General features: G+C 36.3%; 3 protein-coding genes and 1 long non-coding RNA gene across 7 annotated transcripts; 2 read left to right on the top strand and 2 right to left on the bottom strand.

Moving 5' to 3' along the window:
* Positions 1 to 26,000: 26,000 nt before the first annotated feature.
* LOC125837509 (uncharacterized) lies at positions 26,001 to 48,553 on the bottom strand. 2 transcript variants are annotated; one of them, XM_049516612.1, is made up of 9 exons: positions 48,389 to 48,553; positions 48,173 to 48,260; positions 46,315 to 46,394; positions 43,217 to 43,319; positions 42,966 to 43,122; positions 40,723 to 40,851; positions 40,461 to 40,547; positions 28,365 to 28,409; positions 26,001 to 26,447 (listed from the first exon to the last, which is right to left on the bottom strand). In XM_049516612.1, the coding sequence occupies exons 1-9, from the start codon at positions 48,480 to 48,482 to the stop codon at positions 26,292 to 26,294; spliced, it is 939 nt and encodes a 312-aa protein (XP_049372569.1). In that variant the 5' UTR covers positions 48,483 to 48,553; the 3' UTR covers positions 26,001 to 26,291. The 2 variants fall into 2 exon arrangements, with proteins under 2 accessions (XP_049372569.1, XP_049372570.1); XM_049516613.1 differs by having other exon boundaries at positions 28,365 to 28,428; positions 48,389 to 48,544.
* Positions 48,554 to 52,677: 4,124 nt separating this feature from the next.
* Positions 52,678 to 57,648, top strand: LOC125837508 (uncharacterized). Of its 2 annotated transcripts, XM_049516610.1 has the most exons (13): positions 52,678 to 52,939; positions 53,011 to 53,065; positions 53,150 to 53,205; positions 53,283 to 53,383; positions 53,495 to 53,564; positions 53,672 to 53,741; positions 54,344 to 54,400; positions 54,658 to 54,725; positions 54,960 to 55,040; positions 55,378 to 55,455; positions 55,549 to 55,704; positions 57,035 to 57,187; positions 57,444 to 57,648. In XM_049516610.1, exons 1-13 carry the CDS (start codon positions 52,814 to 52,816, stop codon positions 57,525 to 57,527), a joined length of 1,155 nt encoding a protein of 384 aa, XP_049372567.1. In that variant the 5' UTR covers positions 52,678 to 52,813; the 3' UTR covers positions 57,528 to 57,648. The 2 variants fall into 2 exon arrangements, with proteins under 2 accessions (XP_049372567.1, XP_049372566.1); XM_049516609.1 differs by lacking the exon at positions 57,444 to 57,648 and having other exon boundaries at positions 57,035 to 57,315.
* Positions 57,649 to 57,907: 259 nt separating this feature from the next.
* LOC125837507 (uncharacterized) lies at positions 57,908 to 60,689 on the bottom strand. Of its 2 annotated transcripts, none has more exons than XM_049516607.1 (14): positions 60,520 to 60,689; positions 60,232 to 60,294; positions 60,052 to 60,153; positions 59,875 to 59,955; positions 59,680 to 59,798; positions 59,357 to 59,458; positions 59,162 to 59,278; positions 59,008 to 59,076; positions 58,862 to 58,928; positions 58,735 to 58,788; positions 58,548 to 58,634; positions 58,396 to 58,452; positions 58,283 to 58,321; positions 57,908 to 58,067 (listed from the first exon to the last, which is right to left on the bottom strand). In XM_049516607.1, the coding sequence occupies exons 1-14, from the start codon at positions 60,643 to 60,645 to the stop codon at positions 57,951 to 57,953; spliced, it is 1,200 nt and encodes a 399-aa protein (XP_049372564.1). In that variant the 5' UTR covers positions 60,646 to 60,689; the 3' UTR covers positions 57,908 to 57,950. The 2 variants fall into 2 exon arrangements, with proteins under 2 accessions (XP_049372564.1, XP_049372565.1); XM_049516608.1 differs by having other exon boundaries at positions 58,396 to 58,449.
* Positions 58,061 to 59,310, top strand: LOC125837513 (uncharacterized). Its single transcript, XR_007443527.1, has 3 exons — positions 58,061 to 58,338; positions 58,725 to 59,191; positions 59,285 to 59,310. It is a non-coding gene; the product is annotated as an uncharacterized LOC125837513 (long non-coding RNA).
* Positions 60,690 to 72,089: the final 11,400 nt, after the last annotated feature.

Here is a 72,089-nt window from a genome sequence, read left to right as displayed (position 1 = left end):
ATGTAATGTGGTATATATTTGTAATTAATTTGTATTTATGAGATATTTGCTTAGTTTTCCCATTAATTTATTTCAAAAGATTTGTTTTGACCAAAGTAAAGTCGGTAATTCGACATTGCATTTTCAATTAAATCTAGATCGTGCATTGTTTTACACTTTAACATGATTTTCTGTATATTCAAATTTTGAACTTGAGAAGTGTTGCTAAATGTGGGACAATCCCATTATAGAACCCCAACCCATGTTGATTGTAGTGTGGTCATCCTCATCCCATTTATAGATGAAAGTAACAAGTGTCATGATGTCACGATTCAAAAATGGACGTGATGACACTTGTCTATTTCCACCAAGTTATTTCTGTCTGAAATGCAACGAAACGAAAGAAATGTGGAAAGTAAAACAAGAATAAGATAAAAATGGAAAACTTATTCATTTTATTATAACCCCCAAACCTAATTGGCACGTGTCCAAGTCACTAATACATAAAGTACGAAAATGAAAGATAATTACAAGTCTCAATGTCTTTGATTCTAGAATAGAACAAAGTATAAAATAAGAACAAGAGAGTCCACCGGAATGACAAGCAACTACCTCTCGAAAGTTCTTTGACAAGCCTCGAAAATAGGAGGAGAAGAAGAAGAGAAATCACATGGTACAAGACTTTTAACCTACACAAGTATCAAAATGCGTCAAGTCATAATAATTAACTCTTGCTGGAATCATTTTTCTTCGGCTTTATATCACATCACTAGCCGAAACCATTTCCCTTCGGATTTATATTATACTGATATCGCTCAAACTACTCTCAAAACAAATTCGAAGAGTAAGCAATCGTTGTCGATAAAAATACATAACTAAGAGTCGTGGTCGAATACCACAAGGAATGATATAATGATAAGAATTCAACTAAGAAATTAAGAATGCAGACTTGTTCATTGTAGTAGGTTAAGACAAATGTGTGGATGATTGACCAAATTTACTAAAAGAGTTTATAGTATCAAATGTCACAATTAAACAAAAAATTGGGAATTCAAGTAATTAACCATCTAGGAGTGTGAAGATTGGAATCGATGTCACATAAGGGTAATTGTGTTTTTCAATAGTGCTAAACAATCATGGATAGGTTGGGTCAACTTCAATGACACTAATCTTCTTTCGATCTCATAGCATGAGTTCATAGAATATCTTTTTGGTCTCATCAATGTGATTAACAAAACAACCCATTACCTTACGATCTCTATATTTCGAGCAGATTTGGGGCAAATATATCTGAATCATAAGTTCTCTTTCAAGCAAACTATATAAATCAAACTAAAATTATATGCATCAAACTAATAACCCACTCCAATCAATCTCTTACGAGTATTAATCGAAGATCGAAAATAGGATTAAGTTTGCAACCTTAACCCATAAGTTAACCTCATGCGAATTAGCTTAAATCCATGAATGAAAAACAATAAAACAGAGCAAAACACAATACCCATTATATTAAATCAACACCCAACTCTATTATAGCACCCCTAGACTTGGGGTTTTAGCCACCCATCACCAAAAGTAAAGAAATTATACCTATCATGATAGCAACCATTGATGTGATAAAATTAAGCAATTATTATTAACACCCACTTTGATTTCAACTTCCAATTGTCAATTGCAAAAGTAAAATTTAAAAACCCCTAACTAAAGTTGTTTTTCACAAGGTCAAATATCTCATACACAAAGCTCTGAAACATACTTTATTCCAACTAAAGTTTTTTTCACAAGGTCTTTATTTTCTTTCTCATTTGGGATATTCATACTTTCCAAAATTTGTTCCAAAATTCACTACGTGACCAACTCGGTGATATAAGTCGGCCTTGTCGAAGCTAATCGGCAGATCGTCCTCAGCTCGCCTTTTATTTTCTTCAGGCTTCAGATGTTTGAGGTTCAGTAGGCGAGCTCGTTCGAGTCTGCTTTTCACATTCGACGGATCGCCGATTTCCACCTTTTAAGCCTTCATTTTTTATCCAAGTCTTGTAACCTTCAGTGATGATCATCTTGTTTGCCTTTCAATTTCGACGAGTCACCGTTTCACTTTTGATTCGCCGACCTACCTTGATTATATTCAGTTGTGAGTATTGTAACTTCAAGCGAGGTAATGTCATTTGGGCTATCCGTCCTTTTGGTTAGATGACTCCTAGTGTAGAGTTTATACTTCTTTAAATGTTTTTGACCTTTCTTTCAAGTATTCATCATCACCTTGTCATTTAGCCTTCATAGTTGTAAATCATCAAAATATCATTAGAGTAAGACATAACTAGGAATGTAAATCTAAAAAAGACCTCAAATGAATGTAAATCTACCACTCATCACATATCACTTGCCGGAATCATTTCCATTCGGCGTAAGATCACATTACTTGCCGGAACCATTTTCTTTTGCCACATTATCACTAGCCTGAACCGTTTCTCTTTGGATTTATATCATATCACTAGCCAAAACTATTTTCCTTTAGTTTTATATCCCATCACTTGCCGAAACCATTTTTCTTCGGCATAACATCACATGTCTCATCATGGTGTACAAAATAAATGCAAATTAGTAATTTCACACCATAAGGAAGAGACAACAATTCAAGCAATTTAAATCCATATTAATACCCTCAAAGTATTTCATCAATCAACCAACATAGAGTTCATAAAAAGGCAATTCACAAATCATTATGATCAACACATTACCTTTTCATTAATCCCCTTTGTGTTCATTAAGGTTGAACAAGTGGAACAATGATCCCAGCACCTCATTCACATTACACCTCAACACACAATGAAGGGAAATACAAGATTCTAATAGATTTAAAAAGTTTAGGAGATCACTTGCCTTAATTCAATCAAATGGTAAATCCAAGAATCAATTCTTCCCTTTCCGAACAACGTCCAAAGCCACACAATTTATTTCAATCAAGTAATCATAATAAGATTTCGAAAATAGCAATACCCAATTCATACTCATTGAAAAAAGGGTCACTCAACTCAAAAAGCCAATTTCGTAAATGAGATATGAATCCGAAAATCTTTACTTGAAAATGTTACCCAAGGCATTTGGAACACATTTGGTAAAAACTATTATCGAAAAAGGAGTTAAATCAGTTTACAATTATCATTTTAGTTTAGAACTCAAGTTCTTGAAAAAATCTTGTCATTGCCAATCAAAATCCCAAGTTTTGATGTTAAAATCCATAAATGATTAATCGAAAATGAAGTTTTACGGTCACAAAAGCTTACCCAAATGATTTAGCACATGAAATCTCTTCAAAATCACCTCAAGAGTTTTACGAAGCTCAAAAATGAAAATGATGCTTAAACCCCAAAATTTCTGCTCAAAACTCCTCTTAGATGTCGTAAAAGTGGATTCAAGTTCGCCTAAGCGGACATATATAAACCGAACCACATGTTCGCTTTTGCAAACCTCGTAAAAGTGACGCCTCTCAAAAAAGTGTAGGCTCTTTTACTTTTGCGAAGTTTGCTTAAGCGAACAAGTCCTCGCAAAAGTGAAACTTGCAGACACCAGCAAAACTCAGCCAAACATAAATCATTGAATGGACCTTCAGGATTTGTTCGGAACCCCTTACACGCAAATCATATAAGAAAATTGACTAAACTCGATGTTTTCAATACAATGGAATCATCAAAATATGAATCTGAGTTCTCCTTGACCCGACATTCGTAAAATTTATAAGAAACTAACATAATGCCTAAAAAACCAACATGAGCTCGGGACCTTTGAAAATTCAATCAAGACCTCACTTCGGCCTAAAATTATTCCCCAAATTCAAAGGAACTCTTAGAATCTCGATCCAAGCATCCGAACTCCGAATGCTGACCAAAGTCAACCCAAAAGCTAAAATTTCACAAATTTCCAACTTAGGACCTCAAATCCTCAAAAGACTTCAAATCTAAAACTGAAAACTCTTATAGATTAATTTTCACATTCCGTGATTGATGGAATCGATGAAATTCCATTCTAATACTCGAAACTTCAAAAGACACCAAAAACCACTTTAAGCAACTTTAGCCTTGTAAAACACAAGACTTATAAATTCTCAATTTATAACACAAAACTTATAAATTCGCAATCAACCTTCAAAACTCAATCGAAAATAACTCGGGGTCAGTATCAAAAGGGGAAAAATGATAATTTTATAAAAATATCCAAAAATGACCAACTGGATCATTACATTATCCACCACTAAAAATCATGTTCGTCCTCAAACATAAAGCAAAAAAAGTACCAAAAACCTAAAAAATATGAGGATATCTGACACGTATATCCGACTCCGTCTCCCAAGTCGCCTCATCAACTGAATGGTATTTCCACTGCACCTTCACTGAAACAATCCCCTTAGTCCTAAGCTTTGAGACTTGCCTATCCAAGATGGTTATAGGCTCCTCCTCAAAAGACATGTCTGGATCAAACACAACCGAATCAAGTGAAAGCACATGAGACTCATGTGACACGTACTTTTGAAGTATGGAGACATGAAACATAAGATTCACAAGTGCTAATCTAAGTGGTAAGGCCAAGTTATAGGTCATCTCTCTCATTCAACTCAAAATATCGAAAGGTCAAATGAATATAGGGTTCAACTTGTCCTTCTTTCTGAACATTATGACATCCTTCATGGGTGACACTCAAAGCCAAACATGATCACCCTCCATAAATTCTAAGGCCTTGACTCTCTGATCTGTATAACTCTTTTGTCGACTCAAGGTTGTCAAAAGTATACCCTGAATCATACGGGCATGCTCCATAGCATCTTTAAGCAAGTCTTTATATAAAGAGTCCATCTCAGCTGATCAAACCATTAAATTGGAGATCCACACTGTTTGCCATACAACGCCTCAAATGGGACCATCTGAATACTGGAATGGTAATAGATTTTGTAGACGAACTCAACTAAAGGCAAATATTGTTGAAATCAATCACACAAAGCTCCAAGCATGTCCTCCAACACCTGAATCGTCCTCTCGGGACTAACCATTTGTTCGAGGATGGAAAGTTGTACTCATATCTAACTGAGTACCCAAACCATGACGTAAAGCCTTCCAGAAATGGGAAGTGAACAAAGAACCTCAATCGGATTCAATGGAAACGGGGACTCCATGTAGTCGCACAGTCTGACTAATATAAGTTGAGCCAACTTCTCTGCCATATACTTCACCCGAACTGGGATGAAATAAGCGAACTAGGCCAACCTAACCAAACCAATACAAATAGAATCATAACCACCCATGGTGGCAGGTAGACCGATAAAGTCCATAGTGATTCACTCCCACTTCCTAGTAGGAATATGTATCCTCTGAGATATACCTCCGGATCGCTTGTGCTCACACTTGACTTTTGGAAAGTCAAGCACCCGAAAAAAAAATTGAAAATATCTCTCTTCATGTCACACCACTAGTATTGCTAACTCTAATCGTGATACATCTTTGCTGCACCCTAATGGTTGCAATATCGAGAACAATGGGCCTCCTTAAGAATCAATTTAATCAACTCGCCAACCTTGGGCACACAGATTCTGCCCCATCCTCAAGACACCTTCAGAATCAAGGAAAACCCTTTGGTTTCCCCTCTTATCACCTTGTCTCGAATGAGACATAACTTCTCTTCATCAAACTAATGATCATAGATCTGCTCAATTAAGAAAGAATGAGCCTCTATGAAATCAATCAAGCCACTAGTCTCCTTAGAAATTTGCAATCGGACAAGACTATTGGCTAACCTCTGAACATCTCTAGCCGAGCGGTAAGACTCCCCATTAGCCTTCCCTGAATGGTACAAGATGGTGATATCATAGTCTTTCAGTAGCTCAAGTCATCTACGTTGCCTCAAGTTCAGATCCCTTTGAATGAAGATGTACTGAATACTCTGATGATCAGTAAAGACCTCACAATGCACCCCGTACAGATAATGCCGCCATAGCTTAAGCATAACACTATAACTATCAACTTTAAATCATAGGTAGTTCTTCTCACGGGTCTTCAACTGTCTAGAAATATAGGTTATCACCTTACCTTTCTGTATCAGAATACCACCTAATGCGACTGCAGAAACATAACAATAAATGATAAATCCACACCATTCTCGGGTAACGTTAAAACAGAAGCCAATGTCAACAAGGTCTTTAGCTCTGGTATTATTTAAGATTCTACTTGTCTTATCTCTATTCTATAATCTTTTTAAATTACCATCATTTCAAATAAATATTGTGTCTTGTTGGGTTCGAAAGAATTAGGGCGACACGTGAAAGCTTACAATTGCAAATCATATGGCGACAAATTAGACAACACATAAAACTATACTAAAAAAAATTATATATATATTATTATATGATATGACCAATTGACCTACATGTTTAAACAAACTAATGAAAAACATAAAAATTGTAGAGAGAAAATCTCTCTATAAACAAAACTCTCTAAAAGATTACATTGTGGATGCTATTATGTTCTTGGTATGAGAAAAGGGGTCTTCAATTTATAGAGTTCCAAAGGTTTCTTCTAGAAAAGTAAAACAAATTATGGAAATGCTTTAACTTACCTTTTATGGTAGGCAAAATGGTTTGGTGGACCCTTACACTTGACTCAGATTGTAAATTGGACCCTTCTACTCCAGAAAGTTTCAACTGGACACTTCAACTCAAACAAATTACAAATTTTAAGCCACTTCGACCATTGACCGGTCTTAGGTGGCATTAATTTAGCTAAGTTGAAAAAATAGGTGTTACACACGTGAAATAAGAGCGTGAATTGATTAATAAGTTACTAAAACAAAATAAAAAGTAAAAAAAATAAACCTACCTTGAAAACAGGTAAAAAAAATAATTTAAAAAAAAATCTCTGTCTTCTTCAAACCCACCCACTCACCCTTTTCGAAAAATAGCAGATCTACCACCTGATAAATCACTATCCTCTCTATTATCGATTATTTTTTCTTGCAATCTCACTTTCCCTCACTTTTTAAATGAAACTGCACGTTCATAAAAAATCCAACAACAAAAATAATTGGAAACGAAAGAAAAAAATCTTCTCCAAATTGAAAGCTTAGATCGAAATTGAAGAAGAATTTATGCTGCTACTATTTGTTTCTTTTTATCTCTTTAGAAGCAAAACTTTTTAAAAAACAAAAAACAAATTTTCATCTCTCTTTTAAATTGTAGCTACAACTTTGAAAATTTCATATTTCTTGATCTTTCTTCTTTCAAATTTGGATTTTTCTTTCAATTTCAAGCTTTTGGTTGTCAAGTTTAGTATTAAGAATAGTAGGGTTTGAGGGCTTTCTTCTATTGATGTTAATATCAGTTTTAATGAAATTGTAAGCTCAAATGGGGTTGTCAATAGACTTTCTTTTGGGTTAGGGTTCTTGAGAACAAAGTGAAAATTATTTTTTAAAAAGTAATATTTGTTTGATAAAATAAATATATAAAAATAGCATTGTAACCATTAAATTAATGAGATGGATATGATGTGGCTTTTTTTACGTGGATATGATGTGTCATCCATGTCATATCGAATGAGGAACACCGGTTGACATAAGGGTTTAAAATTTATATTTTGTTTGAGCTGAAGTGTCTAGTTGAAACTTCTGAGAGTAGAAGGGTCCAGTTTACCATCCAAGTCAAGTATAAGGGTCTACTAGACCCTTTTGCCTTCAGGATAAGAAAATCAAGGCAAAACCTTAATTTTTCGTGTGAGGTAATTTTTCCATTATTAAGTTGGATTTACTATTAATTGACTTGAATTAACAACTCTGCTATTTCTTTTTATTATAATATAACTAGGTAATTCGAATCTTTCTAAGTTTTTGAATAACCTTTCCAATAATCGACTGTTACAAGAAAAAAAAATTTAAATTTTAATAGGTTTAAAAACATTTCAACAGAAATTAAATGATTTGACATTATCACATATCTCAAGAATTGTAAATATATAATGAATGATTAAAAATATCTTCATATCTAATCATTTTTATCTTTTACATAATTTATCATAATATATATTTGATGATATAATTGTCTTGTTAAAACTGAGTGATGTTTTTATGTAGCGATTAAACATCATTTTTTATTTATTTTTTTACATGAAAAATATAGTATCTGCTAGATTTATGGTTAGAATAACTCCTTGTGAAAAAAATTATGTGAAAGTTTTCCATAATCAATATTAGTTATAAATAAGTTAAGATCGTTATACTACAACAACATAAATAATTGTTTTAGAGAAAATCTACTTGTCTGAGGTCAAACGTTCACCACTTTTCGTTATTGTTACTTTGTTACTCTAACAAAATTTATAGAAGGAGAAAAATAAATTTGAAACAACAGCAAAATAATATTGTTGATCCTTTTAGAAATTCATTCTTCATTAAACTGCTGCTCTAAAGGCCCTTCTAGATGCTTCATCAATACAACTTTACGACTTTTTCAGAAATATGTATGTATAATTGTTGCATTATGAAAGTATAAGTAGATCAAAATGTTGGATTCTAGACTCATGTTAAAGAAATATTCTTGAACATTAAAAAATTTAAAATGAGTCTAACCTAGATAACTCAAACGCTCAACAATGACTTGGGATATGAAGGACAACAAATCTATGTTAATAGACAATGTTTTGTATCTTAAGATACTACTTTTATTTAGAGCAGGTTTTGCTTCATATCCTTCAAATTAAGATTGCCGAAAATAGTCATAACTCACACCAAAAATATTTAGAAGAGCCGAATGAGAAGGGAAAAAAAAGAAAAACATCAAAAGGACGAAAACTTTGTCCAAGTGAGATCATATACATACCAAACGAAAAATAATCAATACAATTTTAAGAAGACAACAAAACAGTGAGAACAAAACATACATTAATGGGAGTAAACTATGAGATATCCAATGATGATAACAAATCATTCTAACCATAAAAGTTCTCATGTTTTGAAATATGATACCTCACAAAATTGACTTACACTTCAATCAACTTTCAATCTTAAAGTACTCATAAAATCCACTGATAAAATTTAATAAAAATAGATAACAACAACATAAAAACTAAAAAATATGGGCATGCAAAGTTATTAACTCTCAAAGGATTTTCTAAAGAACGCAAAATGTCATCCTTGTATGTAAAGGAATGATGTTGTTGATGAAGAAATTAGAGATTTGTAAGGGCTTTTTGTACTGTACATTCAACAATTCCAATCGAGAAAACTTGCTTGAATAATCAATTAACGTTTGTTATTTAATTTGTAGTAACAAATACTTATAACAATAATTTTGTAGAAACATAAACAACAAAGTTTAAAGCATGTACTCAAAAAAACAATTAATAATATAAGCATAAATTAATGATTGTAAAAAATATACCAGGACCTGTAACAATAGAATGAAACGGAATGGAAAAAATCGAGCCCACTGAATGCATAGTGTCCCCTTACAGAAATTATTCCCCTCTAGTACCCGAGGTTTAAAGGAATAGATCCTTGATACGCTCACATTACACCTCCCAAAAGAAGTATAAGCGATCGTTGTCAAATAAAAAACCCAACTTGTAGGTTGGGGTCGATCACATGAGGAATACAGTTCAGACTTAAACTTAACTCACTATTATATCCATTTAGTCAAATTATTTCCCGAGACAAGTAAATAAAGGGGGTATTTGTGAAACAAATAACTGATTGTTGTTTTAAGTAACAAGTGAGCAAGATTCAAACTTCGAGTTATCAATATAAGAGAAAAAGTAGGGTGTATGTGTTCCCCATAAGCTCTTAACACGGTAATCCTAATAATAGTAATCATTTCCTAGTGTTTTACATACAAAGTTGGTAAGATATGTATCCCTAAGTGTCTGGTCCTCCAAATAGGAAATTTCACTCCGCACCTTGGTCCAGATACGGTATACTTTACTAACCCTTACCTTTACCTCAGATTAGACATCACATCAATGTATGACTTAGTTTTCACCCTCGCACCAATTGACATTAGACTATTAGATAGTATCACACTAAATTTATGTTGATAATTCATTTCTTATTAACTACCTCCTTGGTCCGGCAAGTAGCAACAAGGCGAGTTCTAACGCGTGCATTCGTTCAAAAGACTTCTAAGCGAAAGAATTATCAATGCATACATCAATACTATTCAAGAATTACTTAGTTATTATTCATACGTTGTTAATTGATCATGGTTCCCACAACCCTAATTGTGGATTTAGGTACTCATGCTTGAAAGAATACAACTTATGTTTTGATAAGAAGAATTCATGAACTTACGTTTAGACTAGAAGAAACCCGTAATCTCGAACTGAATTTCAAAGCAAAAATCTTATAAACCAAAATCCGAAAATCAAATTACCAAAGTTGCAAGTTAATTCCCAAACAAAATATCAAGAACTAAAAGTAAACAATAATGTCTAACCCCCAAAAATGAGATTTACATACCCTATTTATAGAAAAACATGTACTAAACAAAAAGGAAACAAAATAAGGAAATAAACTTCTGGGACACGGATTTGATTAACGACTTGACCTACGGACCGTGGGTCAACCTACGGTCCGTATGCCCCCTCTGTTGGTCAACATTTAGACTTTTTCAGCAGAGACTGGAACCTTCAACTCCCAGTTCATCAATTACGGACGTGCAGAACGGACCGTAGGTTGACTTACGGTTTGTGGGCCCTCTTCCGTGGCTCCACACTTAGGATTTTCATTAGGTACTGGAACTTCAACTCTCTGAACATATTCGATGGATGTGCAGGACGGACCGTAGGTCGACCTAAGGTCTGTAGATCACTTCATAGTTCCACACTTGGTCAGAATTCCCTGATGCTCCTATCTACGCCTACCCATCGACGGACCGTCGCAGGACCTATGGTCCGTAGGTCTCTCCATGGGTAGCCACTTCTGCAGAATTTCAGTTGTCATCTCACTAAACCGCGTCAAAGCCTATTTCCTACAAACATAACACAAAAAATATTATTACCAATACAAAATGGCCCTAGACATACACAACTGTTAAGTGAAATGTATCAAAAATATCATAAACTCACGATATATCAATACCCTCAACTTAAACTTGTTGTTTGTTCTCAAGCGACACACTAACACTCTAAACGACGCTTGTGTAGAAGCAAGCATACAAACTCAGCAATCACATGGCCATTTCAACCCATTCCATCTTCTTAGAGAAAATCGTTTCTCTTAGACTCAACAAGCGAACTCATGCAGATATATGACAAAGATCGACCAATAGACACCACAACATACACTTTTTACAATCACCAAGGTACCAACTTTCCGACAATGTAACTAGTGCCCTTACTTCAAACGAAATCTTTTTCACACAGTAGATATGAATTTTGAGTTTTACGATTCATTCAACACTCACGCTCAGAAGTGACTTCAAGTACAGTTAGTGCTCAATACCATAGGCTTGCCTTTATTTTCACTCCTTAGACTCTCCAAACTAGTTTCTAGGATCACTATATGACTTTCTTAGCTTGTAACGTAGACTCAGGGTCAGTTGGGTACATTTGGGTACTTTTTAGTGACTTTCTACCCTCCTTGACATTACATTGGCTTTTTACCTCTTTTCTCAAACTATTTTTGACATCCTTTCATTTTACTTTCTTTCCCCTAACTTTTTTCAACATGGATGTGACATTTGACTTTGTGGCTCTTATTTTTCATTTTCTTCTTTTTCTTTCACCTTATTTTTCTTTATTTCTTTCAGCACTTTTATTTATCACCTTTTTGCTTTTTTTTTTTACAAAGTCACATCCTCTTCTATCTTTTCTTTTTCTCTCTTTAACACAAAACTCTTTTCATACCTTTTTTTTTCTTTCGGTTTCCTCTTTCATAGCCACCCTCAACTTATGGATTTTGCATTAGTTGAGGTGCACAATATCCGATGTCGGACCATGGCCAAGATCAAGGTAAATTTTTGCATTAGCCACCCTCAACTTAGGCTTTTGGCCTAAGTCAAGGTTCACATGTCCAAGGAGGGACCGGGGCCAAAACAATTACTTTAGGGAAGGTGAGTTAGGTGATTTGAAAGAAATGGTCTGTCTTAAGCTCAAATATTTGGATCAAATGGAACATTGATTTCATTTGCTTGGATCATTTTAGGCTTTAGTGGACTTAATTTGAACAAGGGCCTATGATCACTTCCCAACTTCTAGCCTAGATTATCTTAGCAGGACCAACAGGGCAAGTTCTAGATTGACACATACTGTTTGAACTTTCAACATTTCTCACACACTCTTGGCACATTATTTCATTATCAGATTACCCAGTTCAAGTTTTTTACGTAAGTCATGAAGTCAAATCAGTTCCTTATCATGTCACATTGAGATCCAACACATTCAACTCATCAAGACTATCGATCTAGCACATTTCAATAATTTTGGACAAGGATCATTTTTCTCATGCTTTTTATCCCATCATGCTTTTATTTTTCTACTTACTCTTGCACATGCCGGTTCAACAGAAATTAAGCAATCTCTTGGGGGAAAAAAACACAGGCAAGAAAACCCCAAGAGAGGATTATGAGTTGGGTTACTCAGACTTCACCCTATCACTCAAAATCCATTTACCCTACCCCCAACAAAATAAAGTGTGATTGACCCCAATACACAAAAAAATAAAAACTAAAGGATCGGGTGAAGCAAACCTGTGGCACTTATGCACCGAAGACCACTCAAGAACCGGGTGGGTCCGATTTCCTGGAGCCCGCTGGATCAACACTCGGAATGCCATCAGTAGCGCTCCCATCTACTATTCCAGCACTCTCAGTAGTGCTCTCATTAACTCTCACAGCACCGTCAGTAGTGCTGACACTGCTAGATAGGCCCACACCTATCTCCCTAGCCCGATGTTGTCTCATCTCCTCATCAACTATAGATGCCCTCCTAGACACCTTAGTCTGCTGGCGCTCCCTCTTCCTCACTCGCTCAGCCTCAATATCATCAAAACTAAAACCGGAGTGGTGGCGCTTCCCAGTAGCACACAAAGAATCTGGTGGCGGTTGGTCATCTCTGAATAGGGCACTCATCACCACATCATCAACCAATGTCGTAGGGGCAGACTCTGGCTCAGTCTCTGGGGGAGCGACAAGTACGACGATATCAATACGGAGGCTCTCTAACTACTTCTCGAGGGTGGTCACATCAACGGTCGGGGACGTCCCCTCTAGGACTCGCAACTTAAAGGTATCCAGGCACTGATGAACGACCTGGACCTTCTGGTCCATTATATGCTCCATATGTTGCTCAACCCTTGCCTCAGACTCCGCTATAGCATGCTTCATTCATGGCCTCACATGTTGAAACAGGGTGGCCATTTGTGCCTCTAGCTTCTGTACTCGAGCTAGAGGTATGGCGGTGGAATCGGAAGAATGAGTGGCTCTAGAAGAGCTAGGGGTCTGACTGGCGGCCGGAGACAGAGGAGCCTGGGCATCTGCAATAATGGCTGGAGATGAAGTGTTATCATCCTGCATCTGCTCCACATCTGCTACAAGATCATCGCCCAACGGTGGCACCTCAACTTGTGGCTCCCTGCTAGGTGAAACTACATTGGCCTCATCCTGAATAAGGCTGATATCAAGAGTCTTGGTTGCCTGAAGTAACCGGTCACCATGCCATATAGGTACAGTAGCATCCCTGCAAAACTGGAAGATGAGGCATGGGAACAACAGGGTAGTGGTGGCCTTGAAGGCCCTCTCATAAATCACCGTGATCAGGATGCGGGAGAAATCTATCTCCATACTTGCAACCATAGTTGCAACCATCACCGCTCGATCCCATGTGAGCACATTGTCCGCCTGAGTAGGGGACACACGGTTCCGCATCAGTAGCCAAAATAATTTAGCAGTAAAAGTCAGGGTAGCCTTTCTAATGCCCAGGCTCAAAATACTGACCCACTTTACACGCTCTCCATCCGTGGCAAGATGTCGTGCTATCCACCTAATAAGTGACCCTCGCTGCTCGGTATTCCTCTGAAATGCCCTACTCTGAATGATACACATCTGATAGTCGAACTCTGTTTGTATTTATGAGATGAGTGTGGTTCGGGCCATAGATGAACCTGCGGAGGGTGGTCTCAGAGATTTCAATAGTGAACCCCCGGACGAGTGTTGCCTCAAGTGGAGGCTGAGCGGCAGGTTTGGCCCGCTTAGAGATAGACCCTATGATGTTGGCTGCATAGGAAGCATAGAACTCTCATACTATCTCCTCGCTATAGGACCTTGGGCTACGTGTCATCCACTCACACTGTGCCTCCGAAAAAGATCGTGGTTGGAGGGAGCGGTGTGGAGGCTACCTGTGAGAACTTGATGTAACCAATTTGGCCACCTTACTGTGCCCATTCAGCATGTGAGCATCCGAGTAAATCTGGAATTGCAGTACACACACCACCTATTGGGCTCTGTAGCAACCACTGGAGGCTCAGAACGGGGGGGGGACGATGGTCTCCTTTGTACTATCAGACTCATACAAGGAGGCGGTGCTGCCTTTGGGGCTAGAGCTGGAGACAGAGCTGGATGCAGACTCAGAGTGCTAACTGGTGATCCAATCGGTGTGGACCCCTCATCAGACTGGGGTAGTGACCACGTCGGGAATCACTTACCAGGCTCGATTCAATGTAGTGCGTGGAGCAGTAGGGGAAGTCCTGGTGCGAGGTGGAACGTACTCCATAAACGTATCCTCATCAATCAACCGCAATAAAGGTGTTACAGACTTGGAATTTCCCTTTGCAGCATAAGTGGGGGCTTGCTTAGGAGCCATGGTACTTGTGGGAGCTTAGTTAGTACCAATATAAGCTAATAAAACACTTGGAAGAATTTTCGAACAAAAAACGAACCAAAACAAAAAAAAATAAAAAACTGGGCAGTAGCTGAACTGCCGACCCACGATGGGTACCTACGGTCCATCGAGGGATCGACAGTCCGTAGGTCCCCTCTGTAGGTCAGAGTACCCAAATTTGCGTCTCTGAGATAGGAACCACAGATGTGCAGAATGGTCCGTCGATGTAATGACAGTCCGTAGTCCACACCGTGGTTCGACACTTAGCAAAACTTTTGTGTGCTTATGGCCCACGGACCCAACCTACGGTTCATAGAATGACCTACGATCTGTAGACGGGTCTCGTAGGTCAGTCTGTGCCAGGTTTTCAGATGGTTCAATTATTGCATTCCTTTTCTTTCAACAAATACAAACAAATTAGGCCTACACATGCATTTCAACATGTAATTTGGTAGTTAATCTTCCATAGGGTCCAATTTCACAGAATTTTACAGATTATCACAACGAAACCTATGAACCCTAAGTCAAAACTTTCAATTCGGCCTATTAACTTGAATTATTCAGTTTTAATGAACTACACACTCACATACCATCATACCAAGGGTGCTTTTAGCATACAATTTAACATTCAAACACGAAATTAACAACCCAAAGTCAAGTTCAAACTTCGTGACTTCATGATACAAACAATGAACAGTGAATTCAAAATCAAGGTGAAGTCGTTTACCTTTCAAGTAATCGAAGTGGGTGAGTGTGATGATGCAATAGACTCCTTTAGACCTTTGCTAGCCCTTTGACACCGAACCCGAACTTGTGGAATCGTTGGGGAATGAATATGAGGGATTTGGAAGAGAAAAATATGATTTGGGAATTGGGGAAGTGAATGGGGACTTGATTTGTGGGATATTGTGATTAAATGGAGTGATTGTGGGAGAGAAAGGGTTTAAAAATGGTTGGGAGGAAGTTTTGAATGTGGGGAATGAATTAAAAATAAAAGGTTTTATTTTATAAGGTGTCCGGGTCGGATCAGGCAAACCATAGTTTTTGGATCCACGAGACCCCGTCGACGATTCGTGGGTCGACCTAAGGACCGTAGGTCACTCTGACACTAGAATTTTTAGAAAACTTACCTGGGGTCTACGGGCGCCATTCACAGTCAGTGGATGGACCCACGGACCATCGATGGGGTTCGTAGACCACTGCACAACTTTTTTTCTGCAGATTTTGCCTTTTGCCCCTGCACACATAGCAACCATTAGGACTTTCTTTTTACATTTTCTGGACAGCCAATACTAATACAGAAATAAAACACCTATCTAAAGAGTTACAGAAATTAAAATAAAAGAAGAAAACTCTTAAATCGAAAAGAAAAACCTATAGTTGGCTAGATTGTACATCTTGGGTTGGCTCCCAAGCAGCGCTTGATTTAACGTCGCGTCACGATGAAGGCCCCTTGATTACTCAGACTTTATCAAGATAATAGGTCTCGATCACGTCTTGCACACTCTCCAATTTCCCCATGTAGACTTTGATCCTTTGCCCGTTCACCTTGAACATTGTTACCTCCTTGTTCTCGAGCTAGACCGCTCCATGTGGAAACACTTGAGTGACTTTGAATGGCCCGGTCCACTTGGACTTGAGCTTGCCGGAAAACAAGCGCACCAGATCACCCACATCAAATTCATGCTTTTCAATCTTTTGATCATGATACTTCTTTATCTTCTCCTTGTACAAGGCTGAACTTTCATAAGCTTTTAGGTGAAACTTATCAAGCTCATTCATGTCATTCACTCTTTGACTCAATGTGGCACCCCAATCTAAATTCAACTTCTTTAGCGCCCATATGGCCTTATGCTCTAGCTCTACTGGCAAATGGCATGTCTTCCCATATACAAGTTGGTAGGGGGACATACTATGGGAGTCTTAAGTGTGGTGCGATAGGCCCATAGAGCATCATGAAGCCTCCTTGACCAATCAGTTCTATTGGCATTCACAGTCTTTGCAAGGATTTGCTTTATCTCTCTGTCTGACACTTCAACTTGCCCATTAGACTGCGGATGGTAAGGAATGGCTATATTGTGATGGACTCCATATTTCTCTAGCAACGCCTTGAACAACTTATTACAAAAGTGGGAACCTCTATCGCTGATAATCGCCCTAGGTGTACCAAATCTGGAGAAAATACTCTTTTTCAGGAATGCAGTGACACTTTTCCCTTCATTGTTTGAAAGCGCAAGTGCTTCCACCCATTTTGACACATAATCAACCGCAACAAGAATATACTTCATCCCATGTGAACTCACAAATAGACCCATAAAGTCAAGGCCCCAAACATCAAACAACTCAATCACCAATATCGGATTCATAGGTAACTCTTGCCTCTTTGAAATTCCTCCTTCTCTTTGGCAATGATCAAAAGACCTGGCGAAATCATGACCATCTTGGTGGATGGTAGGCCAGTAATACCCACACTGCAAGATTTTATGCACAGTCTGAATACCACTATGATGCCCACCAACAGGCGATGAATGACACTCATCTACTATACTCATCATCTCAACCTCGGGCACATAGAGACGAATAATCCCATCAGCACAAATACGGAACAAATAAGGCTCATCCCAAAAGAACTTCTTCACATCAGGCATAAACTTTTTCCTTTGGTGAAATGACAAATTCGATGGAACCATATCACTTGCCAAGTAGTTAGGAAAATCTGCGAACCAAGGAATAAGATCAAAAGAAGCAGCCAATACCTGTTTGTTTGGGAATGCATCATTAATTTCAGCCCCATCTCCAAGCATGAGCATAGCTTCCTCTTCCAATCTAGACAAATGGTCGGCAACCTGATTATCTATCACATTTCTATCTTTCACCTCAAAATCGAACTCTTGCAGCAACAATACCCATCTAATAAACCTCAGTTTTGCATCTTTTTTGCCATTAGATACCTCAATGCAGAATGCTCAATATGCACTATGACCTTGGTACCAAGCAAGTAGGATCGAAATTTCTCGATTGCGAAAACCACAACAAGGAGTTCATGTTCAGTCACAGTATAGTTCTTTTGAGCCACATTCAGCACTTTGTTGGCATAGTAAATTAGATGAAGAATCTTCTCTATCCTAATACCACACCAAGTGCCACTCCACTCGCATCACACATCACTTCAAACGATTGCCCCCAATCCAGTGAAATAATGATAGGTGTGGAAACTAGCTTTGCTTTCAACTCTCCAAATGCTCTCATCATCAAAATCAAACTTACACTCCTTTTCGAGCAATTTGTATAATAGGTGGGCAATTTGGAGAAATCCTTGATAAACCTCCTATAAAAGCCTGCATGCCCAAGAAAACTTCTAACACATTTAACAAAAATAGGTGGTGGAAGCTTTTCTATTACCTCAACTTTAGCTCTATCAACCTCAATACCCTTCTCATAAATCCGATGACCTAGAACGATCCCCTCTTTCACCATCAAGTGATATTTTTCCCAATAGAGCACAAGATTGCACTCTTCACACCGTTTCAGTACCTCGGCCAAATGCATCAGACAACCATCAAACGAGTCACCTACCACAAAGAAATCATCCATAAATACCTCAATAGTGTCATCCACCATATCTGAAAATATCGACATCATGCAATGTTGGAAGGTCGCTGGAGCATTACACAACCCAAATGACATTCGTTTGAAGGCGAAAGTCCCATAAGGGCAAGTGAAGGTGGTCTTCTCTTGGTCTTTCGGAGCAATGGAGATCTGATTGTAGCCCGAACAACCATCAAGAAAGCAATACCAACCCTTACCAACAAGGAGATCCAACATCTAATCCATGAACAACATAGGGAAGTGATCATTTTCTGTCCAAGCATTCAATTTTTGGTAGTCCATGCATACTCTCCATCCAGTCACTGGCCACATCGCAACAAACTCATTTTTTTGCATTAGGAACCACAGTAATCCCACCTTTCTTAGGTACACACTGAACATGACAGACCCAACTACTATCTGCGATGGGGTATATGACTCCAGCATCCAACCATTTGATGATTTCCTTTTTCACTACCTCTTGCATAGGCGGATTTAGTCTCCTTTGGTGCTCGATACTAGGCTTGATGAACGACATGAGTTGGATTTTATGAGAACAAATGCCAGGAGGAATCTCAATAATGTCCGCAATAGTCCATCCAATAGCCCACTTGAACCTCTTCAACATAGAAACCAATGCCTCAAATTGTACCTCACTCAAATTGTAACACCCCAGAAAAGATTTTTGAGCTAAGACTCGAACCGTTCTTCGTATTGAGTGAGATTTTTGCAAGGAATTTAAAATTTCTTGAGAATTAAGGTCACTATATGTAGCACCTTAAGTTCCAAGAAAAAGAGAGTTCATTCAAGTCATTCCTAAGTTTTTCTTAAGTTTTGGGTCAACTTCAAACAACCATAACTCCTAGTACAAGATGAGTTATATGAGATTCAAGTTAGAAAATTAAATCCTTTCGAGTCCTCTTTCCAAAGCCACCGAGTTTGCTCAATTCCGAGCTCTGAGTAAAAAGTTATGACGAATTTACTAACGTCGCACAAACCTAGCAGCAACTCCGTGACGCGGAGCCAACACGGACCTCACTGCCTGGTGAAAGATCTTTCCGACTCCCAGCTCGTTGTAATTATTTCTTAAAGGGTATTTTAGTCCTAAAAACCCTTAGGAGGTCATCTAAATTGCCCTAAAACGTGTAGGAAACCAGTTTTTCATAAATCAAACCCTCTCATCCACTCCAAAAATTCTACGCTAAAGGGATTCAAGAAACGCTAAGGCTAGGGTTCATCTTTCAAGATTTTCCTTCAAGTTATTCAAGAAGATGGTTCTTTCAGGTATGTAAGCTTCCATAGTGTTGGGTTTGTTCACCCACACGCCAATCATGTAAATTTCAGCGTTAAGTTCATTCTAGAAAGTTGAAAATCTGATGTTATTGATAGGTGTTCTTGAATTTGCTTTCATTCTTGAATTGGACTGAGATTTAGGAGTTCTTGAGATTATTGTTTCGATTCATAGAGTAATTTTGAGTTAGATTCTTGTGTACATGTGATGGTTATCTGAATCTAAAGAAAAGTTGAGCAAAAGAATCGAATTTAGGCGATTTGGGTTAGAAAACGAAAAAGAGAAAAATCAGGCAATCTGGCACTTGGCTCCGCGTCTCAGACCTGCCACCCCATTTCATAAAGTTGTATTCACATCGCGGAGAGGTCACAGACCTCTCTGCCTCAAAAGTTAATTCGCGACCAAATATTTTAATTCATCTCCGCGTCACGGACTTGCTTTCAGACAGTGATTTCTTGATCTTTTTTCATGCTTAACTATCTAAAAACATTCCTAAACATCACAAGATCATTCATAGCACAAATCAGAACCTTGAATTCATAAATCACATTCAAGGTAGAGTTGAGAGTCAAGTCTTGAGAGTTCTCTCAAACATTTTTGAGAAAGTCCCTTTGAGTCCTTTGAGGAGTCTTCTACAACTTCTAATAGCATGTTTCAAGACTCGAGTAAGTGAGCATGAGAGTGAGGAGAATGTATTCATGAGTCTACACTATCACCAAGATCCTTCATATCATGAACCACAACTCTTGAATTCATAATTCACATTCAAGAGAGAGTTAAGAGTAGAGTTCAAGAAAGTCTTTAAGTTCAATGTGAATCCTTTGAGATCAACTATCAAATTGAACTAAGTTTTGAGGAAGTAAGTCAGAGAATAAGAAGAGTCACATACATGAGTTCCATATTGTTATGTAGACCATCGAGTCGAGTTGTTTCATGCCCATAATTCTGCATGAATTTCGTAAGTTGAGCATCCTTCAGAGAAGTGGTATCTTCAAGTTCTAAGCCTTTAAGTGTTGAGTTCCAAATCCCTTTTGAAGTATCTTTGAGTCCTTGAGTTGAACATTTCATGCCCATAATCCCGCATGAACATCATAAGTCGAACAGTCTTGAGATGAGTAGTATCATTGAAGTTCTTGAGTTCTAAGTATTGGGATCTATCTATGGTTATTGAAAACCTTACATCGAGTCATTCACATCCATAATTCGGCATGAACCATATTTTAAGAAGTCTTTTACAAATGTTTAAACTTTGTTTTAAGACTTAAGTTTTGAGTTCAGTAAAGAGTAAAGTTGAAGTTCATTTCTTCAAAAGTATATTTTGGGAGTAGTATTGAGCACCGATATGGGGATGCGAGTTCAGATAACTCAAGTCTCCATAAACCATGTAGCCATCATGGGCAGAAAAAGGATCATACTTTTTAGATGATTCCTTAGTGCTTTTTAGCATAGACTAGTGGATCCACTTAGTAGTTCAGGTTATGTACCAATGGCAAGGTATAGGACGGTCCTTGGCAATGTGAGGTAAAACGTTTTACCATCACTTAGGCTCATAGTGATGGTTGTCGGTTAGAGAATCTCCCACATAAGTTATTTGTATTCTAATATACACAGTTATTTGTATTTTTACATACATTTCAGAGTTTTAGTGTATCTTTGCATACACCTAGAGTTGACTTCATGTTTTTAAACAACTTTTCTTTATATTGCACATGTTTTAAATTGCTTTATATTGAAATGAGTTCAGTTATGTTGAGTTGAGTATCTAATCTCTGAGTTGAGTATCTTATCTTTGAGTACTTATGAGTTGAGTAAGTTAAGTAGTTTTGGGTATCCTTGAGTATTCCTTGAGTTGAGTAAGTTTGAGAAGAGGTAAGTATGTTTCTTTTTATCAAGTTTCAAGCTTATGTTATGCTTTAGAATTTCTCTTACATGCTCATACATTCCACGTACTAAGCCATTTGGCCTGCATCTTTTCATGATGCAGACACAAGTATTCAGGATCATCAATAGGAGATTCGTTGATACATCTGAGAGTTCGAGTTAGCTATAGTGAGCCTCCTTATCTTCCGGAGGATTTCATTTACTTTTCAGTTTAGTCAGGATGTCGTGGGTCTTGTCCTGACTTCCATCTTTATCAGTTAGAGGCTTCACAGATAGTCAACATAGTTGAAAAGTATGTATTATTCATTTATTTTATTAAATGTTTTAAAGACTTAAGTGCCTATTTTATGGCGAGTTGAATATATTATTTTTATTCTAAGTTGTTCATTTGAGTTAAAGTTTTGAAAAGTTGAGTTTATTGAATTTATTTCAATTTTAAGCTTTTGCATGCTTAAGTTAGTCTTCCGGTTGTAGTCAGCCAGGATGAGGGTTCGCTTGGGGACCAGCAATGGTTCTTAAGTGCCGGCTACGTCTAAGGTGTAGACTCGAGTCATGACACAAATCTGCCGCAATGATGAACGGTAAAGTACCATCTCTCCCTAAGAATACATACCTCAAATGCGATGGTAGAGCCTTGAGCTCCAACTTTGGAGCCTCTTCAACAGACGGTTTTGCGGGTGGAGAGCGATTCTTCATATCTAGCTGCAATTTCTTTGGTTTGGAACGGAATTCAAACCTATCAAGTGCGGCAACTAATTCATCATAGTCTTCAATATCATCACCATTAAAGTTCATCATTATTGCTACCAGTCATCAACACACAACCTCTCTTCAATAGACACACCAGAACCTCGCTCCACAATATGATACACCACTGATACTGACTTGAGATCGCTTTCCTGCTTCATAGACCTACATGTATTGAAAGTTACCTCTTCATTATTCAATCGGAACTTTATCTGCCCCCTCTCCATATCGACCAAGGTGCACTGAGTAGCCAGGAATGAACGGCTAGCCAAAGCTTCTCGTTTGGAGAAAAATCATGGTGGAAATGCGGTTGAAAGCTGAAATGAGACGACACAACGAGTGAAAGAAGTCAACCTCACAATCAAGTATCACAAAATCCGTCAGAAAAATAAATGACTCCACTTTCACGAGGACATCTTGGAGAACACCAATGGGCTTTTTCACAGTTCTATGGCCATGAGTAGTCGCATCGCAGTCGGTTTTGGAGCCCCTAAATCCAACTTTTTGTAAATAGACAATGGAATCAGATTAATGCTAGCACCCAAATCATACAACGCTTTCGCAAAATGCAACAACCCGATGGTACAAGGAATAGTGAAAGTAGTACTGTAATGTTGCAACCTCTCATTATTCTCAAAGCTAACGGCCCTCGTTTTGGTTGTCAAATCCTTCATAAACTTCGCATACCCAGACATTTGCTCCAAAGCCTCTATCAACGGAACATTGATGGAAAGTTGTTTCAACATAGTAATGAACCTGCGGTATTTTCCTTCTTCAGCCTTCTTTACTAATCTCTGTGGGAATGGCGGTGGAGGTCTAGGCATGGGAACAACTTTTTGGTTCACCTTCGCTTCCTTCTCTGTAGCATTCTTAGACTCTCTAGTAACCTCGATCTCATCATCATCTCTTTCTACCACAATTTCAACCTCAGACGACATAGGGAGATCAATGGTATGTTTACCTCCTCGAGTAGTGACTACCATACAATGCCCATCATTCTTTGGGTTTTGGATGGTGTTGCTAGGAAGTGTGCTAGGCTGACATGGGTTTACTGTAGTGGACAACTGATTCATCTGTTGCTTAAGTTGCTTGATCGATACTGCATGGGCATCAACTTTTTGACCGATTCTAGACAAGTCGCTTTGCATCTCTTTCACATTCTCATCAGTTGCATCAAACCTCTTCATCATCTTCTACATCATATCCTGAATATGTGACATACTACCCCAGCTTACCTATTGCCATATTCCAAATTTGTAGGTGGAACATAAGGCCCAACTCTCTCGTTTCTGTTGTCATAGTTGTTCCAATTGTAGTTGTTATCGCGATTGTAGTTCCCATCCCGGACATAGTTACCCTCTCGATTGTAGTTACCATAGTTCCGACCTTGGTTTCCTTGACGTTGGCGCCAATTATCCGAGTTGGAACCTTGGGCGTTGGCTCGAAAACCACTCGTCTGATCATTCACCAAATAAGCATCCTCTTCATAGTAACATTCTTCAACTGGTGGTGGAGTTCTAGTTAAGTAGTTTACCGCATTCACCTTTTCTGCACCTACGCTCACATTCTTCAACACCAACCCAAGTTTTATCCTCATCTGAGCCATGTCCTCACGAATGTCATCGGAAGATTGACTAGGTGCAGCTTGAACTGCAAAAGTGCTTCTTCCAATGTCTGACTTCCTAGTGCTCTATGCTTTATTGTTTGGAGAAATCTTCTCCAATTTCTCAGCGATCTCCTCAAAAGCACACTCACCATATGAACCTCCAGCGATAGTATCAAGCACAGCCTTACCATTGTCATCCTGACCTCTGTAGAAGTACTCCTTAAGTGACTCATCATCTATGCGGTGATTCAGAACACTTCTTATAAATGCAGTGAACCTACCCCATGAACTGCTCACAGACTCTACAGGTAATGCTACAAAGTTGTTCAGTTTGTCCTTGTGATTCAGCTTCTTAGACAAAGGGAAATACTTTGCCATGAACACCTTGTGCAATTGGTCCCATGTATGAACTGAGTTATACGGAAGCTCAGAAAACCATATCGCAGCATGTCCGATCAATGATAGAGGAAAGACTCTCAACCCTATGACGTTCATATCCAACTCCGGTCGTCCCACACAACTTTTGCAGACACTCTTCAACTTGACCATGTGCCCATGCGGATCTTTCGAAGCCATACCAGAAAACAACCCCCTTGCTGTAAGCATCTGCATCAGACTACTGGTCACCACAAACGTATGCCATATAGGTAGAGGAGGGAGAACAATGGGTCCTTCTGATTCAATTGTATTGAAGTCGACCCTGTAATTATCACGCAACCTCAATTCTGGCGGATTTTGTACCCTCAATGCATCTCCGAGTAGATTACCCCCAGGAACTTAGCATTCTCATTATTCACTCCGTCCTCATGCTCCTCTATGATTGGATTATTATTGCCCCCTTGATTTGCCATTCTTCTCAAAGTCTTGCTTAGTTCGGGGTCGTATGGGTCAGTGGTTCGCCTCGACTCCGTGTACTTGGCATACACTAGAGTAGAAACCTGTAGAAAATAAAAACAAAGGAAAACGTAAAATTAGGAAATAATTGACTAAAGTTCAATAATGTAGTTAAACTTAATCCAAAAGCCTTATTCCCCGGCAGCGGCGCCAAAATTTGATACACTCAAATTACACCTCCCTAAAGAAGTATAAGCGATCGTTGTCAAATAAAGAACCCAACTTGTAGGTTGGGGTCGATCCCATGAAGAATACAGTTCAAACTTAAACTTAACTCACTATTATATTCGTTTAGTCAACTTATTTCCGAGACAAGTAAATAAAGGGGGGATTGTGAAACAAATAACTGATTGTTGTTTTAAGTAACAAGTGAGCAAGATTCAAACTTCGAGTTATCAATATAAGAGAGAAACTAGGGTGGATGTGTTCCCCATAAGCTCTTAACGAGGTAATCCTAATAATAGTAATCATTTCCTAGTGTCTTACATGCAAAGTTGGTAAGATATGTATCCCTAAGTGATTGGTCCTCTAAATAGGAAATTTCACTCTGCACCTTGATCTGGCTACGTGTGTATACTTTACTAACCCTTACCTTTACCTCAGATTTGACATTACATCAATGTATGACTTAGTTTTCATCCTCGCACAAATTGACATTAGACTATTAGATAGTATCACACTAAATCTTTGTTGATAATTCTTTTCTTATTAACTACCTCCTTGGTCCGACAAGTAGCAACAAGATGAGTTTTAACGCGTGCACTCGTTAAAAAGACTTCTAAGCGAAAGAATTACCAATGCATTGCATCAACACTATTCAAGAATTACTTAGTTATTATTCATACGTTGTTAATTACTCATGATTCCCACAACTCCAATTTTGGATTTAGCTACTCATGCTTGAAAGAACACAATTCATGTTTTGATAATAAGAATTCATGAACTAACGTTTAGGGTACAACACTAGTATTGCTGTGAACTGTTTCAGATAGACAACAATCACCTTTGTAAAATAGAAGCTACGCAACATAAACTAGAAAGTTCAATCCCATCCTACTCTGTCCTCGTACCTTTCACCTAGACCAAGAGTTTAGTAGACTCAAAACTGCGCAATTCAGGAGAACAGCAAATGAATATTTGGTTTTAACCGATTGTCTCTGCAAGTGTAGTCATGCTGGTCATTGCTAAAACTGCATCATGTTCATTGTTTATAGTCAGATAAGAACGGACTACACTCAAAAGGCCCTCCATCATAAACTATCTAGCCATCCAACTTCAAAATTATGAATCCACGTCACTGATTGGACTCCAAGCACCTCTAGAAGTTGTGCTCTTTAATACTTTTGGGAGTTATCCAGCATGTCCGTACAATACATGTTTTATCCCAAATGTTACATAGGCTTACTGTTTCTCAACTTCTCTTACTGATGACTGTTCATACATGGTTGATTCCAAATGTTAGCTAGACTTGCTGTTTCTCAACTCCCTCACTGATGACTGTTCGATTGAAGCAAGCTAGAAATTCTTTATTTCCTTCAGCTCCCTTCAAAGGAGATTCAATCCAACCTTCGCATTGAAATCCATGGTTTTGTACCCCATTTATGATCCTCTCAATCACCTGCACAGCCGTAATAGTAAGCATCTCATAACAGCAGTAGTAAAATGAGGAACTTCCGTTATAAGCAAGAGATGTGACTAAGTAAAAAAAAAAAATTGTTCTCAGTTATCTTTTCTTGCTAAAAGTTGTGGTATACCAAACACAAAAAGTAGTTTGATGATGGGATATTGGGATGGGGATGTTGAAGAAATAACAATTAAACCAAGTAAATTTCCAGCATCTCCAGATTCCCCTTGAGAAGGTTACCGTGAAAATATCATTTTCATCGCAGCGCACACAGCGAAAATTCTTGGTACCTCCTTTGATGGAAAAAATGCTCTAACCCTTAAAGTATGGAAAATCTACTAAAAAGATTGAGAACTGATAACTCAACCCAAATTGACTTCTCCAGGAGTTCAGCCATAGGGCACATCCCGAGCACAACAAGCAGACTGACAACATGCCCGTAAAACCTAGTCTATTCCATGACCCCAAATAGGTAAAATCAAATGGAATGCTGCTATTTGTGTGTAAATCCAGCTCTTTGCTTTGCTGGTTAACCTATCAGTGGTTTTCCTATCCTATCTGAGTTGACAGAAAATTCCGTTCTCTTTATCCAAATCCTTAATCTAGTCAGAGCTCTCACTTTCTTTCACCCATTGACAGTTAGCATCTATCCGGTTCATAGAAAACCTAAAACCAGGTACAAATGAAAAAATGTCTCAGAGACCTATTCACCCTTCCTCCTGTATTATATGCAGCCACGAACGTGACATTATGGGACTCAACCAGGGAAGAATAGATGTAATGCATTTTGGCTGGCAATGGAAATTAAGAAAGATTCTTTAAAACTTGTGTGCTAAAACAAGTACTCCCAGTGTCCTAGTTTATATGACTCACTTTCCTTTTTATTCAAGTCATAAAAAGAATAACACATTTTTATATTAAGTAACAATTTAACTTTAAAATATCTATTTTACCCTTAATGAAATGATTTATAGCCACAAAAATATCTCACTTATTTTAGATCACAAGTTTCAAAAGTCGTACTTTCTTTCTTAAACTTCATACCAAGTCACACTCATATAAAATGGGAAAGATGGAGTAATAGTTATTTGTGTGGCAACAAATCATCTCATTAAGGGTTAAATGAGAAGTTTAAAGTTAAATAATTTTTAAATATAGTAAGGTATCATTCTTTTCGGTACATACTAAAAAAGGAAAGTGCATCACAAATGGGGACAAAGGGAGTACACAATCACTTTACTAACAGATTATTTCATATAAGAAACAAAATCAGTAGAGCGCTGGATGAAAGTTGAGCAGTCTTACTGGCTACTTCCCTCTGATTGACCTACTTATTTAGCCAAGGGGATTTATATTACTATTATCAATTCAAATAATTTATGGTTGGCTTGGTTGGACTAAAAAGGAAGCATATTTTTGCCATATACACGAGCATTTGTTTGAAATAGCATCATGTGAAGACAAAAGACATTAGGAGAATAAATCAACAAGAAAATGAGAGATCTTAACATATTTAACATTCAAGTAAACAATATGAGCAATGCACCCATAAAATTTTTCACAAATTAATGTAGCTACTCGTCTAAATTGTTGTCCAAAAAAACATTATAGCATGGATTCAAATGTCATTTCTTGCTAAAGGATTTTTTTATTCTCCCACTAACCAAATGTTTTCTTCCCTTTTCATACTTTTTGACTGATTATAAAAGTTGGATAGACTATCAATTGCGTTCAATGTAGCCCATTGTCCCTCCTCAAAATAGCCAAGATACTAATATCATTTAGCAAAAGTCTTAATAACCAGCTTTTCTTTCAAGAAGAATAAATCCAAAAAGGTCTTAATAATCAGCTTTTGAGTAGATTATATAAAGCATCAAAAGAAAACAAATGTAAAGGCTGGGAAATGCTTACCTCTTGATGGACCAAGGGATCCCTTACAATTCCACCTCCTCCAACCTAACATGTTTATAAAAGTCTACATCAAAAATACATAATTATCTTGCAAAACAAGATTAATCTTTAAGAACACAGTAAAACCCAATGCCTCTTGGAAGCAATACCAATACAAGAGACTTCAGGTAAGTGCAAATAACTGAGCTATCAGTGGAATATCTACAACTATTCATCTGATTGAATTAACAGCTATGTTGCTCGGACTCTCCAAAAAATCCTGCCACACCTGTGTCAGATCCTCCAAAACGCAGTACTTATGGAGGATCAGACATGCAACCTATGAGATTTCTTAAGAGTCCAAGCAACATAGATCAACAGTAGGCTTGAGAGACATATTGACTAAGCCGGTCCTTATAACCTATATTTCCATACATAGAATCCTTCACATGCAAAATTAATCGCAAAATTAACATAGAGAACATCCTTAAGAGCAGAATGAAAGCCAAGACATCTAGAAAGAAGTACTAACACAAGACTAGATACGGACAGGCAAATGATTAAGCTTCAGTTGATCTGATTGAGGCATTACTTGGCTTAAAGGACATTGATTAGCTGATGCTTATACCCTATATTTCCATATGCAGAATCCTTCACATCCACACACATACAAGAAAACATCAGCAAAATTGGTTCATTTATCAAGTCAAACTACTCTACCAAGTCTAGTCCACTCAAACTCCCCCCCTTCTAGTATATTTGTTGCAGACCGATAAATTATTACACTTTTAGATGAGGTCGTCACCAATTCAACATTGTATCAAAGCAAAGCAAAGATCCTACACTGATATCTCACTGCCACCATCAACAATAATATTTCTCACATGCTTGGTCCAAGAAAAGAATCAAATCCGCATAAAGGTGATCAAGGTCATCTTGTAGATTTAATATTGTTAGAAAATTAAGATTTGTCTAGAAACTTCTAGATTGGAGATATTTTGTATTAGATATGTTAGAAAAGTAAGAATTGTCTAGAAACTCCTAGGTTGGAGATATTTTTGTACTAGATATGTTAGAAAAGTAAGAATTATCTAGAAACTCCTAGGTTGGAGATATTTTGTAGTAGATATGTTGGTCTTGATTTAAAATGTGTGGTGGTTAGTGAGCCACATAGGTACATAGTTTGGTGTGAGATATTTTGCTTATTATGTGGTTGTAATTCTCACACTTTATCTATAAATACACCATATGTAATGAAACATCTTGTGAAAAAATTGAACTCAAGAAAACTTAAGCCTTCTGCTTCAATTTCAGATTTTCTGTTGCAATTTACAGCTCCTATTTCCTATTGTTTACACCTTGTAGACCTGAAGTTCTTCTTCATTTTCATTGTAACATGGTATCAGAGCCTATTTCCTAAGGGATCTGAATCAAATTTTGTTTGTTTCGCTCATCTACTTTCTGTTCTTTCTTGAATTTGCTCGCTGAAAAAAATTTCATGGCACCTGAAAATCAACCAACGACAGGTCCTCCGACTTTTACCGGAGAGAATTATCACATATGGGCTATCAAAATGAAGGCTTATCTAAAGGCTCTCAACTTATGGGAAGTTGTTGAGCTTGGAGAACCTGCTGTCCAGCCATTGAGAGTTAATGCAACTCTCAATGAAATTAAGAAGTATGATGAGTTGGTGACTAGATCCCCACGAGCTCTCACCTGCATACATTCAAGTCTTACGGACGTGATGTTTACGAGGATTATGACTTGTGAAACAGCCAAAGAGGCTTGGGATAAGTTAAAGGAGGAGTTTGAAGGCAGCAGTAGAGTAAAGTCTGTTAGACTCTTAGCATTGAAGAGAGAGTTTGAGCTTTTGAAGATGAAAGACTCAGATAGTGTGAAAGAATACTCTTCAAAGCTGATGGAGATTGTGAACCAGATAAGAATACTTGGTGAAACCTTTCCAGATCAGAAAGTTGTAGAGAAGATCTTGGTCAGCCTTCCAGACAAGTTTGAATCAAAAATCTCAGCTATTGAAGAGTCTTGTGACTTGACTACTCTTACAATAGCCGAACTAATCTCCAAATTGCAAGTCCAAGAGCAACGGGTCAGTATGAGAAGTGAAGGGATAGTGGAAGATGCCTTTCAAGCAAGGCATAAATTCAAACATCAAAAGGAAAGCAGAAAAGTCTGGTTGGATAAATCTGGAGAGGTAAAATCTGGTGGAAACCAAGGTGATTTGTCGATAAAAGGAAAATTTCCACCTTGTGGCATTTGTAAGAAGACAAACCACTTAGAGAAGAATTGTTGGCAGAATTCAAAGAGGTCTCCAATTCAATGTAGATATTGTAAGAAGTATGGTCACATTGAGAAGTATTGTAGGCAAAAGCAAAATCAAAGTGGCCAGTCTTCCCATCGAGTGAATTTCGCAGATGATCACCAAGTTGGAAAATCAGAGGAGGAGGTTTTCATGGCCTCGCACACATCACATATTGACCAATGTAAATGGTATATTGATAGCGCGTGCACAAGGCACATGGCAATTGATGAAAATCTGTTTGTTTCCTTGGACAGATCTGATAGAACCAAAGTGAAGCTTGGAAATGGCGCATTGGTGGAAGCTCACGGTAGAGGGTCAGTAAAATTTCCTATTGACGAAGGTACGAAAATTATTAATGATGTTCTTTATGTGCCAAATTTGACACAAAACTTGTTAAGTGTTGCTCAATTACTTCATAAAAATTATTCTCTTAATTTTAAGGATAAACAATGTGTCATTCATGATCCTAAAGGATGTGAAGTAGCTAAAATTAGCATGATTGACAATTCCTTTCCAATTTCATGCTATTCTATTGATACTTGCTCTTTTAATATTGAATTGAGTGATACTTGGCTTTGGCACAAAAGGTTCGGTCATTATAATCTTAGCTCACTGGTGTATATGCAATCAAAGGGTATGGTGCTTGAAGTACCCAAAATTGACATGTGTAGAGATGTTTGTGAGTCATGTCAATTTGGTAAAATGCGTAGACGATCCTTTCCTAAAGGAAGTCTTTGGAGAGCTAAGGAAAAGCTAGAGTTGGTTCATACAGATTTATGTGGACCAATGAGGACGGCTTCTTTGAGTGGAAACAAGTATTTTGTTCTCTTTGTAGATGATCTGACTCGAATGACATGGGTCTACTTTCTTAGTAGCAAATATCAAGTGTTTTCTGTTTTCAAAGAATTCAAAGCTATGGTAGAAAGGGAGAGTGGCTGTAAATTGAAGTATATTAGATCCGATAATGGAACTGAATATACTTCGTATCAGTTCAGCAAGTATTGTAAAGATTTGGGTATCCAACAACAATTCACTGTTAGCTACACTCCACAGCAGAACGGGGTTACTGAGAGGAAGAACAGAACTGTAATGGAGATGGCGAGATGCATGTTGGCAGAAAAGAAGATGCCTAAATACTTTTGGGCTGAAGCAGTCAATACCGCTGTCTATTTGCTAAATAGATTACCAACTAGAGCAGTCCAAGACATGACACCATTTGAAGCATGGAAGGGTATCAAGCCGTCTGCAAGACACTTGAAGGTATTTGGTTCGGTATGCTATGCACATGTTCCTGATGCTAAAAGAGGCAAATTAGATAGCAAGGCAGAACTGTGTGTTCTGTTGGGCTATAGTACAGTTGCAAAAGGATACAAAGTGTACAATGTTAGTAGTAAGAAGGTGTTTGTTAGTAGAGATCTTATAGTGGATGAGTCTAGCCACAATGATTGGGATCGAGATATTGTTGTGAAGAACCAAGGTGGGAATACTTCAGCTGCAACTCCACATCAGCAAAAAGGTGATACTCCCTCTAGTCCTATTTCTGGAACAAAAAACAATTCAGATGTTGAATTGACTACAGACTCTCCTGTTTTGAAGACCAAATCACTAGCAGAAGTTTATGAGCAATGCAATTTTGCTCTTGTTGAACCATCCTCATTTGAAGAAGCAGCAAACCACAAAGTGTGGATTTCAGCAATGAAGGAGGAACTTGCCATGATTAATAAAAATGATACTTGGGAGTTGGTTGATAGGCCAGAAAAGAAGAATGTTATCGGTGTCAAATGGGTCTATCGAACAAAGTTCAATCCAGATGGCTCCATCTTCAAGCATAAAGCTAGACTTGTAGTTAAAGGCTATTCTCAGCAGCCTGGAGTGGACTTTGGAGAAACGTTTGCTCCTGTTGCACGGCATGAGACAGTAAGATTTCTAGTCGCTCTCGCAGCACAATACAAGTGGAAAATCTTCCATTTGGATGTAAAATCTGCATTTCTCAACGGAGTGCTTGAGGAAGACATTTATGTTGAACAACCTGAAGGTTTTACAGTTGCAGGTGAAGAAGACAAGGTGTACAAGCTTAAAAGGGCTCTCTATGGTCTTAAACAAGCCCCAAGAGCTTGGTATAGTAGGCTGGATTCTCATTTGCTGTCACAAGGCTTCAACAGAAGCCTAAATGAGCCTACTTTGTACTTCAAAAGACAAGCGGATGGGATGTTGATTATGATATCAGTTTATGTCGATGATTTGATGATTACAGGTGAAAATCCTCTTGCAGTTCAAGAAGTTAAAAATGAAATGCTAAAAGTTTTTGAGATGTCCGATCTAGGAGAAATGAAGTTTTTCCTGGGAATGGAGATATCTCAATCTTGTGAAGGAATTTTCTTGTCCCAAAAGAGGTATGCCTTGAATCTGTTAAAAAGGTTCAAGCTTGACAAGTGCAAAGCTGTTGCAACTCCACTTGTTGTGAATGAAAAATTAATGAAGGATGATGGCGAAGAGAGGGCAGATCCAAAAGTTTATAGAAGTCTAATTGGAAGTCTATTGTATCTAACAGCTTCTAGGCCAGACATAATGTTCGCTGTCAGTTTGTTATCTCGATATATGCAAAGTCCCAGCACTAAGCATTTTGGAGCCGCTAAAAGGGTGTTAAGGTAAATTAGAGGGACGATTAATTATGGAATCTGGTATAGAAATGTGGAGAATGGATCTCTTATTGGCTATTCAGATAGTGATTGGGGTGGATGTTTGGATGATTACAAAAGCACTTCTGGTTACTGTTTTTCGTTTGGTTCAGGCATTTTTTCTTGGAGCACAAAGAAGCAAGATATTGTAGCACAATCTTCAGCAGAAGCCGAGTATGTGGCTGCTGCATCTGCTACAAATCAAGCAATTTGGTTAAGAAAGATCTTGTTGGAATTGAATTTGTTGCCAAAAGAACCAACAGTGATCTATGTGGACAATAAATCAGCCATTGCGATGGCTGAAAATCCGGGGCAGCATGGAAGAACAAAGCATATCAACATAAGGTTTCATGCTTTAAGAGATGCGGAGAAGAATGGTGAAGTTAAGTTGGTACATTGCATCAGTGACGATCAACAGGCTGATATTCTGACCAAGGCTCTTTCCACTAAGAAGTTTGAGTTTCAAAGGTTGTTGCAAGGAGTTTCAATGAAAAATCTTAAGGAGGAGTGTTAGAAAATTAAGATTTGTCTAGAAACTTCTAGATTGGAGATATTTTGTATTAGATATGTTAGAAAAGTAAGAATTGTCTAGAAACTCCTAGGTTGGAGATATTTTTGTACTAGATATGTTAGAAAAGTAAGAATTATCTAGAAACTCCTAGGTTGGAGATATTTTGTAGTAGATATGTTGGTCTTGATTTAAAATGTGTGGTGGTTAGTGAGCCACATAGGTACATAGTTTGGTGTGAGATATTTTGCTTATTATGTGGTTGTAATTCTCACACTTTATCTATAAATACACCATATGTAATGAAACATCTTGTGAAAAAATTGAACTCAAGAAAACTTAAGCCTTCTGCTTCAATTTCAGATTTTCTGTTGCAATTTACAGCTCCTATTTCCTATTGTTTACACCTTGTAGACCTGAAGTTCTTCTTCATTTTCATTGTAACAAATATAAATAGATAAAAGTGTCATTTCTCTAATAGATTAAGCTTTTAGATGAAGTAGGCATGCAATTAATCTGCAATTAACCAATGTTAAATGATTGGTCAGCTTAGAAGGGTGACGGATGGGAGCAGTGAGGTATGAAATTACTTGGATAGAAGCATCTCAGCTTTCATCACCAGAGACACAACATCCAATGTAATGTAAAACATGAAAAAGATGGTCACCAACGAGGTCCATCAGAGATGTAAAACATGAATTTGCATGGATACTGTTAGAATAGAAATAAGTATTTCCTACTTAGAATAGGAATAGGAATAGGAATAAGAATAGGAATCCTAGTTGGAAAAGGATTCCAATGTAGTGTCTATAAATAGGATCTCAATGTAACAATTTAGATACACAATTCAATAATATTTTTCTCATATATTTCTCACATGGTATCAGAGCATTGGTGAGAACAAACAAGTCACCGTATGTCTATGTCAATTTCCGGTGACTGTTGGGTCTGATTTTGTTGTTCTTTTTTCTTTCTGTGGGTGTTGTGCGAAAAACAACACCACCACGATGCTCGGAAAGCTCCCGCGACCAAACCCCAGCCAGAACCACCGGAAAACATCAACCCACGCGCTCTCACGCGCCTATTGGAGGTGGTAATTCCCGGCGAGATCTGGCTCACGCGCCGGCGCGTGAGGGCTTTTCTGATCATATTTTTTGAGAATTTTTTTGACAGTTGGGGTCGTCCAGCCATTCCGACCAGGCCCATACTGTTTTTGACCAGATCCGATCGCCGGAATTAGGGTTCCGGCTATTTCCAGGTTGTTTCCGGCGACCTTTTTCTTCGAGATTTGAATTTTCCGGCTATTTCCAGGCTGTTTTTTTTGTTGTTTCCAAGCTAAATTAATGTTTTTGGTTCTAAAAATATGGGGATTGGAAGTTCTAGCCCTATAATCACTTCAGAACTTTTATTGGGAAGTTCAAACTATTTATCTTGGGCTTCCTCGATTGAGTTGTGGTGCAAGGGTCAAGGTGTCCAAGATCACTTAACGAACAAGACTTATGAGGAAGATGCAAAAGCCAAAGCACAATGGGAGAAAGTAGATGCTCAATTATGTAGTCTCCTATGACGTTCTATTGATTCCAAATTGATGCCCTTGTTTCGCCCATTCAAGACGTGTTATACAGTTTGGGAAAAGGCTCGTGCTTTATACACTAATGACATATCTTGATTCTATGATGTGATATCTCGATTGACCAACTTAAAGAAACAAGAATCCGATATGTCTACTTACTTGGGACAAGTACAGTCAATCATGGAGGAATTCGACACGTTGATGCCAGTTACTACGAATGTGGAAAAACAACGAGAACACAGACAAACATTGTTTCTAGTTCTTACTCTTGCTGGACTTCCTCCTGATCATGATTCTGTGCGTGATCAGATTTTAGCTAGCCCTACAGTTCCTACAATCGAAGAATTATTCTCTCGTCTCCTTCGTCTTGCGGCACCTCCCAATCACAAAGTAGTTTCATCACCCACTGTTGACTCCTCTATTCTCACATCTCAAACCTTTGAAAAGAGTGCATATCAGTCTATGGAGAATCGGCGAGGGGGAGGGCGTTTTGGAAAATCTCGATCCAAGTGTAGTCATTGTCATAAGCCTGGACACACTCGTGACATATGTTATATTTTGCATGGTCCACCACCCAGTTATGATCCTATTGTTCTAAAGGAATATAATGAGTTCCTTCGAAATCGTGCAAGTAAACAGACATCTCCACCAGTAGCATATGGTGCTCAACCTAATCAACCATCCAATAATGCTCATATTGCTCAAACAGAATATGATGAGTTCCTTCAATATCGTGCAAATAAGCAAACGTCTCCACAAGTAGTTTCGGTTGCACAACCTGATGTGTCTGTTGCGGGTAATTCTTTTGCTTGTGTGTCGCAATCTAGTACTCTTGGAATATGGGTCATGGACTCTGGGGCTTCTGATCATATCTCTGGTAATAAATCACTCTTATCCGATATTGTTTATTCACAATCTCTTCTAGCTATTACTTTAGCCAATGGAATCCAAACAAAACCAAAAGGGGTTGGAAAAGCCAAACCCCTATCTTCCGTCACCCTAGACTCTGTTCTTTATGTCCCTGGTTCTCCTTTTAATCTAGCATCTGTTAGTCGTTGGACGAAAGCCCTACATTGTAGCATAACTTTTTTCGATGATTTTTTTCTCATGCAGGACCATAGTACGGGACAGATGATTGGAACAGGACATGAATCACAAGGCCTTTACTATCTTACCTCTTCAAATTCCTTAACAGCATGCTCCGTTACAGATTCCCCAGATCTAATTCACAAACGTTTAGGACATCCGAGTCTATCCAAACTGCAAAAGATGGTGCCTAGTTTGTCTAGTTTATCCACATTAGATTGTGAGTCGTGTCAACTTGGGAAACACACTCGTGCTACGTTTTCTCGTAGTACTAAGGGTCGTTCAAAGTCTATTTTTTCATTAGTTCATTCTGATATTTGGGGTCCTAGTAGAGTCAGCTCCACCTTAGGATTTCGTTATTTTGTTAGTTTCATTGATGATTATTCAAGATGTACTTGGGTTTTCTTAATGAAAGATCGTTCTGAGTTATTTTCTATTTTCAAAAGTTTCTTTGCTGAAATACAAAATCAGTTTGGTGTTTCTATTCGTACTTTTTGTAGTGATAATGCCTTAGAATACTTATCCTCCCAATTTCAGGAGTTTATGACTCACCAAGGCATTATTCACTAGACTACTTGTCCATACACCCCTCAACAAAACGATGTAGCTGAAAGAAAAAATCAGCATCTTATTGAGACTGCTCGTACTCTTCTCCTTGAATCCAATGTTCCGCTGCGTTTTTGGGGAGATACAGTTCTTACGTCTTGTTATTATATAAATAGAATGCCCTCTTCTTCTATTCAGAATCAGGTTCCACATTCCATACTGTTTCCTCAGTCACATCTCTATCCTATCCCCCCTCGTGTCTTTGGGAGCACATGCTTTGTTCATAACTTAGCCCCAGGAAAAGATAAATTAGCTCCTCGTGCCCTCAAATGTGTCTTTCTTGGTTACTCTCGAGTCCAAAAAGGGTATCGTTGTTATTCACATGATCTTCATCGATACCTTATGTCTGCTGATGTTACATTTTTTGAGTCTCAGCCTTACTATACATCTTCTAATCATCCTGATGTCTCTATGGTCTTACCCTTACCTGAGGTTTTACCTATGTCAACCTTTGAGGAATCTACAGTTATTTCTGCATCTCCATTGTAGTGCCACCACTACTAACTTATCATCGCCGTCCACGTCCAACCCTAGTCCTAGATGATTCATGTCATGCGTCAGACCCTGCTCCTACTGCGGACTTGCCTCCTCCTAGCCAACCGCTTGCACTTCAAAAAGGTATACGATCCACTCGAAATACTAACCCATATTACACCTTCTTAAGTTATCATCGTCTATCATCACCCCGTTATGCCTTTGTGTCGTCCTTGTCCTCTATTTTCATTCCTAAGACTACAGGTAAAGCACTTTGTCATTCTGGATGGAGGCAGGCTATGGTTGATGAGATGTCTGCTTTACATCAGAGTGGTACTTGGGAGCTTGTCTCCCTTCCTGCAAGTAAATCTACTGTTGGTTGTCGTTGGGTTTATGCAGTCAAAATTGGTCCAGACGGTCATGTTGATCAACTTAAGGCACGCCTTGTTGCCAAATGGTATACCCAGATATTTGGGCTAGATTATAGTGACACTTTCGCTCCTGTGGCTAAAATAGCATATGTTCGTCTTTTTCTATCTATGACTGCCGTTCGTCATTGGCCTCTTCATCCATTGGACATTAAGAATGCTTTTCTGCTTGGTGATCTTGAGGAAGAAGTCTATATGGAGCAACCACCTAGTTTTGTTGCTCAGGGGGAGTCTAGTAGCCTTGTATGTCGATTGCGTAGGTCACTCTATGGTCTGAAACAGTCTCCTCGAGCTTGGTTTGGGAAGTTCAGCACAGTAATTCAGGAGTTTGGCATGACTCATAGTGGAGCTGATCACTCTGTGTTTTATCGGCATTCTGCACCAAGTCGATGTATCTATTTGGTTGTTTACGTTGATGATATTGTTATCACCGGTAATGATCAAGATGGTATCACCGATTTGAAGCAACATCTCTTTAAGCACTTCCAGACTAAAGACCTTGGCAGATTGAAGTATTTTCTAGGTATTGAGGTTGCTCAGTCTAGATCAGGTATTGTTATTTCTCAATGCAAGTATGCCTTAGACATTCTTAAGGAGACAGGAATGATGGGATGCAGACCTATTGACACTCCTATGGATCCGAATGTTAAACTCCTTCCAGGACAGGGGGAGCCACTTAGTAATCCTGAAAGGTATAGACGGCTTGTTGGAAAGTTGAATTATCTCACAGTGACTAGACCTGACATATCTTTTCCTGTGAGTGTTGTAGGTCAGTTTATGACTTCCCCTTGTGATAGTCATTGGGAAGCAGTTGTTCGTATTCTGCGATATATAAAGTCAGCTCCCGGTAAAGGACTACTCTTTGAGGATCAAGGCCATGAGCATATCATTGGATATACAGACGCTGATTGGGCAGGATCACCCTCTGACAGACGTTCGACATCCGGATATTGTGTTTTAGTAGGAGGTAATTTGGTGTCGTGGAAGAGTAAGAAACAGAATGTGGTTGCTCGATCTAGTGCGGAATCAGAATATCGAGCAATGGCGACAGCAATTTGTGAGCTAGTTTGGATCAAACAATTGTTGGGAGAACTAAAATTTGGCAAAATTGATCAGATAGAACTTGTGTGTGATAATCAAGCGGCTTTTCATATCGCATCAAATCCAGTGTTTCATGAAAAGACTAAGCACATTGAGATTGACTATCACTTTGTCAGAGAAAAGATACTCTCGGGAGATATTGTTACGAAATTTGTGAAGTCAAATGATCAGCTTGCAGATATATTCACCAAGTCCCTCACATGTCCTCGTATTAATTACATCTGTAATAAGCTAGGTACATATGATTTGTATGCACCAGCTTGAGGGGGAGTGTTAGAATAGAAATAAGTATTTCCTACTTAGAATAGGAATAGGAATAGGAATAGGAATAGGAATAGGAATAGGAATCCTAGTTGGAAAAGGATTCCAATGTAGTGTCTATAAATAGGGTCTCAATGTAACAATTTAGATACACAATTCAATAATATTTTTCTCATATATTTCTCACAAATACACCAACCTTAGACTTGATCAATTTCCCTCTCTAAGCAAAGCAAATAAGAGCTTTGAGATTTAAAATGTTGGTAAGAAGCAACACTTCTATTTATTTACTAGTCTATAGGTACGTGCGTTACACATGTACTCTTTGTTAATGAGTACAAAAAATTTCAAAATCATATAAATATTATGAAAAAACATGGTTGAGTTATAGAATATTAGTTAAAGAGTAAATTTTTGGAATATTGATTCCACGACATAAATATGCAACAAATTCTTGTCTCTTGGTACAAGTATTTGCTTTTTCATTGAACTAGAAGCACATATTTACTGGTTCTCTTAGTTGCTTAATTACTATAGAAAACTGTATGCTTCAGTTGTTTGTGAAGGCAATTAGGAGAATGTTGCACCTGTAAATTTCTCTGTGATTTTTTGGCAAGGAGGAGCTTTTTGGGCTTTGACTTACTGCAATTTTTGAAGGATATAATTATTTTGCATAGTCCGAATAAGGAAAGGATTTACATAAGAAAAGTTCTAAATTTTGTTAAAGGTTGTTAGTCGGACTCTTCAAAATGTTGACAGGAGCGTGTTGGACACTCAAAGTCAAAAGTAGTGCATTTTTTGAAGAATCTGACATGGGTGCAGCAACATTTTTGGAGAGTCTGAGCAACATAGGTTAAAGGCCTAAATATTAGGGCTTCCTACATTACTCAAGTAAGGAAAGATTTAGTAAGCAATTTTTTTGTTGATTAATTACATGACAATTTCGCTCAATGTAAAATAACATTAATTGTTGGTAGAAAATCAACCTTTTTTTAACACTAGATTTAGAACGGGGGGGGTTATCCAACACACACTGCATTTACGAAGGGTAAAAGAGCTGATCGAGATCTCTGAAAAATGCTTACTTGGGATCTCCGAGCCTCAAACTGAGGTTTAATCAGAGTCACTAAAGTAGCTTCCTCCTTCATCAAATTGACAACTGCAGGCATCACCTGGATAGACAATGAACATTTGAGTATTACTAGGTATTGACAAAAACCGTCTATGCAAGAAACATTGCTGATAAACCATACACAAAATAGCCTAGTTTTCTATGCTAAATCATTAATGTAGGAAACTACATTAAAACTATAACATTGGTAGCATTTTGGAGAAGAAAAAGCTTACCAGAAGTATCGAAATAAAGGAGAGGTCCAAAGTTACTAAGTCAACCTTTTGTGGGAGTTCAGAAAGGTATCTCAAGTTTGTACGCTCGATAACGCTTACACGCTCATCTCGACGAATTTTATCTGCCACCTGTGAAGAAATCAGCAAGCCTTTACAAATATAAATAACTAAATGATCAGCAATTTAAAGATGATCCCAGACTGCTTGGCCACAAATTAATTTTAAAGAAGCTGTTATTTAATGGCCAAAAGTAGAAGGAAAATCTCATTATTCAGGATTTTTTGAACTGATGAACTTAAATTCAAAGCATACTGGAAGTTTTTCAAAACGACAGTACATTCAAACATTCGAATGGTTTCTTGCTCAATGCTCTACGATTTGGTGTGTAAAAATAATTTTCTTTATGGGCCATCACTGTCACTAGCATACTTTCCAAAAAGGGAAACAGAAAATTGATTCATCAAAACATTAACCATTACTGCCTTATTCCACCTGCACCACTATTTTATGCTAGAAGTAATTTCAGCTTACAATTTCGAGCAGCTACAACTCAGCTTTGCTTCGTACAGAAAACTACTTTTACTTATGATTTTTTTAATAATGGTGGTGTTCTTAACTATTCATTTATGATTTATATCTTTGCAATTTAATTTTATTAGAGAAAATGGTCTAAATCCCCCCCAATTTATACCCAAAATTCCAACTACACACTCCAACCTATCAACCTCCCTGAACTGTTTAAAACAGGAATTATTACACCCATAAAACGTCATAACCACATCTATGCTAATGGGTGAGACTCACGCTCTGTAGAAATTTTATTTAAAACTTTTTTTTAATTCTTTTTCCTTTTTGACTTATTATTTAAAAAAGCAATTTAATGTCAAAAACATCAAAAGTTTATGAATGTATTTTGGATCTTCAATTTGAAACATGTTGATAACATAGATGGTTGTTAATTATTTGAAGTTGAATACATTGAGTTTGATTGAGTTTATGGCTGTGGTTATCAAATTTAAAGAAACGCCCGAAATTTCATGGAAATCGACGAGCTTGAAACCTCCATTAAAATTAGTTTAAAAGCTTGAGCTAACAATTCAACTTGCCACAAACGAGCACCGTTTTGAGGGGGTAATATATCAAAAGGTTGGAAACGTCGAGGGAAGCTTATATCTAAAATTTAAGGCAGTTTGGAGATGATTTAGGGTGGTTTTGCATCAAATTTCAGAGTAATGGCATGAAGAAGATGAAGAGCAGACGCTAACTTTTCAGATGCATAGGAAAAGGACCAGTTATTAAAATTGTCGTGGATCTGTTGGGTATTAAATATAGGATCAAAAATTATCTTCATATTCAAAGTATATTGAAGAAATTCATTTGGGTGTTCATGTATTAAGCTTAATTTGCTTTGATTTAAAAGATTTTTGGTGCATAAATAAAAAAAAATTGATATATAGTTCTTGATTATGGAGAGTAATGGATGAAATTGCTATAAATGATTTGTGGTGTATCAATTAATTTAGTGATAGGAATGATTTCAAGATGGTGAAGAACTTTGGTGCTGCCATGCTCAATCAAATTGCTAGTAAGAGGTGGTTTTCAAAATTTCCTAATTTCATGCGCAAATTGAAAAATCAAAATTCTAGAATCAAGAGGAATAATGAAATTCCATGGTGAATTCAAAGAATGTGAAATACACATATTTATGAAAATTTCAAAAATAAAGTTTTATTATGTGTTGATCCTCACTCTCTCTAAGAGAGTGAGATACACTCAATGTGCCACGTAAGCGTCTAGGGAGTAAATTATTTTAGTTTTAAACAGTTCAGGGGGGTGATAGGACACCCGTGAAGTTGGAGTGTGTAGTTGGGATTTCGGGTATAGATTGGGGGGGCTTTAGACCATTTTCTCATTTTATTATAACAAGTTTTATGGGTCTTACAATTTTTTCCCTCCTTTTCTAACTTGCACATTGCACTAGAATTTTGGCGATGCAATTGGACACAACGTTCCTTTTCTCCTCTATCTTTTTACAAAAGAAAAAAAAAACTGATACTCGCTAGAGCTGCTCCAAGCCTCCAACAAGCATGGCACCATGTATATTCAACATCCTTTCCATTTTGTATTCAGACATCTCAAATTGGACAACTCGGGACCTTAACTTGTGTAATTGAAACCAGTAAAAGAAGATTAAAAAAAGTAGAACCTTTATGAGCATCAGCTTTTAAGTCTAGTAATGTTACCTGTCCATATCCTACATCAACACCATAGACAAATGAAGCTCCATACTGAAGTAAACAATCAGTAAATCCTCCAGTAGACAATCCTGAATCAAGAGCTACTTTTCCTGTGACATCAATCCCCAGGTTTTCAATTGCAGCCTCCAGTTTATGTCCTCCTCTGAGTAAACATCAACAAGCAAGTCAAAGAGCTGCTAAGATTTCTGCCAAGTATGTCAAAAATAAAAATATAGGCTCAGTGTAGGAATACTCACCTGCATACGTATTTTGGAATTTCGGCCATGATCTCCACAACAGCTTTATCAGGGATTTGAGTCCCTGCTTTGGTAACAACTTTTCCATCTACAAACACTTTGCCTAAGCTAGAAAAATTATTGGGAGTTAAGGAGATGGAGGCAGAGTGACATAAGCAAACCAACTGCTAGTTAGAATATATCAACTTGAAAGAAAAGTTTAAGCAAAGAAGTAACAATAAGTTTCAGTCCGACATAAAGTAGGAATTCATAAATACTATAAGACGATTTGGATAAATTTTTGGAGTTGGACATTAATGAGCCCGAAGAGGAGCTATATGTGAGGTTGAGATACAAGACAAGAGATTAAGAGAAACTAAAGTGTTGGAAAAAGAAATCAGTAAGTCCTACATTGGTTGAGGAAATGGATTGTGGTCTCCTCTTGGACAATCCTTCCTTCATGAGCTAACTTTCAAGGTTGGGTTAGGCTCAGGTCCATTTACTAACATGGTACTAGAGCAGACAAAGGTTCATGCTTCGAGTCTCACTACCACCCATTATCACGAAGAATGTCCACATACTTAGTTAATAAAAAGATTTATGCCTGCACTTGAGGGGCATATTAAAGACATAATTAAGTAAATTAAAGTGTGCTCTCTCTAACTACTTAAAGTTTTAGGAAAAAGCACACTCCTATTTACAAATATTATGTATGTAATGATTATATTCTTCATGCTTTCTTCCGTGTCATATTTCTCACATTATTATTATTTTTGAGATTGGTAGCATGTATATATGTATATATATATATATATATATATATGAATTAGATCTGCACCATGGCAGTGCTATTTACAATTACAAAAACCCAACCATGCTTAGGACTACCTACAGCTTCACAAGGATCCTATCATATCAACTAGTGGTTCAGTCTCCTCTACATAGTTTTCTTTACACCAAAAAAGAAACAAAAGAATACAATTCATCTTGACTTTCTGCACAGGATTGCTTTTGTCTTCAAAAATTTTGTAGTTCCTCTCCTTCCAAATTGTCCACCATATACAAGTTGGGACAAGTTTCCACCACTTCTTTTGTCTCACTGCACCGCCATTATAGTTCCAACACTTCAATAAATCACAGTTTGTTGCTGACATAGACCATCTTAGTCCTACCAAGTTCAAAAGAAGTTGTCACAATTGTCCAGTTATAGGACAATGTAGAAACTGATGGCTATTGTTTTCTCGGGCTGCACCACACATACAACATCTAGAGCATAGATGAACACCCCCCCGCCCTTCTTAAGCTTTCTTGAGTGAGGCATGCTTCTCTTGCTACAATCCAAGCAAAACATAGGACTTTGTAAGGGGCCTTAGTCTTCCAGATGAACTTTCATGGCCACTGGTCAAATTGTGCATTTTGTCTAATCTGGTATTTGTATGCAGATTTGACAGTGTAGACTCCATCACTTCCAGATTTCCAGCACAACGTATCCTCAGATTCTTTGAAGCCTTGGAAAGATTCCAAGGTCTTGAACAAGTCCACGACTCTTTCTAATTCCCAATCATGTAATAATCTTCTAAAAGTGATATTCCAACCATGTAGTCCTTTAGCTGATTCAAGGTTAATATCTGGTAAAGTAGCAATAGTGTAGAAATCAGAGAACAGAACTTTTAAAGGACCGTGCCCAAGCCAGTTGTCATGCCAAAAGAGAATTTTCCTCCCGTTGCCAACTTTGAAACTGATTTTTCCAGCCAAAAGTGGCCAAAAAGATCTAATGGCTCTCCAAACTCCAAAGGGACAATTCAGAGAATTAGAGCACCACTGGTCATCTTGGCCATATTTATCATGTACAAATCTCCTCCATAATGCATTAGTCTCCAAGTAATATCTCCATAACCATTTCATCAACAAGCTTTGATTATGGGCTTTGAGGTCTCTAATGCCAAGTTCTCCATCCTTTTTGCTGGTGATGAGGCATTCCCATTTGACCAAATGAATTGCTTTCTTTTCTTTGTTGCCTTGCCAAATGAAATTCCTCCTTAAGGAATCTAATCTTTTCAAAACCTCAGAAGGGATAGGAAACAAAGACATGACATAGGTAGGGAGAGCATCCAATACACTATTGACTAGAATGATCCTGCCGCCCAATGATAAATATTGCCCCTTCCAGTTAGAAAGCCTTTTTTCACACCTTTCTATAACACCGTTCCAGATTTCCAGAGCTTTACTATTTGCACCCAAAGACAGCCCTAGATACACAGTAGGTAAGGATCCCACCTCACATCCTAGAACTCCTGCTAACACTTGGATGTTGTCCACTTTGTTGACTGGGAAAAGCATACTCTTGTTCCAGTTTATACATGGCCCTGATACTGCTTCAAAAATCACCAGAATGGTTCTTATATCTTTCAATTGGTTGATATCAGCATCACAAGAAACCAGTGAAGCATCAGCATATCACATGATATAAGAGCCAGATCCACCAATCCTTCGTCCTTGTTATTATATTTCTCACTGTTGTCCCCTGTGTTATGTTATCCACGCTCCAGTTGTCTTGAGCAAGCGGGGGAATGTTAAGTCCCACATTGGATGAGGAAATGGGTTGTGGTCACATTATATGATATTAGCAATCATCCTCTGATGAGCTAGTTTTTTGGGTTTAGTTAGGCCTAACTTCCATTTCTTCACAGAAATAAAGGCATACTCTTCAATAAGACAAATTGACATCCGAAAATAAATAATTAAGCATTGATATGTCTGTTATAGTATTATATTTCTTGAAACATCTTCTGAAAATTTCAGTGACTATTCTACTAGTGTGATGATGTCCTTTCTAATGATAGCTAGACTATTTTTACAGACTCTACTCAAATAATGTTATTCTACCTTGCAACACTTCCCATCAAGAATAACATTCTAACTCTAGACAGCTCAAACAAATTGAAAGAACATAGACGAGAAGTCTCTTTACTCTGCAACAAGAAATGCAATAAACAGGTTTGATTACCAAAAGCTAAATGATACTAAGCAATCCAGATCTTCTACTTATCATATTGGCATTCGGCAGGAATCAAGACATCAAAAAAAGGTATCAAAAAGACTTAATGAATATCAACTACCTTGAAGGATCCATGACTGTATAAATGTCCGGCTGTATTGCTGAAACCTCTCCAAACACAATTCATCCAGTCTCCTTTTCCTAATGAATCATACGAACACTTGATCAATATTATGGTAGGAAAAGGACCGAAAGTTATCAATAAATTACATACAAAAGGAGCTTTGAGCTCTATTTGAGGAACATTAATACAAGCTTCGGTATAGTGAAACAGCCACTGAAGCAGCTAAAAGTGTGTAACAATCCCAGGCAGAAGAAAGGACATGTTCTATAAGAGACTTCAATAAAGAAATGAAGCTCTATCGATGATGATCGAGTAAGCTTAATTTACCTGTGGGGAGGAAAACTTCAGGCCTCAAGGATTGATAGTTTTTTGGTGTCTACAGCATGATGGTGGTTATGGTGGGCCTGAGGAGGGTATAGGTAGGCAGAAGAAGTATCGGGCCAGCAACTTGCCGAGGACATGACCCTAGATAGAATGATATAGAGGTCGAGGACTAGGGTAGAAGGTTAGTAGGTAGTCATTCGCTGTCTAGTTTCCCTGATCAGTAATACTATTATTTTTTTCTCCTACTGTCTAAGACTTCAATTTTATCATTACATGTTGTTTTCTTTCCTTCAGTTTTCTTTTTCATTGTTGCTGCTACTGGTATTCTTTGTTGTATTTTCTTTTCCTACTTGTTTGATATGCTTTACTTGATTCGAGGGTCTATCAAAGGCAGGGGTAAGGGGGTAAGGCTGCATACACTCCACCCTCCATAGACCCTACTAGTGGGATTTCATTGGTATATTATTGTGTTCAATCGTATGAATGCAGTAACAAGATCAACATAGTAGAATGCAATTAAAGTTGCTTATCAAGAATGACATTTGTGGAGTACATAAGTGCACAAGAGTGTATAGTATGTGTAAACAAGGAAGCTTCTTGTATCCATATACATATCTAACCAAGTATACAACTTAAGTGAGTGTTGGTTAAATTTATAGCGTCAAGTAAAATCAGAAAGGGTAAAATGTGGTAATCCTTCAGTTTTGAAGGTTAAAAGACAGCATGCAACGACTCTAGTTAATGAAGTGGAATCATCCCTCTATGCAAATCTCATTTGTCATGTGCGTTTACATAATGCTATGTTGTTCACGAGACAACATTTGTACAACTGAACATAGCAAATCACATCTCTAATATAAAAATGCATTTGGCAAATGACACTAAAGTACAATAATACACTGCAAAGAGTATGAGAATTGTCCAATTGAATGGTTGAAGACATCTAATAAGAAAAGTGTTATGTAAAAGCACAATTCTAGTCAACGTCTTTAGTACAATTTCTGTCAATGCCAGTTAAGGAATAGCATCTACACAAAATAGTAAAACACAAATGCATCTACTATCCCAATTTTAAGCTAAAATGTGACGGTGCCATTCTAAAAAAAAAAGGTTTAATTGAACCTATTTTTTTTAACTCTATCCTCCAGACACCCATTATGTTTATTGGTGTGTTAGTATTCAAATTGAAAACTTAAGCTGTAAGAGAAAGCATACTTTTTATTATTTAATTATATTCTCAACACGCCCCTCACGCACAGGCCTGATTGTTTTTCATGGGCCAAGCACGTGGAAATTCTTGCTCTGATATCATGTTGAAGTGTGTGACCATCTCATCTAAAAACTTAAGCCGTTAGAGAAAACATACTTTTTATTATTTAATTATATTCTCAACATGTATGCAGTTTTTTTTTTCATGTTATTGGGTTTTTTTTTTTAATGAGAAGTTGGCAACTGAGGAAGTTGAAGCAATACACATTAGGGTAGAAGAACAAATTGATGATACTAGGAAGCAAGAAAGAGAGAGGATTACTTTTTCTTTGGTTGACCTTTCTCTTCAGTCACGGAAGCAAAGGCTCTTACAGAAAGATAATTGCTGATTTTGAACTTCAACGATGTCGCTAATCAATACAAGTAGAATACTTATTATCATCAGATAAACCGACAAAGAATGAGTCGAAAACTGCAACAACACTTTCAACCATTTACAAAGAGCTAAGAGTGCATATGTAAAAGAAGAGAAAAGTACCAGAGAGCTTTGGACTAGTGTATGGTAATTTGCAGGAGAAAAAGAAGCTATTGCTGAAACTGTAACAGCGAGATATTGGTAGCTTCAGCGCCATTTCTCTGACTTCTACAATTGCCGACCAAAGAAGAGGAGAAGATTAGGGGATTTTGCAATGACTAGCTTTTCTCTTCTTCTTTTTTTATTGGGTTTAGCGGCTCACTGGATAGCACAAGTCCAATAACAGCTCAAAGCGCAGAAATAGCTCCTTTTTTGGGATGTAAATTGAAAATTTTAAAAATAATAAACTAATGGAAAAGGATCAAAATTGTCCTGAACTATGTGAAATAGATCACTTATATCATCTGTTATATTTTGAGCTCAAAAATACCCTCACTGTTATCTCTAAAAACCACAAATACCCCTCAAAAGTTTATAACCCAAATTGTTAATGATATGGCAAGTCATGTGGGACTGATCTCTCCACCTAAGCTGCCAGCTAGGATTTCCACAAACTCATTCTTTCTAACTATCAATTCATCCTCCCAAATCAGCAGTATTTGGGATACGAAATTTCTTTTACCTTATGGAAACACTATCTCCAGTATTTGCTAACCCAATTTTTAACTCTCCAATATTTGTTTGATTATTGTACGAATTAAAGCAATCTAATTTTTTTGAGGTTCAAAACATTTCTTTCGATTCTTCTAGTTGATGTTACTGAGTCTTAAATATCAATTAAAGAAAGACCACATTTGTCACATATGGGCTATCAACTATGGCATCAACATTTTTCTTGTTTGAAAGCAGAGATAACATATTTTTTTTAAAGTCAGCCTTAAAAAATTTTGACTTTCTCAAAGTGACGTTTTCTTTTACGAGTTGTTTTTTTCGAAAAAGGGTAAAAAATGCATCAAAATTTTCTCCCAAATTTAGGGTTTGATTTGGGAGGATGAATTGATTGGTTAACAAGAATGAGTTAGTGGTAATCAGGGACATCGTGCTGGTGTGCATGTTGTGAAATCAGGGATCTGCGAGGTGGGAAACGAAGGTTCTACTCTAGTTACGGGTCAAGCGCTATTGTTGATTCACATTATTTGGCTCGTGTTACTTGGTTTCGTTGGGCTGTTTGGGCTGCTATGATCAATCAGGTTTCGTTGATTACTTGATTTAGGATTAGACTTGATAGGATGAGTTTTTGTATAACATACATGTATCTTTGTATGTATGAGGGGAATATACGGCAAGATGATTTTAACTTTGTTCTTATTTTTTGTTGGATTAATACAACTTTAGGAGATTTGGATTTTTACAAAAAGTTAGTGGTAATCCTAGTTGGCAGCTTAGCTAGAAGGATCAGTCACACATAGCTTGCCATGTCATTAAAAATTTAGGTTGTTAACTTTTGAGGGTTATTTGTGGTCTCTAGAGATAACAATGAGGGTATTTTTGAGCTCAAAATGTAACGGAGGGTATAATTGGTCTATTTCGCATAGTTCAGGGACAATTTTGACCATTTTCCGTAGATATAATAGGCCTCTAAATCTATAATTTTGATAATTGTGTTTCATAGTTTTAGTTCCGTTTGTTATTAAGGTTGCAGTTTGTATATTTCGCTTGCGAATATATAAATAAGGTAAGTATATAAAAAATTTGTATTTATACATTTAGAAATTTTCAAAACTCCGTTTGTATATTTCACTTACCAATATACAAATAGGGTAATTTATTATTAATTTTTCATAAATCGTATACAAATAGCTAGGATAAGCATATACAAAAATTTGGATTTATACAATCATGAACTAAATTATATAAATTTTGGATTTATACAACTCAGGTGAATTATACAAATCAGACGAATAACAAGAATTAGAGAAACTGTAGCCGTGAATTACAATTTTCTTACATTATAGCTATAGTACCTAATATAGGCTAAATGTTTGCTATTATGCATAATTTCTCATGTTTATTTTTGGGAAAACTAAACAAATGAATTCATTAAGTAAAGTATTTACCTAAATTGGACTCAATCTAGTATATTTATCCTGATTAGACCCATTACTTAAATTGAGAAATTGTGCATAATAGCAAACTTTTAAAATAAATGTTATAGCTACTGTTACATTTAATTCTACACGGTAGCCTATGTTTCACAAATTTTGCTATTAGATGGGACCCACACAATTGTATATAATATAAATAAAAAAAAAGGAAGTCATGGTTTTATACAATTCACTTCCCCTCTTTTCTCACCCCACTTCCTTCAATTTCTCCTAAAATCTCTCCCTAAATCAGTTTGAACTTCAAATCCCCCGATTGTGGTATCAAAATTGCCTAAACGTGTTTAAATCAATTTGTTTTTATTTTTTCCTTTTTTTTCCCCAAAATCTCTCCCCAAATTAGTTTGAATTTCAAATTCCTCTCGGTTGTGGCATCAAAAATTTTAGCTAACCGCCTAAACGTGTTTAAATCAATTTGTTTTTATTTTTTCCTTTTTATTTTTTTGGAAATTTTTTAAGTTATTTCATGAACTTTCATCTGAAATATTTATTCCTATAGTTATATGGGGAACTTTCACATATAGCCACTCAAAAATAGTCTAATTACTCTCCATAGCTATAGTTTGATAATTACAATTCGTAGCTACATGTTATATGGAGGAGAGAGGCGAGCGAGACTGGGAGAGAGAGGAGAGAGGCGAGAGAGGGGGCAAAGAGTAGAGAAAGGTGAATTGTATATGTATATAGGTTAGATAATTGTATATTATACATATATATTTGTATATATGGCAAGAGAGATTGGGAGAGGGAGGAGAGAGGCAAGAAAGATTGGGAGAGGGAGGAGAGAGGCGAGCGAGATTGGGAGAGGGAAGAGAGAGGCGAGAGAGAGAGGACAGAGAGGGGGAGAGAGGTGAATTGTATATGTATATATGTTAGATAATTGTATATTTTACATATGCAATTGTATATATAGCAAGCGAGATTGGGAGAGGGAGGAGAGAGGCGAGCGAGATTGGGAGAGAGAGGAGAGAGGCGAGCGAGAGAGGGCAGAGAGTGGGAGAGAGGTGAATTGTATATGTATATAGGTTAGATAATTGTATATTATACATATGTATTTGTATATTCTGACGAATTATACATATACAAACATGACTAATTATACAAACTCGAAGTCAACCCGCGTAATTAATGTATAATGTTAGTCGTGAGTGGTAATTATAGCAAACTATAGCTATGATGAGTAATTAAGTAGTATAAGTTTGATTAACCGCGTAATTTTCCCTAGTTATATATGTATACATATACAATTGACAAGCCCATCACGATTGTCATATACATATACAATTTACAGCTAGTACAATTATATATATATAATAAATTTATACATATACAAGTTCCAAGCTTATCCCATAGATCATACACATATACCAAAAGAAGTAAATATACAAACACAATTTTCATAAATACCGATGAACTCATATTGTATATATATACAAATTTAGAAAAAATGAAAAAACGTTCCATATTCAAATCATGCAGTTGTTCAATTCACTTTATACAGAGCATATTAATCCATGTAATTATACATGAATGTATAAACTACTTAACATTCCATTGTTCGATCATATATACAAATTCAGAAGAAAAAATATACAAAAGAAATTCCATTCCATTGCCTTTTTCTTTCTTTCCCACTTAAAATAACGTTCGTCCTCAAATGTGTTCAAGATCTTTGTCGAAATATCACAATATGAATATTTACCATGCATGTTCCACTTATACTTTTTAAATGAATTATCGTCTCCGAACCTATCTGATCACTTCAAAAATCGTATCATCCATCCTTACAAGTTACAAGTCATAAATCAATTTAAAAAAATTATGGGTGAGAGGATAAAATAGGGAAAACCTGTAAAATTCACAAAATGACTAGGATGGTCGTTACAATAAACATGTACATACTTGGACACCAAATATATTAAATGGATATCTATTTGCCGTGTATATACTTGGGCACCAAGTATATTGTACGAGTGACTAGTTTACAAGACATAATATGTTGTGTTTATATCCATCTTACACACAATATATATTGTGTATACCTGTATGTTACAACACAAAATATATTATATGTATATTTATATTACAACACAAAATATATTTATGTAGATATCCATTTTGTTTGGTTTATACTATTCGGAAAAAGATTATATCAATTTTTGAAATCTAAACGCTACATAAACTAGAAAATGATAAGTTGATTAGTCACTGCCCCAACAATATACTATAAGGTACATTTTGGAGAAAGAATTGCACCTCAAACTTGGCTATTTTTTGTGAACCAAAATAGTGAATGTGGAGAACCAGAGACACTCTATCTATCCCCAACGCTAGTATTTTAAATTTGGAAAACAAAACGATCATAACTGTGAGATGAGAAAATTCCATGGCTAGTCTTCACTCTTGTTCCTTTTCTTCACTTCACAGCTTACCCTCTGTAACTGTAAAGTACTCTCGAGCGCAGCCAAGGATTTTGCGATTCAATTGCCGATCCAGTAGTGATGATAAGGAGGTCTCATTTGTTTTAGTAAATTATGTAAATTTCTCTCTGTTCAGTAAAATTGCTGACAATTAATTATTCAGGATTATTTGCTGGATGCTCCTGTTTCAATTGGGGACGGCTTTTCTTTTAGCGGAGGTTTGGTTCCAATTCCGATTCTTCAATTTTGATTATGGATCAACACTATATTCAGAATATAAATTTTGATTTCTTTTTGAGTAGGGAAGTATTCAGATGAGCCAAGTCCGGCTGATGAATGGTTCAACAAAGGAAAATTTGTGCGTTTTTCCATCCTTGATCGAAATCACGCTGCATTTATTTGTTAAAATTCTGAAATTCAGTGATATTAATTTAGGTGAAAGCTTATCCGGTTTCTGGGACTGGGGAGAAAGCAAAGGATCCCATTTTTGGACTTACAATGGGTGGGAGTTCGCAGGCGTCATCTGATCTTTTCAGGTGAATCTGGATGATTTATTAGTTTGTTTAAGGGAGTTAGTAATCTTATATGTAGAAATTGAGGATGGGTTGTTTGCAGGGTTACCCATTGAATATGATTTTGTGCAATAGATGGTTTTGTGTAGAAAGTGGAAGCTCTAACAATTCTCCCATTCTATTAATCCACGGCTTACCATCACAGGTTACCATATTTCCTTTTACCATTCAAACTAAGGTCTGTCTTTTGCCATGTAACCCTTGTCTTGGTTGATAGTTTGCTAACCATGCATCAACTCCTACTTTTTACAGGCATACTCTTATCGCAAAGTTCTTCCCATTCTTGAGAACAACTATCATGCTATAGCACTTGATTGGCTGGGTCAGTATTTCACTACTTCCTTTCTTGCTTTATCTTCCTAATTGTTTTCCATTCTCAATGCTACCTTAACTATGCATTCATACCTCTACAGTTAGATCAAGTGTCTGTTTTTTTTCTTACAGAATCCATCGAGTTCCAGTCTCAGAATCTTCAGTGTGAATTTCAAATCCAAAAGAACATACTCCCTCCATCCCATTTTATCTGACAGGCATGAAATTTAAGAAAGAATACTTTTAAAACTTGTGGTTTAAAACAATCCTTAAGTATTTGTGTGGCGGGTAAAATGAGAATTTTAAAGTTACTTGGCTGTAATATTGTACATGGTTAGCATTAACCTATGCAACCCAAATAATGAAATCTTTAGTTGTAAAATGGTCCTTGGCTGTATACTAATACTTCACGATTCCATTTGATCATTTTTCAGTGCAGCTCTAACCACATGTCTTTGAATGTGTTTCTATTTCTTATGTACTTAACAGTTTTAACAGTGTCTCCATGTTATCTTCCGTTCTAGTTTTTCTACTATTCTTAAAAGATAGTGTGAATCACATCTATCTTTAATCCTGTCAGGCTATATGAATAGTTTTACCTTCTCCTTACAGGATTTGGATTCTCAGATAAGCCCCAACCAAAATATGGATTTGACTATACATTGGATGGTGAGTCATAATTTCTCTCCACCTAGTAACTATGTTGATTGGACTCTTCAAAAATATCTCCGGGTGTGTGTCAGATCCTCCCAAAGCTATGTATTTTTGAAGGATCCTACATGGGCCCAAAAAATCTTTTGACGGACCAAACAACCCAACCAAGTAATATAATTATATGATCAGATTGTTACAATGTTGGAATCTTTTTTCAAAAGAATGAAGAATTTCTCCCTCCTTTTTAACATTCAATTTTTTATTTCTGACAGAATATGTGGCATCCTTGGAATCTGTGATCAATGCTCTTACTGACAAAAAGGTTACTCTTGTAGTGCAGGTATGTTTATATGTATAAAAAATAATTCTTCTATAGGACCACCATGGTGTTTAAACTTATATTCAAAACAAATCTGAGCCCCTCCACCCAACCCCATCAATTAAGCGGGAGGCAGTGGCCCCGCCAGCATGCCTACTTACTCATTTATTTGACTGTAAGCATCTAACTTGCAGTGTGTTGCTTTTCTTGTGAGATTTGATTTGAAGAAAATCTTTGCTTTTGCCACTCTTACAGGGGTATTTCTCACCAATTGCAATCAAATATGCTAGCAATCACCAGGAAAAGTTGAACGGCCTGATACTTCTAAATCCGCCAGTAAGGATTAGTCAACACTTAACTGCAATTAGTACATGCATTTATTTGCTGAACATTTTTTTGTCATATTCTGCAGATAACTGAATTATTCTGTAAATTATGAAATTGCCAGCAAACAAACATATGATGGTTTTCTCGTTTCCTAGGCTGGAGGCCTTTCCTAATTCTATGACCTTGAACCATATTATTTTACACTCTTTTCAGACATAAGAAAGATAGAACTGTCTTAAGGTTGACGTTTAGTCTTGTTTCTTCAACTTCTTTTTCTCCTTCAAATTAGTTGAGTGAAGTAATGTTCGGATTCACTAATCCATTTTTTTTTTTTGGTTTACTGAAGCTTACTATAAATCATGCCAAACTGCCGTCAAGCTTATCTGTTCTGAGCAACTTCTTGTTGGGGGAAATTTTTTGTCAGGTAGAGAGGATGCAAATATTTTCATGTTTATTCTGCTTGCTGACATGCATGTTTCTCTGGACTCATCCTTGGTTTTAAATCTGTTGCTATCAGGACCCTCTTAGAGCCAGTGATAAAACATTGCTGAGTTGTGGTCCTTACCAAATAAAAGAAGATGTGGCAATGGTTTACAGAAGACCTTATCTCACATCTGGTTCTGCAGGGTTTGCATTAAATGCGATAAGCAAGGCAATGAAAAAACAACTTAAGGTGCACTTTTTTTTATCCATGTCTTAATTTTCTAATTAATTGGTTTCAGGCTAATCCAACTCAAGTTTAATTTTCAATGGTTACCAGAAAAGTAATATGTATCCAAAAGTATCTCTTCTCAGTGCTAGCTGGCTAGAATGTTGTTTGTCCTTTCTTTTCTTTTCTGACCTGCCTCAAAGGACGGAAGCAGGTGTCCTTTGTTTTTCTTCTTTTTTCCCTCCCTATTCCATTGTTGAAGGCATATGAGAGAGGGTGGGGATTTTTTCTTCTAGGAGCACCATGGTATAACAGAAACAAGGAATTCAGGACCTGATTTTATGGAAGTTTTCTAGCTGAAATTGTTTAAATGGAGTTAGGTAAGGAAACTTTCAGCAGAGGTGACGATTAGATGAGTTGGTAACAAAATGCATCTAAATGTTAGAAAACTAAAACTATCTTTTTGGGGAAGGTCTAGAATAATTGTGTAACAATTACAAACAGAAATAATTGGTGTGAGGGTTTCCCTTCTGTCTAACAGAAGAACATTCATCATCCTGCTGGCGAATTTCCAGGGATAACCTGGTCAAACGTTTTTTATTTTATATCAGTTATACATTTTGATTGGCTGCAAACTTAGATATGCATTAATGGAAAGGAAGATCAAGATATACATTTCTTGATTTATTCTCATCAACTTACTTGTAGTAATAGTATAGATATAGAGGCTTTGACATTGATATCCCACAGCTTTCTAGTATTGCATCAACTGAAGGACTGACAGCAGCATTTGACACAATCACATCTAACTTCCCATATTTCTGGAAAATTACAATTTTCAATTAACAAAGTTGGATCAGACGACATAAAACAACATTAACCTCCACGAAATGTAAGCACAGACCAAGAAGTGTTAATAAAAGGAAGACATGGAGTAGGATATCGGAACAGATTACAACTTCTCTCACTGATTGGGGGATCACAATCAAGACTACATAGGTTTTAGCTATGCAGAGCTTGGAACACAAGTTTTATCACAATTATTTTAACCCTTGTTTCTGTTCATTTCAAATGAAAACTTAAGATGTCATCTAAAATTCACAAAATATTGAGATTTGTAAATCCAAAATCTACTTTACAATCCAAATTTCTCCATCCAAATGGGAATGGGAATGTGCTTCAGAGAGCTATATTTGTCAACAGAAATCCCATAAGTTGATTATGCGATAACCAATCAATTCTCTTCTTCCTATTAGTCTTGTAAAGAAGAACAGAAAATGCTGGATTTCAGTTACTTTATTCTATCTTCCTCTTCATTTAAGGATATATTAGTCTAAAACTTCCTAATCGTCAGGGCTATGTTGAGGACACAAGAGCAATACTTATGGACAATAACTGGTCAGTCCAGACAACAGTCTGCTGGGGACAAAGAGACCGCTGGTTAAACTTTGATGGTGTAGAAGATTTCTGCAAGGAATCAAAGCATCGACTAGTTGAACTTCCTATGGTAATGACACTATTTTGTTGCTCTTTATCTTGGGATAGTATTACAAATGCAGAGCATTGCTTTCGTGATGAATATCATATTCTTGAATATGCCTTCTGAACCCTCAGTAAATTAAAACGGGAACTTATGGTCATTTGAGCACTGCTTATCAGAAGTTGATTCGTATTAACAAGTTAAATGTTCTTTATATCTTTCTTGTGTTTCAATGTGTTATTGGTTTTTAGAGAAAAGTGTATTTATTTTCTGAATTATGCAGTCAGGACATCACGTTCAGGAGGATAGTGGTGAAGAATTAGGTCAACTCATTGCTGGAATTGTTGGAAAGAGAAGCAGTTTGTGATTGTTATAAGATCTAATCTATGAATTAAATGGGTAGTCCATCTGTTGATATATATATGCATACACATTAGTGTGTTTTGCTAATTGTACAACATGATATATATCTAATATTGTAATGCTGCACGAGATAACACCAGAAAATGGTTGAATTTCATTTTTCAGCTGCTTGACAGTTTTGTATTTTCACCAATTGTTTCAGACAGAGAATGAACTACAGAGTGAAAATCATAAATGACTCTGTCTGTCTGAACTATTCTATTTGTTTTTATACATAATTGGGGCTTATGGAAATTGACAATGTCCCTCTGTTATCATGGCCACTTGAAATCCATAATAATTATCTCAGATTTCCAGAGCTTGAAGACAGAGGAATAACCGTAACTTGTGTGTATCAGTTTTAAGTTTGAAGATGCAGCCCCTTCAGTCACTTTTTTTGTTTCACAGGCCGCTGAAAGGGATCAACCCAACATTGGTCTTCTCTGGCAGCTTTTTTCCATCTATTCTTGAATCTTTCCAATTCTGCAAGAGATTGTTTCCGCACCTGCATATGACTGGGTTTATCATAACATGGAACTAAACTTGGGCATTCTAATTAGTCATGTCCTTAGTCGCATCATAAGTGATTCAACAATAGAAGATTGTCTTCTTGCATTGTGTCAGTGGTGTAGATACACTAGAACAAGCATGTTAGAAAGACAGTGGCAACTGCAAAGATAAGCTACTAAGGTTCTTGTTGAAAAAGTAAATGGAACTTACAGCATTTCTTGCATCAGATGGATGAGACTCTGGCAGTCCCTGCAATGATATTTCAGGTAATTCATTTTATTCAAGAAGTTGATTGTTGAAAGCTAGTTACTTTTAGTACATACCATTTTGTTTGGTGAGCTTTCCTGTTTAGGATTTGTTCCTTGTTCTAAACTACTCTTCTACATAGAAAGACAATGGTTAGGATTTACTGAAAAGATAGGAGATGTTCAATTGTCTACTGTAAGTTTATCCCCTTTGGTTTTGCTGGACATACCTCATTTTCTGCACCACCTAGTGTTGGAAGACCATAGTGAACCAAATATTCTGAGTCAACAACCCCAACATTAGTGGATCGGTTCCCCTATCAAAAATAGTTACAGATCAAACAGGAGAGTAGATGTGTTTTTTTTTAATTGACGATAATTTCTGCAAAATGTAATTGCTGGTGCAGGAATTGATACCTGCGCACAATATCCAAGCTGAAAGTCCACCCCCCATGCATGAACGAAGTCATTCTGTAATATCAAACTTACCAAATTCAATAAGAAATTTGGTGTACGACTAGTGTGTTAAGATCTGAAAGCATACCTGAATTATGTACCAGGCACAGCGCCACGATGCTCTTGAAAAAACAGGAGCCATCATTTCCACCCACCTGCATGTTAATTCGAAATTCAAAGATGGATAGGAAAGATGTGAAATGAAACACAATTCTTTCTGCCTATTAATATTACCCAGTGCATGGAGGTTCAGTACTGTCTCCGTAGCACCTCCTTCCAGGACCCTTTATGTTTATTGTCCTCCTGTTTCAACCATAAGAGTACATCCTTTCAAGAAGATCCAACTTATTACTGATAAACCAGTCACTGATCATGAAAGTAATAATACCTGTGCACTCTTGATCCCTCTTCTCGTGCTGTAAGTTTGTGGTGAATTTCTGAAGTATCTGCATCGATTGCTGGTTGTGATATCTGAAGACCTTCTTCTTTTATTATTGATACATATCTGCAGGTGGAGATTATTTTTCTGGTTGACATCAATGGCTCTTAGTATGAAGATATATCTTTTTAGCCCTATAATTACCGTCCAGCATTGAAATTTTCAACTCCAAGATCTTCATCCCAGAGGAATATGTAAGAATACTCTGCAACAATATCTGGGTGTAAGAACCTCTTAGCAAACCACCTAAAATAACAAGAGAATAAAGAGTCAGTTAATGCTTTTACCGTTATAGAATAACCTGAGTGAAGGCTATTAATAACACATGGTGTGTGTGTGGAAAACAAGTATGGGATGGAGTTAGGCTTTGATTTGAGAATACAGACTCTCAACTCGGAACCCACAATGTCTAAATTTTGGATCCGGCACTAGTATACCAGTCTGACTGTGGATGTAAAGGCTCATACCATTTAGTTTGATTAATAGCAGAAATGTGAATAGCAGTGCTACTCCATTCAAGATCATTCCATTCATCGAGGAGGCCATCATAGTGAAAAAGCATAATGACAAAATCAGTATGAGGAAACTGCAAATGAGATGGTATTATATATAGTTAGTTAGATCGCTAGGATGAAAAATGATTAATATCTATGGCGTCTCACCTTGTTTACAATTTCATTTACATTCTTTTTCTGCTTAATTCCGACTGCCATAGCTAGTAAGCTCATTGGTGATTTTGATTTCTACAAGGATAAAAAAACATTACTACTGCCTCTTATAGTTAAAACTAAAGATAAAAATAGTTTACAGGACAAGCAAATGTATAATCAGTCATATACCCTTGTATTGAGGGGACCCCAGAGCGGATGCATCTCTAAATCAGAGGTCTTAGCCACAATACCTCTGGGTAATGTCTCACTTCCTTCAGGCCTGCACTCATCCTATAATAACTTGCACATTAATTAATTAATTACACAACTAATTAACTCATTTCTTCACAAAATTTAGATGATCCCAACCTCACACATCGATCTAGGTTTCCTCATTCTGAAGGCTTCAACCATTTCCCATCCTATTACTTTCTGTACCAATTAACAAAAACATCCATTATAACTATATATATACTGTGGAACAAGAGTTATGTCAAAGAAGAATATAAATAAGACTTTTCAATCTTGTGGTGTTAAACTAAAGTTATGTCAAATGTATAAAAATGCAATGAAACATGTCAAGTGGAAAGTTGAAATTAAAGTATTACCAGAGTAATTCATTTTTTTTTTGTGACAGAGGGAGTATATATTACTTACCTCTTTACATTCAGTGATGATGAAGGTGCTTCTTATAAACAAAGCAGCGGAAAGCAGAATTGCACAAGTTATTAGGCAATTCCAACCTAACAATTTATTTTTCATGGTATCACAATTTGAAGCCATGGGAACGGTGCAAAATCCATTTTATATATACAAGGAGAGAAAAGGGTGATGCAATGCATTTACAAGTATTTCCAATATGTATGCTTAATAGAGGTCAACGGGAGATAATAGTGGAAAGTTGCTTCAACTCTACAAAAAGTTAGGCCAAATGGCGGAAAGTAGAAGATATTGACTACTCATGGATGAACTGTTATGTCCAACCACGGGACTTGTTTTTTTTTTTTCTTTTCCTTTCCAAATAACCACAAAAACATTTTTTTTTTCATGGAAACATATTACGTCATACCAGACACACCCTTAGTTTAAAATCGAATCTAATATTGTGTAGAATTTAAACGACTCACTCAACAAGTTTATTGTAATCGTATAGAGATTAGGAGCCGCGATCGCAAGGTGGGTTCCACGATCATGATTCATGACGAAAGGGGTATGTGAGAATATTAGTTTTTTTTCCTAAATCGGGATTAAGCATTTCATAACATATTTTGAGTTCTACACTAGACATGATTTTGGAGCTATTTTTGAGATTTGTCGTGGGTGTACCAATCTAACCTCCTTATTCTTATTTAATTCATGTCTTGGGTTGAAGATTGGGGATTTCAATCCCAAAACTAGGAATATGGAAATTTGAGATTTGTATTTCAATTTTGATGAAATTTGATGTTTAAGACCTATGTAGCTATGAGTATTTCAATTTTCGAAGAAAGTTTAGTTTTGACCTAGGGGGATGGGTGTAATGACCCTCCAGGTCATGTATGTGTTTATGTCTTATGTTCGTTGTTTAGAGTGTTCCTATAGTGATCCCAAGTCATTTATGTGTTTATATCTTCTGTTCGTCGTCGAGATATGCAAATTTATGTGTTTTAGAGCCTTTGAACCTTGAATGATCATTTTTATCATAAGTTCACGAAGATGAACTCAGAATTCAATTCTGACAATTTCATCAGCTCCGAAAGGGTCATTTTAGACTAGTAACATGGTTGAGGCTTTTACTGTGAGAACATGTGATTAGGCATTTTAACTTTCAAGTTAAGACCTAAGTTTGACTTTAATCAATGTTGCCATCCCGTGAGAGGGCGCAACGACGCGGTGACTCACCAAAAAATAATTATCTATTTTTAAAAGAATTTTAAAAAGGGAAAAGTGATTAAAAAAGAGTCGCCACCTAATTTTAGGAAAAACTAGGAAACTAATTAATTAATTAACTTTTAAAAAAATATCTACGAAACTAATAGATTCTAGGTAAGGGGTTCAAGTTATTCCGAAGGGAAGGTGTTAGGCATCCTTCGAAATCCACAATTGTGGGTCTCGACTGAATTCATTTTTTCAAATTGAGGAGGAGATAAAAACAAATATACAAGTATAATAAACATATGATATACAAGATAATGAATAAATTATATAATTCGAACTTCATTCAAATAGCTTCAATGGGAAGCAACTCCGTGTACTTGTAAAGATACTTAATAAAAGTGTTAGTAATAAATAAATATGAATAATCAAATAATAACTTAAAAACAAAAATCCGTCTTATGAACATGGTAGGCCTTGAAAATCAACGATAATTTCTTCATCGGCCATTTTTAACAAATAATGTATATGAATTTAAACTAAATTTCTGTCTTTTAAAATAGGGAGGCCTCCAAAATCGACGAAGAGATTTTTTCATTGGCCAATTTTAACATTTGCTAAAAATAACTTAATTAAGAACAAAATGCATCAAATAAATTTCAAGCAACACAAATAGAACCCAATGTAAATGATACTCAAGCTATCTAAAGAATGACAACAAATATATAACACATCAATAATAACAAAATAACAAAATAACAAAATAACAAAATAACAAGGCAAAGTAATAATTTAAAGCTTTAACTAAAATAAAATAAACAATTCAAAACTTAACAGAAATGATTTTCAACAAGGAATAACATTCAATCATTGAACTATAAATATCACATTAAACTAGCAAAGGATAATATAAAGTAAAATAAAATGACTTGTGAGCAGTATCCAAAACATAACAATACAAATTAAATAAAAATATATATAAACTGTTATAAATAGAAGGAAAATATTAAACTAAAATAGCAAAGAAAAGGAAAGAGAGTAGTAATTATGTTTTTGCTTCTATCTTGTATATATTTATTTCACATAGAATGAAAGGTTTCATAAGCCTTCAAACTTGGAGTAGTATACTTGCTACAATGATCTACTTGGCCTCCAAGATGAGTGGGCCCCATCCACATGTACATCCAATTCTTTGTTTTACAACATAAACCACTAATTCCAACAAAATAAAAAATGGCCAAACATGAATAAAGTAGAATAACAATAAATGAACAAAGTAAACACCTAGCAAAATGTGATACGAGATGGTAAAACTCAACAAAACTATCATAACGGAATATAACAAATTCAAATCACCTTGACAAAATAAAATAAATTCAAAATGACAATCATTGTGAAGAATCGGAGCACAACAAAAGTAAAATAAAATTAAACCAAGAAAAAAAATAAAAAGATGAGTAATGGAGACAAACGGTGAGGTTTCAACAGCGTGGAGTTGGCCGAAAATGGCTGAGCCTTTGAGCTTCGCCGGAGTTGGATTATGGAACTTCAAGTTCGCTGGTGCAAGATCTGGTAAACTGGTTGTGGTTTACAGGCGATGGAGCCACACCAGAGCTGGAGTCGGAGCTTCGAGCTCGCTAGTTCGCGTGAAAGCTGCAATAAAAACCAAAAATAAATCGTGAAAGGGAAAGGGGAGGGGATCTGGTTCGTTGGTGGCAGTTTGGACGAGATAGAGGTTGGTGGTGGAGGAACGACTTCAAGTGGGTTCTCCGGTGGGTGTGTTTTGGTTATTTCTGGCGATGTTCTGGTGGTTTCCCGGAGGTTCACCGGAGATGGGGCTGTGGGGTTTTGGTTGGACGAGAAAGATGGGATGAAGGTCATTGCTGGTTGTTTGTTGGAGTTTGCTGGTGTGGTGGTTGAGGAACGGTGGTTGTTTGTTGTTATTTTTTAGTTAGGCGGCTGGAAGCTTCATGTGGTTGTGGAGTTCGCCAGAAAAGGGACTGGAAAACTGGGTTCACTGGTTGTGGAAGCTCACTGCTCTAGCGCTTTGTTCATCGGAAAAAGGATGGGGGTTTTATGTTGGGTTCTCTGGTGGTACGGAGGCAGAGGAGAAAAAAAGGAAAAAATGGGGTCTTTGGGTGGTCGACTGTCACTGGAAAAGGAAGACAAAAATGGGGTTAGGTTTGCCGGAGCTTGGCCGAAACCCAGGGTAATGGTCACCGTAAAATAATGAAAAGTGAAATTAATAAAAATCTGAAAATTTCCAATCCTAATCTAAATATATTTCACCACCCTTTAACTTAATGATCAAACTATTCTTTAAATAGGGAATTGAAAATTATCCGTAGTACAATACTACTATCTTAAAATCGTGGGCCAAAATCACCGGTTAATAAAATATTTGTATATGAAATCTTATCTATATTCGAATGAATTTCTGAACTGTGCAAAAATATCAAAATGAATACTAACAAATGTAACAGATAAAATGAATATGAAAAATATAATGAACGTAACCAATGACATGTAAAAATGCAAACTAACAGAAATAATGATTTTATAAAAAGTGAACAAATATCTGAACGTATTCAATCGCCTGTGACAAAATAATATAAACAGAATTAATCGATCAACAAATTGCATTAGAATGACAAAACATGCATTTTGAACTATTTTAAAAATAAAATACTTAAAAAGTATCAACTTTAGAAATATCAAACCAAAATTTGGTGTCAACAGTCAACATTGGATAAACGGGCTCGGATGAGAATTCTGTTTGCGTGGTTAACTCCAAAAAGTTGAGTTTGGTCTTGTCACGCCCCGAGTCAACACCCTGGGCGGGACTGACACTCGAGAACCATTGCTGTCCCCAAGGGAACCATTGACCTGACTTACTTACTCAGCGGAAGACTACATGCAATAAGAAAAGAATTCAAATGCTAAACAACTTAACTGTCTCAAACTGAACTCATAATGTTTTAAAAATAAACATTTAACTTAACCAAAATGGCAACTCAAATCTGAACATAAGTCAATAACAAAATGATGACGAATGAACTAACATCTGACTGACTATCTATGAAACCTCTAAAACAACTGAGATAGATGTCGGGACAGGCCCACGACATCCTAATGAACTATCTAATACTGAAAGTAAACAAAAGGGATCCTCCGAAATGCAAAGAGGCTCACCAACAGACTCTGAACTGCTCACTGGATCAATGATGCGCTGCATGCCGATCCTAGTTACCTGCGTCTGCATCATAATACAATGCAGGCCAACTGGCATCAGTACATTGAATGTACGAGTATGCGAGTTGGAATGCTAAAAACAACATAGGCTTGAAAAGAATCTAAAAGGAACTGAAGAACTTACCTGGGTCAACTCAACTCAACATAATTGAACTCATTTCAATATAAAGCAGTTTAAAACAAGTGCAATATAAAGAAAAGTTGTTTAAAACATGATGTCAACTCTGTGTGTATGCAAAGATACAAATAACTCTGAGATGTATGTAAAAATACAAATAAACTGATGTATATAAAAATACAAAGTACTGTTGTGGGAGTTTCTCTAACTGACAACCATCACATAATAGCTATTGTGATGATACAATGATCTCCCTCACGTTGACAGCGCATCCTATACCCTGCCAGGGGTATATGACCTAAATTACTAAGTGGATCCACTAGTCTATGCGAAAAGGATTCATCTAAAAAGTATGACCCATTTCTACCCATGATGACTACATGGTTTATAGAGACGTGAGTTATCTGAACTCAAGTTCGTCCCCATATCGGGGCTCAATACCACTCCCAAAATATGATACTAGCTCTTTATGTTTAAAACATACTTCTTTCTGTGATTTGAGATAATTGCTCAAAACTTAGCTCAAAGGCTAACTTGGAAATCAAAGTTTCTCTCTTGCTTAATTATGAAAGCATTTACTCTTTTATGAAAACTAGCTCAAAGGCTCTTTGGAAATCAAGGTTTTGCTTTCTTGTTTAAATGTGAAAACATTTTAAACCCTTGGGGAATACATAGTCCCTATATACTTTTGAAAAAATGAACTTCAAGCTTTACTCTTTACTCAACTCAAAACTTAAGTCTTAAAACAAAGTTAAAATGTTTGTAAAAGACTTTTAAAAAAAGAAACTTTATGAACTTCTCTTAACTTAACTTCTAACTGATCCTTAAACTGAATTATGGATTCAAGAATCGTGATTTGTGATAGGAAAGATCGCATGATGTTTAGGAATGAATTTAGATAGCTAAACATGAGAAAAAGACCAAATATCAATATCTGAGGGTGGGTCCGCGACGCAGAGACATATTTAATTTTTAGTTTCAAAAATGACTTTTGAGGCAGAAGACTCCGTGACGGCTCCGCGACGCGAAATGAAAATTCCCAAAACTGGGAACCAGCTCCGCGACGCGCCACTGATGTCGAATTTCGTCCGACGAAATCTCTTCTTCGTTTTTCAGCTCTAAACCCTCTAAACTCCGTGGGTTCTTTTACCCAACACTTAAAATCTATTAAATGTTCAAAGTACATCAGATTCTACTCAAAATTGAACCTAAAATCACAGATTAGGATCAAACAGCTCCTCAACAAATGAAACTTCAACAAGAATCTAATGAAACTTCAACAAACCCATTCAAGAACTCAATTTCTAAGCTTTCAAAAACTTAAATTCACTGAAATAAATCATGATTGGCGCGTGGGAGAATTAACCAAACGCTATGTTATCTCACATACCTTGTAAGGATCATCCCCGACGAAATCCACAAGCCAAACTTGACGATCTTGACGAATCTTGAATGTTCTTCTCCTTTCTCCTCTTTTCTCCTCTTCTTTTCTCTTCTCTCAAAACCCTAACTCTTTTTCCAAAAGCGTAAACTGACTAAGTTCAGATTAGACCCGTAAGTAATTACCAAAAACGAATTAAAATAAAAGGATAAGGAAAAGACCAAACTACCCTTCAAAAATCCGGATTTGGACTTTCCTTAATCCAACAGTCCAACTTCCAAAGGGGATAATTTACTCATATGAACTCGGAATCGCACAAACTTGGCGGCGTTGGAAATATCATTCCAAGATCTTTCCAACCATATCTGGAAGTACACCTAATTCATCATGAGCTAGGAGTTATGGCCATTTGAAGTTGACCAAAAACTCACTTTTCCTAACCTAAACAAATTTTCAAATTTTCAATTCTTTCAAAAATGACTATTTCCAATTCTTAGCTTCTTCCTAGATATTTCAAATTGCGAGATGTTATAGGTCTAGAAAGACCTTTCGTGTGGATCCTGAGGCTTCCAGACTAGTTTTGAGCTCTTTGGGGATTTTGACTTAAATGGAGTTGGGTGTGGGACCCATTTTCTGTCAAGACGACCTTGTATGAAGTTTTGACTGATCCTTTGAGTTTGAAATGTTGAATTTGATCTGGTTGCATATCTCGTTTGTATGCACGAGACTCCAAACAAATCTTGGACCACCCGAAGGACTTTGTTGATATTTTTTGGTGCCTGAGTGTTGGTGCAAATGCTTTAGCGCCCAGGGTTCGCCTAAACGAACTTTGCTTTTGCGACCAGGACTCCGCTTTAGAGGCCAACCTAGTCAGACAGTAGTTGCTTGAGCGGCCCTAGCATCGCTTAAGCGAGCCTCGCCTTTTGTGGCCATGGTCCACTTTAGCGACTTCGCCTTTGCGGCCAAGGGCTCGTAAAAATGAGGCCCCCTATTTGAGGCATGTCGCTTAAGCGACGTTAGTGACCACTTAAGCGATCATCGAGCAGTCTTTTATTAAAGGCTTGGACGTGAATTTCAGCCTTCATTCAAAATTAATTTGGCAATTTCTCCTTCGTTTGAGCTTCGATTTCAATGATTTGAAGTCCTAGGTGATCGTGGAGATTGTGGCTACACTATGGAGTGATCGGAGTTTGGTGGGCTTTACATGTTTGAGGTGAATTATCATGAAGTTGTTGTGGGTTATGTGATTAATTACATGTTGTTATTGTTCATTGTTCCGAACATCGAATTGTGCTCCATTTCGAACACATTTTTAGGGTATTGTTTAGGACCTTTTGACGGGGTTTATTTCAGAAATGTGGATCCCACAATTCTCGTTTAACTGCGAAATTAATCTATTTCCACTTTATGTGTTTTCAATAATTTATTTGATAGTAAATGATTTAAGTGACTTACAAGCCAAATATTCATTAGCCGATGATAGTAGAGTTTTTAGATGGTGGAAAACTTGATTAAAAAAAGTAACTATCATTCAAAGAGTTGACTAATCTTTTAAAATAATTTTTAATATTATTAACAGTTATGAACTATCCTCAACATCACCTTAAAAGGTCATGTATGCTTCCATTTATTAAGGACCTAAATTACCTTTTATCCTTATTCTTTTTTAATTTACAAAAATTCCTTAAAATCAATGCTATTCGGATACATAGCAAACAAGTTGGATACATCAAATATGATACATTAAAACAAATTCAGTTGCACTTTTAAAGGAATAAGTGAATATAAAGTTGATTGTGAGTTCCCCAAATCATACTAATCTAGTTGATATCAATCTCTCCCAAATCTTAACAGATTCAATCAAATCAAAATTTAAATTTTCTTCTCTCAATTCTATTCCAAATCCGCTCACCTTCAATTCAAAATTTAAATTTTCTTCTCTCAATTCTATTCCAAATTCGTCTGGCTTCAAACAATTCAAATTTTCTTCTTTCAGTTCTTACCCAAATCAAAAGTCAAAAAAATAGCTGATACATAATGAATACATTCAAGAATCTGGGAAAACAAGATGAGTTATAAATGATATAAGTGATGGATTTCAAATTTCTTCTCCCAATCCGTCGAAGATCCTTTTAATTTTTGATTCAAAATAATAATTTTTTTTTGAGAAGATACATCATGAATATTTTGATTTTGCTGAGACTATGAAGAATCTGAAAAAACAAAAATCTGAAATTCAAGAATCTGGAAAAAATATGAGCCTCGATTTGCAATGTATAAAATAGATCAGAGCTTTAATTTCATAGTAAAATAAATCTGACAATCAGAGGTATGGAATTACATATATTGTGTTGTTAATTCGATTTTCTATTTGTGTTTTCGAGATGACTATACAATCGTGATACATTAGTATTTATGTTTCTTCTAGAAATTGATAAGTACTATACTCATATTAATTAGATACATTAAATAAGTAATTTTGCATTTAAAGTGTTTGCTTAGAGATCGACAGATTACTGTGTGATACATGTAGTATTAATTTAAATTATTGTATCATGATCAAATATTTAGCATGATACATTACTATTTTTGTATCTTGTTGTGTTTGTGAAATACTGTACTTTATAGGTGATACATTATACATGCAATTTGTTGTAAAAGCATCAAAATTTTCAAGAATGAGGGTATGTATCATGCTATAGTTATATTTTGTACATGATATTATGTATAAGTTTAGTTGTTTGATTGTTTGTGATTGATACATAGTAATAATTGTTTTATGGAATATATCACTAATTTCTTTATTGTTAACAGGTTGTTACATCATCTGAGTATCTTTATTTAGTCTATGATTCTGAAAGAAGATACATCAATTGTGGAAGATTTCAAGTTGATAAGATACATTGTTTATATAATGTATTATTTTGTAGGTGATAATAATGTATCTGATACAATAAGGTTGTGAAAGAAAAGTGTTTGTAAGCTGAAATAAATTGTATTTATAAATGTATAATTTTGTAGTTGATAATAATGTATTTGGTACAATAAGATTATCAATTTTTATGTATTTATGTATCAAGATACTTAATTTGATACACAATGCTTTATCAAAATAAATGAGATACATTGAAAATTAAGTATCAGATGCATAAAACAACAAGCAATTGTAGCAGTGATGTATCGAATCAATAATAACACTAACAAAGACTAATTTAAGAATCAAAATAAACGAGATACATTGTTTCTTTGGTCGTATAAGACAAATCCAACTTTTTCCTTCTCTTTTTTAAATGTTTTTTCAATGGTAGATTTAGAACTCAGACATGCATCCTTCTTCGACTTCTCCAGTCTCAGTTTCTTCATGAATAATAGATTGATTCTTTGTTTATATCTATTTTGAATAAAATCTTCATCATTATGGATCTCAATGTTTACCTTCGACTTCGAGTTCTCAATGTTAACATTCATCATTATTAACGAATCATGCAGTTTTTGAATCTATTTCTCAGCACATCCCATATCACCAGAATCAAAAACATGATGAACATTAGAAGAATTCAATTGCGTAATACCAAGACTAAATTATGTATCAATATTTTCAAGAACAAAAAAATGAAAAATCAAAAGATGAACAAAGAGTTAGAGACGAGGAAAAAGGTACCTAAATTAAAGTTGAAATAGTTTTGACAAGAAAGAAACTGATTTTGAATATTAAACGTGAATGAGAAAATAATTGCTAAGATTATGTGACTAAAAATAGGGAGTGATTTGTGGAGTGAAATAAGGAAGGGCTAAACATTAATTTTGGGAGTTAGAATTTATGTATCCAATGTTTGAAATTTGGGAGTAAAATAAGAAATTTTGGAAAATTTTAGAACTGGTAGGAAATAATGGGAATTATGAAAAAAAAGGTGTGTATATATGTAATTTATCCTTATTTTTATTTTGATGGATGATTCATAAAACTTATCAAATTGAGCCACACGATAACCACTTGTCCAATGACCTATAATGTCATTTTGATGACAAAAATTACCTTCACATTTTGAAGGACTGGTTAGAGAGCTCATAGTGTTCTTCATTTTTACCACAATGATTACTATTATTATTTTGTCCTTTGTCATGTCTATGTTCATTTGTACGATCACAATAATTATTGTCATCATTTAGACTTATCATGTACTACTACCACATTCACTTAAGAGAATGGAGCAAATTCTGTTAGACGAATTTCACAATTTTTATCAAGGAGAGCATATTAATTTGCTCAGTTGTTATATAACCATTATATTGCTTTGGAATTTAAACCCAATACCTTACCCATGAGAAGGTGTATTAGACCATAATTTAATGAGACTCAAACTCAATACTTCATCATAATGGTGCGCCAAAACTTTAACCTGCTGTCTTAGCCTCTTGTAAAATGAAACTTAAAATTTTCAATCAATGACATAATAGGCCAAAGTGACCAAAGACATTTCTCATTCCAGTAACTATCATAATATTCTTGGAACCATCTTTCAAAATTCTTATGATTAATCACATATGTAACCAAATATATATTCATACTTTCTCAAAATTGAGGAAAATAACATTTAAAAATAATAATATTATATATAGAGAATTGAAATGGAAAGCATAACTTACCATTTATCCAAGTAAGTCACTGCCATGTATTTTCAGTTAATAAAAGGCTTATAACTAAACCACTTTGTATAAACAAAGAACAATCAATCATAATTTTATAAATTCACTATAAAGTTGAAGATAGCAAGAATTGGTGATACTTTTGAGTGATTCTGAAAGTTGCATCCCGCATAATTGTAATTAGAATGATACTTGTTTTTTCTAATTAATCTAATTACAGGTAACATAAGCATAGTTTATACTGTTGGGGGTTAGAAAATACCTTTTCTTTTTAAGATTTGTAGTTCTAAAAACTTCTATCGCTCTATCCAAGCATAATAGAAATAGTAAAAAATAATTTATAACTTAAACATGAGTAATAGAGACTTACTCATTCAAACTTTCTTTTAAAACGATTGCATGAATAATATTCTTACCTTTAATCTCTGAGTCTCATGCTAATAACATGTTGTAAAATAATGAAAGTGTACCAAATTAATAAGAGCAAAGAAAGAAATAGAAAATAGTAGTGAGATTTTCTTTATAGTGAGTGTGTGTTGTATTGTTGTGTGAGACTTAGAGAAATCATACTTCTGTTAGGGTTTTGTCCTGATTTTCTTTCCTTATTTGAAGTTTATTTTTTCCTTAAAGAAAAGTCAAAGTATTACCATAAATGCTTGAACTTTTCCTAAAAGTAAAATATAATTTTCTTCCATATTTAGTTTACTTTTTCCTTAGAGGAAAAGTTTAGAGATCTATAAATTGAAGATCCCTATTTTCATAGCAGAACACAATAGTATCCATAATGTAGATGTCTAGAGAGTTTTGTTTATGAGGATATTTATTATCTCAATAATTTTAATATTTTTCTTTAATATTAGTTTTCATATATAATATTTATGTGTCATCTAATTTATCGCCTTATGATTTGCAATTGTAAGCTTCCGCATGACTTCCTAATCACTTTCAAACTCAACAAGTGGTATTAGAGTTAAT

The sequence above is a fragment of the Solanum verrucosum genome, unplaced genomic scaffold, assembly GCF_900185275.1.
Source record: "Solanum verrucosum unplaced genomic scaffold, falcon-dt-bn FXZP01000092.1, whole genome shotgun sequence".
Lineage (NCBI taxonomy): Eukaryota > Viridiplantae > Streptophyta > Magnoliopsida > Solanales > Solanaceae > Solanum > Solanum verrucosum.
This window is presented reverse-complemented; position numbering and strand designations above follow the sequence as displayed.

Coding starts and splice junctions, on each gene's coding strand:
- LOC125837509 (XM_049516612.1), bottom strand. CDS start 48,482: ATGGCGCTGAAGCTACCAATATCTCGCTGTTACAGTTTCAGCAATAGC. Junction 46,395..48,172: donor AAAGGTCAACCAAAGAAAAA/GTAATCCTCTCT, acceptor ATGATTCATTAG/GAAAAGGAGACTGGATGAAT. Junction 26,448..28,364: donor ATCCCTTGGTCCATCAAGAG/GTAAGCATTTCC, acceptor ACGGCTGTGCAG/GTGATTGAGAGGATCATAAA.
- LOC125837508 (XM_049516609.1), top strand. CDS start 52,814: ATGGCTAGTCTTCACTCTTGTTCCTTTTCTTCACTTCACAGCTTACCC. Junction 53,565..53,671: donor TCCACGGCTTACCATCACAG/GTTACCATATTT, acceptor TACTTTTTACAG/GCATACTCTTATCGCAAAGT. Junction 54,726..54,959: donor AGGTTACTCTTGTAGTGCAG/GTATGTTTATAT, acceptor CCACTCTTACAG/GGGTATTTCTCACCAATTGC.
- LOC125837507 (XM_049516607.1), bottom strand. CDS start 60,645: ATGGCTTCAAATTGTGATACCATGAAAAATAAATTGTTAGGTTGGAAT. Junction 60,154..60,231: donor AACCTAGATCGATGTGTGAG/GTTGGGATCATC, acceptor AAGTTATTATAG/GATGAGTGCAGGCCTGAAGG. Junction 58,789..58,861: donor GTGCCTGGTACATAATTCAG/GTATGCTTTCAG, acceptor TTGATATTACAG/AATGACTTCGTTCATGCATG.